The 72,089-nt window shown below is 29.3% G+C and overlaps 2 protein-coding genes across 4 annotated transcripts in view; both read left to right on the forward strand.

Moving 5' to 3' along the window:
- The window catches only part of LOC129965775 (NFX1-type zinc finger-containing protein 1-like), a 14,060-nt gene extending 1,996 nt beyond the window's left edge, over positions 1–12,064 (forward strand). The window contains exons 2-3 of one of the 2 annotated variants that reach the window (XM_056079950.1): positions 1,896–1,966; positions 5,721–12,063. In XM_056079950.1, the coding sequence (XP_055935925.1) occupies positions 1,941–1,966; positions 5,721–11,634 (5,940 nt within the window). In that variant the 5' untranslated portion in view covers positions 1,896–1,940 and the 3' untranslated portion in view covers positions 11,635–12,063. Of the gene's footprint in view, positions 1–1,895; positions 1,967–5,720 lie in introns of both variants that reach the window. The other variant, XM_056079951.1, reaches the window with a different exon arrangement.
- Positions 12,065–21,221: 9,157 nt separating this feature from the next.
- On the forward strand, positions 21,222–49,161 carry LOC129967009 (NFX1-type zinc finger-containing protein 1-like). Of its 2 annotated transcripts, none has more exons than XM_056081640.1 (3): positions 21,222–21,299; positions 35,652–35,695; positions 43,015–49,161. In XM_056081640.1, exons 2-3 carry the CDS (start codon positions 35,691–35,693, stop codon positions 48,779–48,781), a joined length of 5,772 nt encoding a protein of 1,923 aa, XP_055937615.1. In that variant the 5' UTR covers positions 21,222–21,299; positions 35,652–35,690; the 3' UTR covers positions 48,782–49,161. The 2 variants fall into 2 exon arrangements, with proteins under 2 accessions (XP_055937615.1, XP_055937616.1); XM_056081641.1 differs by lacking the exon at positions 21,222–21,299 and adding an exon at positions 34,002–34,104.
- Positions 49,162–72,089: the final 22,928 nt, after the last annotated feature.

The following is a 72,089-nucleotide window of genomic DNA, read 5'->3' on the forward strand; positions in this document are numbered from 1 at the left end:
TGCATTGTGGAGTCTTAGGTACAATATCATTCTTATATGTTTTGCAAAATTCAATATTTCTTATTACGAATGATATTAAAGTCAAAATTAATAATAATCTGAAATATTGATCATTATTTTATGTAATATAAAATTTTATTGTGGTGAACTCTAATTTTAAAGTGACCCAGGAATAATTTTTAAAGCATTTTAATATAATACAAGTTTTAAAATAGAGTGTTAGTTATTTTTCTCATTATTTTTTTTAGATTGATACAAATAAAAGATTATGACTTTTATATGCATATATACAACATTAGTTAAAGAAATATTGAAATTGATTATGTATTATTTAAGTAACTATATATCAACATTATAAATTAGAAAGAAAAGAAAAAAACGATATTGACCCCATTTTCTTCAGTTAAATATTTCTTTTAATTTTATTATTTGCATTTAAAAATGCAGTTACTTAAATAAATTAAATAATTACTTAATAAATTAAATGTGTAAAATTACACATTGCAAGGTATATTTTTCCGTCTAAGAAACTTTCAATTCTTCATCTTCTTTTTTTTCTCTAAGACTTTTTCACTGTATCCTATAATATATAATGTTAAGCCTAACCTCATTAGTATGGGGAGAAAAAAACTGAAGCTTTACTCATTTGGCGGTGGAAAATGAAAAATTTTTTGATGGGAAAGTTAGTTTTTAATTAATAATTAAAAATTCAGTAAACAGAACCCCAGGTGCACATTCCTGACCTCCAAAATATACATGTACCGAATTTGGTAGTTGTAGGTCAAATGGTCTGACCTGTAGAGCGCCAACACGCACATTGAGCTTTATTATAAGTATAGATGTCTGAAATAAGAGAATGTATTGTTATTTCAGCACTGCTTACAAATCATGTAAATCAACAGCTTAGGTAATAATCTTTTTACTCCATTTCAGAGGATCAGGAAAAAAAGGGAGGATGCCTTTACATGTTCAAATTTTTTTAGATATTCTTGGTTATATTCTATAATCTTTAATATGCATACACATTTAATAGGATCTCACTGTTAGGCTATTAAGAAATGTATAAACTGAACTTTTAAGAAATATTATTCTCACTTATAATAACATTAAACTTTCTATAGGAATCTCATTAATATTCTTACTTAACAAACTGCATGACATATAGAACCTTATGTTCTGACATTATTGTTTTTGTTAATATTATTGTCAAGTAGAATGTTATTGAAACAAATAAATTTATATCTTTGCTTAATCATTGTAATTGAATACGTATTGTGCACCTTACTTTGTCTGAGATATATTATGATATGCAGTACTACTGTTTTATATAAAATGATAATAATACTGAATACTTCCTATTTCATTTAAAAAACTGCCGTATGCATTTCATTATTTTTCCTACCAAAATGTGGATACTATTTCACGAATACAGTAGATTTATGTGTCAAAATCATGAGATTCTTTACCAATTAAAAAAGTTTTTTTTGTACATGTTTTGGAAATTATTGTGCTAATTGAAAAATGTTATTTAAACCAAACTTTATGTTTGATGTCTCATTTTCAACTTTAAAGAAAAAATAACTATATTGCATTGAAATGTGAGCACTATTTTCTTTTTATTATCATGTTATGTGAAGAAATGAATTTCCAAATAGAAATGATTTGTTATTTCTCATAAAAATATCAACTATCATAAATGTATAAATATTTTATATATTTCATTTGAAGAAGCCAAATCTTTTTAATATTTAAAAGTCTTCATGAGCTTACAAATGGAATGCTAAAAGTGCTTGCCTACCCTTCTCAGAATTTTCTTTTTATCACAATACCAAAACATAAAGATATGTGTTATTTTATTTTGCTATTTTATTTTTATTTTTATTTTCTGTTTGTAGGGGATGTAATATATTGTGACTCAAAGCAAAGTTTATTACAAAATAATGGCTAATTCCAAAAGCAATTCTGTGTAAGTATTTTTCATTTTATATTTTTTTAGAGGGGGGGGGCGTTCTAATTTTAATGACTTTTAAAATTATTCATTTAAAATTGAACATTGCTTCTCAAATTTCATTATATTGACATTGGTTTACAATACTTTTTATTTATTGTTTTTATGATTATATTGTCTTTGTCTGCTTTTTTTAAACATATAGTGAGTTTTGTTCTTTGTATGGTGAAATTATGCTCAGTGGTCTAGAAATTGCACAATTTAAGTAGCAGATATAATATACTTTAAGAGTTAATAATAGCATGATGGAACATAAATTAGTTTCAGAAAATTTTTTTAAAATCATACTAAGCTCAATCTTAAAATATAGGATCAAGCTTGTAATGTATTTTTTTTTTTTTTTTTTTTTTCTAAATTATTTAAGATTATATCAGATTTTATCTTAGGGGCAGTTTTTAGGATCTTTGAAATTGAAGTTATATTCCCCACTCATTATATTAATATTACAAAGCAAGTAGAATTAATATATATTTTTCTTGTTATTCTTTTAGTTTTTTAAAATTATTCAATATTTTCATCCATGAGGTGCAAATTTGTCTTTTAAGAAATGATGGCCATGACATTCCGTGAAAATTTGATAATAAATTATTAATTGCAAATTATAATAAAATAAATAAACTTTATTTCACTTATCTTAAGAACATTTAAATGAGTGCTGATTTTTCTTTGATTAAGCTTAAATGAGAATATTGCACAAACTTATTCGAAAAATCATAATCCTGACTCAATTGTTCTTTCTTAATAATCAACTATTTATTATTATGCGACCTTTAATTATAACAGAACTGTAAATGTAAGAAACAATCTCTTAAAATTTTTTCTTAGTAAAGTATATCTTAAGTATATTTTAATGACTGCATATATTTCTTATACAGATTTCTGAAAATGTATCTGTGTAATATATATATAAATTTATGGAAATCTGGGTATTACTTATGAATATTAAAATCCAAAATTATATTTTTTAAACTGAAAATGTTTTTGATTCCTTTATAAAAGAATCCTTTTAAGACTTATATTCATGGATTTCTTAATTTTAAGAACCCATAAAAAATAAAAATAAATTAATGTATTTTCAATTGAAAGAAGCCTAGTAACTGAACCTGCTCAATCGGACTATTTTTGAATTTATACTAAAAAAATGAAAAGAAAAGCACACCCAATTATTTTTACTTAACCAGACAAGGAAGGAGGAAATGCAACTACTTGTTTAGTGTTGCGTATACACGAGGCCAGCTGTTGCAGCGCAATTGAAGGACACGCCCACTTCGGGAAGATCACATGACCCTAATGAGACAATGGCAATAGTTAACTCGCCAGGCGAGATAACTATTCTCTCGATAATGTTATCACAACTTATTTTCATTAGAAAAAATAGCAGGCTAACAGCGGAGAACTATCACGCGCATTATAATTGGTTTATAATATTGGCTTATAATAATCATATTAACACTGTTTCCGACTTAAACTGTCGAGTAAAAGGCGGTGTTATCTCTGATTAGTTATCATAAAGAAAAATGCATTAATCAATTTTATTAAGGAGAGAAAAAAAAGAGAAGGTGAGGTGAATATTTTTATTCTTTATATAGATTTAATGTAAAAATTTATTAACAGATAAAAAAGTTAAAATAATATAAATGGAATCTTACGTATTATTCACATGATAGTGCACGGATAAAAGCGGTTGGCAAAATATAAACGAATGACTAAGGTTTTGGAAGGCCCCGATATTTAAATGACTGTGCATAGAAAGCTATGGGAGATCTTATGAGAAGTGAATGATGTCATAATATTCCTAAACGTCTGACGAATATCAGCGTCTATGGGAAGAATTCTGATGCAGAATGTAAATAACTCTAGAAGTTAAACATTTTAGCTTTAAATACACAGTTTTGGTCTGAGAAGAATATTACTGGTGTTTAAAACTAAATTCTGTTAAAATATTTGAGATTTTTCACCAAAGGTATTTAAAAAGAGTGCCTGCCAGTTTTTAGAGCATGATTGAGGGTTAAAAGTTGACATTGGTAGCCTACCAACTGGTCAGTGGCTAGAGGATAAAGTAACGCATAAAGTAGGTGTGAAGCCATTGGGAATTCGAGGGGCCCCAGGTTTCTGTTCGGAAATGTCATGCCTTCTCTTACCTTTAATCGGGTAAAACAAATAATAAAATCTGTGGGGGAAATTTTCGACAGAAAATTTTTTGCCATTTTCTCCTTATTGGCAATTTTTTATTATTCCAACAGAGACATTACGCGATGTACTGTGCGTACATTCATGAATGATATTAGACTTTTCAAAGCCTTGCTACCATAATGATTAGCATTTTTGAAGGCTGAAGATATCGTTGCTTTTTGGTGACATGGAAGACATACGTCGTGTTTTTGCCAGCAAGCAAGATATATTTAAACCAAAAATATTTTTCTTGGTGCAGCAGTGGATTTTTCAAGTTGCAGACATATTTTACGAAATGAATAAATTAATTATATATATATATATATATGCTCTCTACCAATACCAACATGTGCATGTGAAAAAAATACATTGAATGAGCTTATAATTGTTTTTAAAAATTTATATGGTGTTTTACTATGGTTTAGAATAAGTTTCAAAGTCTCATAGTCATTGGAGTGTATAAAAGCATTTCATAAAAATTAAATCTGTATCATATAGTAAAAAAGTTTGATAAATTGTATCCTAAAAGGGAAATTCGGCTGACTCATTTCATTAGAAACTTTTTTCTCATGAGCTAACAAATTTGACCATTTGTGGTTATCGTAATATCATATTTATTATAATTTAGACATTCTGCATTTTGTAACGTGAAATGTGCCATTGGAAATCTGGAAATAGATGCAAAATTGCTCCATCTATTTGCAAATATTGAAATAAAATATTTTTCACACATTTAAATATATCGTAAATGTTCTAATATTTTTATGTGTTAAATTCTCTTGATGAATGCACTGAAAAAAATGTTGAAATATTGTTTGAAAATAATTGCTGTCTATTATTAACTTGAGCGGCGTATCCTATTTCCTACCTCAGTCAAATTCAAAATAGCTTTAATTTAAAAGTACAAAATTGCATGATTTGGAACTATAATTGATAATGTTAATTATTCCTGATTCTACTGATTTTGATATAATTTTACCCCTTTCAAGAAAGGGCTGTTCAACTAGAAGAAAAATAAAAATATGGTGTAAACAATCAAAATGTTATGTTACAAAGGCGACTGTCTAGTAGAAAACAACTCAAGTGGAAGAAGTCGACGCTTTAGATTCTCGTAATGAAGTCCGTTTTAAGTTCTCGATTGTTTCAATCCTTATTAGCACAAGAATTGTACGATATTTTCGCGATATTATCTAACATTCTGAATACCGCCCAATATCGTGTGGATATCATAACAATGTCGTTGGCATTTTGTACTAATCAGGATATTATTATTGCTGTCTGTCCGGCCATTTAATAAATGTATATAGAATATTTATTTTATCATATTTATTGTGACCTAGGTGGAAACATCTGTTATATAAATACTTTTGGGGGGAAGTTTTTTCTTCAAATTTTGATGTTAGGATTTTGTTTTATATTTTAAATTATTTAGTATGAATTTTATGTATCTAAAATTTTCCGTATGTAAATTATGTTGTAAAATATTTTGATAGATGCAGTCGAACATAATTAATTAGCTAATTTTATTGTATATTTTCAGATATGCTGTTTGGAATCGTCTAGATAATGGTGATGAAGATGTACAATTTAATCATTCTGAAATCAAGAATGAGAAGGAATTTTCTAAATTTAGAAGAAATGAGCCGACTGGTGGTTTCAGGGGAATTCGATCTAACAACCCTCCGACCAGAGGAAATTCGACCCGAAATTATGAACATCAAATTGATCGAAGAGAGAATTTCAGAAACGTGGATTCCTTTCAGACTTCCAATAGATTTGAACAGCTCGAAGAACCTCAGATGAACAGAAACAGATATCGTGATAAAAAGAATAACAATGTATCAAATCAAAGTTATCGAAACAACAACACGAAGACAATTAATTCTGTTCAAAATTCAAATCAACCATCTCGTATCGAGGATTCAAGAACGCAATCAAATCAACGCAGCCATTCTTCTAATAGAAGAGTTCGAAATAGAAACATGAAGCAATCAAAGTCTACTCAGAATTTAGACCAAGTTTGTCAGCTTGAAGATTCTGACCGATTTGCAAATCAGCACAACAACCGTGATTTTCCAAATAAATATGAGGATACCACTGAAGATGGAAATATCCGAGGAAATCATATCATTAAACCTATGCATTTAAATCAAATGAAAAAATTATCAGAAAAAGATCCAACTGAAGTTTTGCTTACTATTACTGATAGAGAAAATGGGTTTACTCTTTTATTAAACCAAAATATGAGGCGTGATTTCATGCCATATATTCTAATAGTTTTAGGAAAAGCTGTTGCTGCTTCTTCAAATATGCATAATAATGTATGTAAAATGATAAATACTATTACTAGTCATCGGAATTTCTTCCTGGTAAATATTCAGCAGTATCTGGCATCATTTCAAATGCAAAAACCTAATGAATATCATTTAGATTCTCTGGTTAGTTTTACAGAGTTTTTGCATAAATTCCAGATTACCTTGCCATCAAATGCTTCTGAAATTATCCCAATATTATTACCACTTTTGAAGACAACATGCGAAAAATTCTTGTCGGGTAACAGAGCTTCTATAGCTACTTCAAAGCTTAAAGAAATAGATGAACAGAATACTTATGTATTGGAAAAATATACATCTGAAAAGGAAGTTAAAAAATCATCTCAGAATGAAAGATTGCAGTTTGTGGATCCACCAGAAAATTATCGCTCAATCCCTATTTTGCCGAATGTAAATGATATTCGTCAGCCCTGTTCATTTTTGCGTGCTAATGTTGTTCAAGGGCAGTATCAGAACACGGAGCATTATCTTGATGTACAGTACAGACTACTGAGAGAAGATTATGTGAAGCCTCTAAGAGATGGCATTGCAGAATATTTGAGGTTGAAGAAACAAAATAAACCAATCAAAAAGTGTAAGGATGTGAGAGTGTACTCAGACATGCAAATCATGAAGCAAGAATTCGTGAATGGAGGTTTAGTTCATATGGCATGTTTTAACGATCCTGGTTTTGCCAGAATAAAGTGGGATTTCAGCAAGCGTTTTCTTACTGGTGCTCTCCTGTGTCTTTCTTCAGATGACTTTGAAACAATGCATTTTGCTACAGTTGCGCGTCGAGATTCGAAAGAACTATCTAAAGGTTTATTATATATACGTTTTGAGGAGTTGACCGATTTCGTTTTGAGTTTAAACCCTCTAATTCATTTTGTGGTTATTGAGACTAGTGCTTATTTCGAAGCCTATCGCTACAATTTAGATGCATTGCTTCAGCTGAATGAAAATACATTGCCTTTGAAACGATATATAATTGAAACCCAGAAAAGTGTGCATAAACCGGAGTATTTGTCAGCAACTGCAACCTATGACATGCGACCACTTCTACTGCCTTTAGATAATGTTGGCAAAGCAGATGGCAAGGGAAATTTTGTAGGTGATTTCAAGTGTCCTGCGAGTGTCACAGAAAGGGTTAAAGATATTCCTGTTCTTGAAGAAAATCGTTGGCCTACGTCCTCGGAATTGAATTTGGATCCTTCTCAGTATGCAGCACTCAAAGCTGCTGTTACGAAAGAATTTGCAATTATACAAGGTCCCCCGGGAACGGGTAAAACGTATGTTGGTCTTAGAATTGCACAGTTACTCTTGCATAATGTGAGTAAATGGCAATCGGAGAGAAATCCTTCACCAATTTTAGTTATATGTTATACTAACCATGCATTAGATCAGTTCTTAGAAGGTTTGCTTCTCTTTACTCAAAAAATCGTCCGAGTAGGCGGACGTGGAAAAAATGAAGCAATTTCTCAATATCAATTGAACAATTTGAAAAAAATAATAAAGGCAAAAAGAGAAGTCCCACATTATATATTTTCTAACATAAGACAAAAGAATTATGAATTGTATCGTTTAAAAGAAGATATTGATAGAATTCGAAAGAGGGTGGATATTTCAGCTTTATCAGTGTTAGGAGAAGGTGAGTTGAAAGATCACATATCTCCTTCTCATTATACTTCTCTTAAGAGTATTGGCTCACTTTACAGATTGAAAGATGATGGTCATTTTGTGGAGGATTGGTTAGGTACTCGTGTCAGTGCTGAGAATCAGTTTGGAAATAGCTTTGAAATTGTTGTAAAAAAGAAAGATTCCAACCATGTAGGTACAACAGGAAACGTCTCTAATACTGTTGATAATACACCTTTGGGAGACGACGAGGATGCAATTAGTGAAGGAGAAGCTGATATTGAATACATAGAAGCTCAGAGAGATATAAATTCAGAAGAATTCGCTGATGTTTCGTATGAAATGCCCAATTTTGACAATGACGATGAAGAAATTGATATAGTTCCAGTATCTGCTGATGGATGGCAATATCAAGGGGGCAGGAAAAAAATTAAAAAATATATCCGGCATTATCTAAAAAATAGTAAAGCTATGACTGAAAATGAGGAGAGGAGGGTCAATAATGTTTGGATGTTGCCTATAGAACAAAGATGGCGTCTTTATAAATTGTGGCTCGAACGTTTTATTAAAATGAAAGAAGAAGAAGGTTTACAAATGCAAGAGATGCTACGAAATGAATATAATTTACTCTGTGAGATGCGAACCGAGGAAGATATCTATGTTTGTAAGCAAGCTCTTGTAGTGGGTATGACAACGACTGGAGCTGCTAAATACAGGCACATAGTGCAGAATTTGAATCCGAGGATTCTTATTGTTGAGGAAGCAGCTGAAATCTTGGAAAGCCATATTGTTACTTCTTTAACACATGGCACTCAACATGTCATATTAATTGGAGATCACCAGCAATTAAGACCTAGCCCAACCGTCCATTTACTAGCTACAAAATATAATTTAAATGTTTCTTTGTTTGAGAGAATGGTTCAGAATGGGCTTGATTGCTATAGACTTGATATTCAGCACAGAATGAGACCCGAAATTGCGTCTTTACTCGTCCCTCATATTTATTCGAATTTGCAAAATCATGAAAGTGTCAAACACTATGAAAATATAAAAGGTGTTAGCAAAAATGTGTTTTTCCTTACACATGAGTTTAATGAATCGCAAGAATTTGATTCAAAAAGCAAAGTTAACGAGCATGAAGCCAAATTTATTATAAAACTTTGTAAATATCTTATTTTACAAGGTTACAGCCCTTCTCAGATAACTGTTCTCACTACTTATTCCGGACAACTTTTTGAATTAAAGCGGCAAAACGACAAAAAAAGCTTTTTACAAGAAGTAAAATTTACTGTGGTTGATAATTATCAAGGGGAGGAAAACGATATAATTTTAATTTCATTTGTTAGAAGCAATGTTGAAGGTGAAATCGGATTCTTAAAAGTAGCAAATCGTGTTTGCGTATCTTTATCGAGAGCTAAAAAAGGCCTTTTCTGCATTGGAAATTTTAATTTGCTTGCTGAAAAAAGTGAGTTGTGGAAAAACATAGTTGAAACGTTAAAACAAAACAACGCCATCGGTCCTTCTTTGCAGCTTATGTGTCAGAATCATCCTGGTGTTAGCAATATTGTTCAGAATGACCAAGATTTTGATTCTGTGCCGGAAGGCGGTTGTTCACGAAAATGTGAGTATCGGCTTTCTTGTGGTCATGTATGTTCTTTAATGTGCCATCCATATGATTCTGAGCATCTAGAAATCCGTTGCTTAAAGCCTTGCTCGAAGAAATGTGACTATGGACATCCGTGCACGAAAAAGTGTTATAAAGATTGCGCTCCTTGTGAGACTCGAGTTTCGAAAACCATTCCAGGATGTGATCATGTTATACAAATACCTTGCCATCTTAGAGACACTGAAATTACATGTAGCCATTTGTGTGATAGATATTTGCCATGTGGTCATTTGTGTTCCAATAAATGTAGTGAACCTTGTGTTTTAAAGTGTATGGAAAAAGTAAGGATTAAATCTATTGTATGCAACCACAGGGTAGTAATAGAATGCTCGGAATATGATAATATCGATTTATTGGTCAAAAGATGCAAGGAGCCTTGTAGGACTGAATTATTTTGCGGACATATGTGCAGTGGTACTTGCGGTAAGTGCCGTCAAGGTAGATTACACATCGCATGCAGACAACCATGTAAGCGTATTCTGGTATGTGGCCATGAATGTAAATCTCCATGTTCCGAAAGCTGTCCACCATGCCAACAACCTTGTGCAAATGAATGTAGTCATAGCAAATGTCCCAAAATATGTGGAGAACCTTGTGAAAAATGTACCGAACTATGTGAATGGGAATGTGCACACAAAAAATGTAATCAAATCTGTGGCGATCCTTGTGATCGATCTGGATGTGATGAACCGTGTCCTGAAGTTTTGGAATGTGGACATCCATGTATTGGTGTTTGCGGTGAACCTTGTCCTAAAGAGTGTAGAGAATGTAACGAGGAAGTGAAGGATATATTCTTTGGCTCCGAAGATGAAGCTGATGCAAGATTTGTTTGTTTAGAGGATTGCAAACATATCTTTGAACTGCAAGGTATTACGCAGTGGATGATGACTGACATCCAAAAGACTAAAGCAATTCAGATGAAAGCCTGCCCGAGATGCAAAACTGTGATTCGAAAAAATTTGCGGTTTGGAAATATCATCAAGTCCTGTCTTGCAGATATTGAAAAAGTTAAAAAAAGAACGTTCGGCGACAAAGAGCTTAACATACAGAAACAAAGTTCTATATTGGAAAAGGTAGAGACATCTAACAAATTAAAGGAGCTTGATTTGATTTATAGGCTACTTCTAAAATTCCTCACTTCTGGAAGAATGAGAAGCATTCAGGAATTAACTTCTATTGAAAATATTATTAACATAGCATTAACACTAGTTGATGCTACACATCCTATTTATGCACCAATTACAACGGAAGACGCCGCCTTTCGAAATTCAATTTTAAATTTACAAACTTTTATGGAAAACAATAAACAGTGGTTAATATGTTTTATGCAAAACGAAATTTTGACAGCATCTGAGCAACAACTGAAAGAGCTTTCTTGGGAAGTCCATCGATTGAAACTGGCTGGTAATCTATTGAGCTTAATTAAAAAAGTTCCCAGCCTGAGCACTGAAGCAAAAACATATTTAGATAAATTACTATCCATCATAATCACATTTGTTCCTTTTAAAGAGACCAATATGAAGAATTTTACATCTAACTTCCAGCATTTCGCAGAACTTGCTGGTAGAGCTGTGATTAATATTTCAGAAATGGAGAAGCAGTCGATTTTGAAAGCCATGGGTTTAACTAAAGGTCATTGGTATCAATGTCCGAATGGCCATGTTTACTGTATAACTGAATGTGGAGGTGCTAACCAAGAAAGTTTTTGCAATGAATGTGGAGAAAGGATTGGTGGTAGTAATCACAGACTCATTGCAACCAACCGTGTTGCCACCGATATGGATGGAGCAACACATTCTGCATGGTCAGATGCTATGAATATGTTGAACTACAGATTCTGATTCTTTAATGTTTCTCCTTCCCATGGTTGTGTAATACTTATGCTGAAGAAACCTTGAAAATATTTGTCAGTTTTTATAATGAATTTTCCAAATCATTCTAAGTTTGAATTTCTCTTTTGAATTGATCTGAACTGAATAGATCTGAAATTTTTATAAATATTCAAAAGTTATAATAAGAAGTTTCTTATAAATTTTGTAGCTGATTTGTATTTTTTTTTCCCTGTGCCATTTTCTTTCTAAAATTCACTTTTACTTTTTTCGATAATTAACTATTACAAACTATGTTGTCTGTTAATTGTTTTAAAACATTTCTGTTAAATATTAAATCATTACATTTCCATTAAAAATGGAAATTTATGTGATGAAATTATAATTCAATAATTATTGCTATGTTGAATAGAAAATGAACATTTCTGAAAATGAACTTTTATTTTATATGTAAGTAATGGAAGGAAATCCTATTCGGTTTTTATTAGATTTTCTAAAGTGTATTTCTGAAGCGTATTATTAAACTTATTTAATATGAATTCTTGAGTTTTAAATTTTATTTTCATAATATAACATTATATTTACAAAATTGAACTATATTTCATATCATTTTCTAATTGCCGACTTTTTTGCATTTGTCAGGAATATTCCTGAGAATTTTATACTTTAATTTTGCCGAGGACTGTCTGAGATATAGGAGAAGTTTCCATTATGATTACTGTTTCTCGCCATCTTGATGAGTATTATAACAGTGTGGGATCGAATTACCTCTTATTGATCATGGGACATGCTTACTACGGGAAGAGTTGTGTCCTGATTCTCAGGACTCAAACATATTTCCCGCCTATTGCTGAGGTGGAGATCTGATCATTCAATTCAACCATATGCCTTGGATGACTCGGGGAATTTGAAATATGCTTATCTTAAAAGGTTAAATGCAAAGAATAAATTATTTAATATATTTGTGAATTACAAGGAATACACTTTTCTTTATATCATGTTCTGCTTTTCTAATAAAACGGTAGGAAAACTTTTCATAAGACATTTTCTCTAGATATATATAAATATGTGCTAGCTTTTGTAACATTTCTGATAAACAAATGAATTTACTCAAAATTGTTTTAAAAAATAGTTTATTAGAAAGTAAAATGATATAGTAGTCATAAAGTAGTATCATATGAAAAGAAAACGCATCAACATTTTACTTAATTCACTAATGTTTAATTTATTCAGTAGTGAATGTAGAGGCATTAAAAAATGTATAAATATTTGTGTCAAAGCATGATTTTCTATGAACCTCTATCAATCAATAGTCTTAGAAAATTGCAATACTTTCGAAGTAAATAACTTGTGAAATATTAAATACTGTTTTATGTGAGGCTAAAGTCTCTCCTTCAGAGTGGCTTCAAAAGTATTTTGTAAAGTATCATTTGAAAGACATCAAATTAATTTCAATTAAAATCTTTGTTAAAGTATTACAGTTTAGCAACTAAGTGTTACAATGACCATCTTATTGTCTAATTGTACTCAACTCAAAGTAAATAGAGAAATGGTGTTGTGTGTTGAATTTGATTTATAGGTGATTTCGAAATTATTCTTTCCATTTTCTACTAGTGGTTTTAAATTATAAAGTCCTTTCCAAAATAGTCCTAGTTTTTAGTGTAAATTAAATTAAGCCGAACTACTATTTATTACACTCTTAAAAAAAACTGTTCTACAAAATATATAGAAAAATAATAACTGAACATGCCTTACAGAAAGGTCCAAATCTTTGCACTCTCAGGTTCAGTTTCAGTTTGATTACAAATTCCCCTCAGATTAGGGATAACAGATTTTTCCCTTAAACTCTTTTAAGTAAGGAAAAATCACAATAAATCAAGTATATGAAAAGTTTCCCATTTATGGAAAAGCAGCATCTTATCATGATCGCTTCACATCTGACACATTAAAATAAACCTCAGAAGTTCGAAAATCTTAAATAAATTTGTTGAAAGAAATGTTAATAAATTATTAAATAATATTAATAATAAAATGTTAAATAAAAAATAACAAAATTTACACTTTATTATATTAACTAGAACATTCTTTTAATTACATTCTACTTTCTAGTCTTTAACATAAAATAATTATTATAAAAATTATGGAAATTTTTTTCAAATTCAATACCAGTTGGAGAAACATGTATGAAATTAAGTTTTAATTAATCTTGTAATTAGAGTTCTGGAAATATTAAAATAATTTATTGTCGTCGAGATTTATACAAATGTGAGAAATTTTAAAACTGGCACAATGAAAAACGAGTGAAAAATTGATGTAAAATTCTATCCTTATAAACATGAAATAAGTCAGCATTAAAAAAAAAAAAATAGAAGTTACGATTATCAAATCGGATCTTGTTAAATCCATAAATCCACCGAAATAAATTATTATGACATAGTCAAAGAAATGCCAGTGAGTAACCGTAACTGCAATAGATTTCTTGGAATTTTTCTATTCTTTTTTTTAGCAACGTTGGATCATAATATATTCCAAAATATTCTCTTCTTACTATTTTGTTTTGAACACAAAAATCATTTTTTCCCCTTCTTTTTAGTAAGTTATGAATTGAACTTCAATCGCTTCAAATTCTGACATGTTGGTGCAGGATTACTTTCTCTAAATCAAAATTGTCATTAAGGGCAACATAATTTTAATAACATTTATTTCAAATTTTTATTATTTCATCGTGAAGAAGAATTTGATTTAAGTTTTTTGGAATTCATAAAATTTAACAGTTGAAAATTTTGGTGAAAAAAAAAAACACTTGATAGAAAAATTAGCAAAATAATGAATAGTAATGTCATAAAAATCGTTTTTGTTCTACTTTTTTTGAAGTCTATATATAGTATTTTGAAGATATTAAATTTTCTATTAAACATTTGATTCATTAAGAAAGCTACTTAAGATTTTTTTTTTTTTAAACTGAAGTATTCGGCGATTTGTTGAAAAATATTATGTGCTACCTTAGGTTCATTAATTTTGCTCTGATATCTCGATTTTAACGAAGAGCATTGTGTCAAATTCCCATTTCTTTTACCAATATTACGGCGGAATTTCTTCAGGAATATGTTTTACTTCCATATAATCATATTTGTAATTTCTTTTTTACAAAACATAAAAAGAAAATATAATTTTTCGTAAGAATTTCTGTTAGATATTTGATTGAAAAAATTCCAAAGAATTCGGTGATTCATCGAAAAATATTTTGCTATCTTAGGTAAAATCAAATATTTTTCTGAGAAATGTAATTTGGAAGGACAAATGTTGTTTTAAACGAGATACAAAAAATAAACTTCAAAACTTTCTCTTTCAGAACGGCAAAACTCGATTTTTCGTATAAGAGGTTTATGATCAGTTATAATTTTCTATAAACATTTCGTGTGACACTTTTAGTAACTCCTAAGTTTGTTCTGTTTTGCACAATATTGAATGGTAATTGATATACTCAATTAATTTTGATTGGAAATATATTTGAACTAAATAATGAAATGGTGTTTTGGCAATACTTGCTTTAAATCGCTGGTGACGAATTCAAAAAGCCAATCTTTAAATCACAAAATATAAACTCGATTGTATATGTGCAAATATTGTTAAAAGAATGCAATTTTGTATTGTGTCGGAGATATTCATTTTGAACAAGTTTTTAAGCACTGCAATTAATGTATTAACAAACCATTTTTTAAAAATCTCTATTAAACTTTTACGAACAGCACAGAAATTGCTCTTATTACTTATTGGCAAATAACAACAGTCCAATGTAAACAAATCTTCAGACTGTTTCAATGAAGGTTTTTATACCTACACTTAACTCAAAGCTACGCAGATTAATGGAGCTGTGAAATATTATAAAATTGCTCTGGAAAGGGTTCGCCGTATCCACAAAAGATCCAACCTATATATAGAAACGAAAATATAATAAAATCAAGAAAATAGAACGTCAAACTTAAGGATTAGTGAACGGGAAACGAGAACTTAATTAATCGCTATGATGTACCTATGGAAATCGATTATCATATCTTTCAAAATTATTATCTTACATAAATATCTTTTGTATTATTTGAAAACTCAGAAAATTATCTTTTTAATGATATCTCTTTCATTCCCGTGCTTTTTTTTTTCCTTTATCTTCATTTTTTTAAATTTAATTTGACACGTAAATCGCAACAATCTTTTTAAAATTATGGGGCAATTACAATTCATTCATCAAATGCTTTTTGCCAATATCAAAATAAAAATAAAAAATTGCTTTATTTACCAATAATTCCTCAGTAGGATCTTCACTTCCGCTGTTATTTCACAAAATACATAATTATCAGTTTGCATATGCAGCAATTTGAGTAGACTGATAAAAGTTTTTCAATTTTATCAAATAGTTCGGTAAAACTTGTAATGAAATGCATTCCATATTTGCAATTTAACTGCCTAAAAAATTATCTGGGCTACTGAATTGGTCGCAAAGGTGGTTAGTTAATGAAAAATAATAAATATGTGCCTGTTTTCTGCTTCTGGCCTTTTAATAATCTTTCATAACATATAGATTATAAATTGAAAATTACAGCGAAAGACTCGCACTAACACCAGTCAGAGGTTTGGAAAAACGGTTTAACAAGGAGAGGGCACGGCGTGTAAAAGTGAATTCGGGATGAGATTTACAAAGGGAGGGCACAGGTTTGAAATCTGAGTTCAGGATGAGATTTAGTATAAGGAGAGTATACATTTAGAATTTTCATTCATGAAAATATTAAAGCGCAATGGCCAGTCTATTTCGAGAAAATGGTCCTCAAACTTTTGGGAAAGCTTATGTACTGATACTTTGACTTCCGGCCGGATGATTCCAATGGCATGGTTGTCTAGGTAACCGTCTCGTATACGGAAGGTTAGGGTTCGAACCTGGCTCGGATTTTTTTTTCTTTTTTTAATAATTCTTATTCAATTGAAAATTTACAAATAGTTTTAATTAATATGCTTTCAATTTTTTTATCCAAATATAAATTATTATTGAAATGCATAGTAATAAAATTAAAATCTTAAAAGAAAAAATTACAAATACAGATACATTTTTAAAAATTATTTAAATTTAATTAACGATTTACAGATAGTTTTGATTAATATGCTACTTATTTTTATGCAAGGATAAATGTTTATTATTTTAATACAAACTGTAATTTAATATTTAAAATATAGTAATAAATATAACATAAATGGTGATAATTATTAATTATAAATACTCACATTGTAATATATATATATATATATATATATATTCAATATTTCTAAAAAAACATACTATATACATTTATTTTCGATTTTATACAAGAACCAGTATGGTAACTATAGTAAAAACATTGGGAAAAAATATATTTGGAACTCTTACACAGCTGATAAATGATTGATTGCCCACAAGAGCAAGGATTTTTAAAGAGATCTGTGGGAAAATAAATTTTATTTACATTTAAAAATATTTCTTTTTCATCAGAAAGTTGGGCAGTATACCATGCATGCCTTATCATCTTATTAAAAATTGTTGATGACAATTGATGGTGCACAATTGATTGAATTTTTATACTATCTTCGGGATAATTTATTTCTTAATCACGTTCGATTAAATAAGAATTTTGTATACGCTTTGAACCACCTGCCAACGAATTCAATAAATTAACACCTGCTCTCCTTTATTTCTTTTGATTGCTGCAGTTGGGGAGGTTTAATTATATATTTAACAAATATTTTTGATATAAATAAAGCTTTGTTGAGTTAGAATTGATACTTTATTATTATTAAAATCCAAGAATTTGAAAATGATGCGAGCAAGTTAAATTTTCTGTAGCCATTAATGTTACGTTTTTAATTATTTTTCCTTTACACATTAAATTATAATTTAAATATTAAAAGAATAAGCATTTATCCTTTCATAAAAATAAGCAGCATATTAATTAAAACTATCTGCATTTGTAATTTTTTTCTTTTAAAATTCTTATTTTATTATTATGTATTTCGATAATAATTATTTATTTTTGTATAAAAAATTAAAAGCATAGTAATTAAAAGTATTTGTAAATTTTTAATTGAATAAGAAAAAGGGGGGGGGAATCTCAGTCAAGCTCAAATCATGACCTTCTGCATACGAGTCGGTTACCTAGACAACCTGGCCAATGGGATCATCCGGACGGGAGTCCAGTTATCAGTATATAAGCTTTACCAAAAGTTTGGAGACCATTTTTTCGAAATTGACTGGCCATTGCGTTGTAATATTTTCATGACTGAACATTCTAAATGTATACTATCGTTATATTGAATCTCAGATTTCAACCCCTTTCCCTCCCCTTGTTAGTATAATGGTAGTAAGCCTTTAGGATGCTCATTCATTAAGGTATTAAAACGCAATAGCAGTCAATTTCTTGAAAATGACCCTCAAACTTTCACTGTAGCTTATATATTAATGTGTAGCTATTGACGAGCATCCTACCAGCATAGTCGATAAGGTACTATTTAGCATTCACAAAAGCTTATTTCGTTTTTTTTTTCCCTTCTAGTGATTTTTTTATTTTTATTTTCTTTTAAAATTGTTTAAAATAATTTAACAATTTTCAAATAGTTTTATTTAATATATTTTCATTTTTACTGGAAAATAAATGTTTATTCACAGGATCCGACTTAGCCTAATTGGGGCCCGGGGCAAAAACTTCTTTGGGACCCCCCCCCCCCCTCTGCTTCACTATTTCAATAATAGAACTTGTCTATGGTATTTTTAGTTAATTAATTCAAAATGCTATTTAAACTTAAAACTAAAAACACTCTTATTCTTAACTCGAAGTACCACATTTAACCATTGAATTTAAAAAGCAATCTGACAAAATGTTATAGATTTTTTTGTGTTCATACGATATATTAATGAAGAAGCTAATATAAAACTGACGGATTTTACATTGTATTGATATTTTATTTTAAAAAAGTTCATTAAAAAAGGAAACGTAAAATAAACTTTATATTCGATTTGGGGCCTCCTCTCACCTGGGGGCCCGGGGCAACTGCCCCGTATGCCCCTGCCTTAATCAGGCTCTGTTTTTTCTCCTGATTCTTGAATTAGAATTTAATTTTTAGAGGAAAAATAATTAAAAATATGAATACGATTTTTTAAATATTCAACATTACGTAAATTAAATTAACAATTTAAAGAGGATTTCAATTAATATGTTACTCATTTTCGTATGGAAAAATAAATTAAATTTTCTTTTAATAGCTGAATTATCATTTAATTTTTAAAAGAAAAATATTTAAAGATATAAAAGCATCTTTCTCTTAAAAAATTTTAAAAGAGATTTAAATAAAATTTTCGATTTGCAGAAAATTTTAATTGATATGTAACTTTTTTATAATGCAAAACAAATGTTCTTTTTCTTGATACTTGACTCATAATTTTATTTTTAAGCAGGAAAAATAATTACAAATATAACTTAAATGATGATAAATATGAATTATAGTTACTGACATCATAAAAAAATATTTTATTAATTTTATATTACATATAAGAACCAGGCTGCCAATTATCGTGGAAACATTAGAAACAAGATAGTTATTTTTTGACATCTTGCACAACTCATAAATAATGATTATTCACAACAGAAACCATATCGATTTGATAACAAATTTAATTTACCTTAAAGAAATATTTGTCTTCGTTCAGAAAATCTGGCAGTTTATGAAGCATACCGTATTAAAAATTTGAACCATTATGATGTATTAAATTAAGACGTATGCATTAAGAAATAAAATATTTATTTTGCATACAATGAGTAACACTTTATTTAAAACCATCTTTAATTTATCAATTTAATTTATATAATTTTGAATATTTTTTTAAACGCATGTAAATTTATAATTATTTTTCTTATAAAAATTAAATTAGTTCAAGATTTAAGAGAATGAACATTTATTTTTCCATAAAAAAGTAAAGCATATTAATTAAAACTATTTGTAAATAGTTAAATTAATTTGAAATAGTTTTTTCATAAAGAAAACATAAAAGATTAGAAAACTCGAGTTCCTTGAATGCTAAGGCAACGCTTTATCCACTGCTCTGTAAGAGTGCTCGGAGATGGTGATACATAATTAGTATATACGCTATAGTGAAGGTTTGTAGGTCATTTTCCCGTAATTATTTGGTTATTGTTTTTTTATATTTTAATGAACTAATAACCTAAAGGGATACTACCATTATGTCAAATCTCATCCCAAACGCACTTTTCCAACCCTCTCCTTGTAAGTCAATAAGCCTGTATCTTTTTGTAGTAACTATTTACAGAAATTAAAATATGTAATATTTGGACACCTTATTTGATAAAACTTTCAAATGAAAATATATATCTAATTGCAGTATTTAAGGAATTAAATCTTGCTCCATTTTGGGAGAAACCCCTGTGTATATCAGATAAATAATTGCTGTACGGTAGAATCTTGAAAGAAATTGCAGTCGTTGATAAAAAGCCATATTTACAATTATTAGTAACTTGAAGGGTTAGAGAGAAAACTTAAATATAATTTTCGATATTATTATTGGCAAGTCCGAGCCCTGCTTTTCATAGAAACATGATTCAGATTCGCCGCTAGGAACATGAAGCAAAAAGAGGACAAAATAACATGTTCAGGATATTTTAATATCCTGAAAAGGGAGTAGTAGTGTTGTTGAAACTAAAAAATTGAGCGGGCAACAATATAAGACAATTAAAGTCATCGTTATCACATCGACGGAAAACACTTGGAACTTAAAAGCTAAAATTTCATGTTAGAATTTAAGTGAGAAGATAATTTTAAGTACGCAGTCAAAATGAACTTATCACATATAGACAGACATACAAGTTTATCGATTTTAAAGTACTAGTTACTGGCAATTTATAGAAAATCCATTAAAAATAACTTATAAAAAGTAACTTAATAATAAAATTATAATTTAAAATTATTTATGAGACATTAAGTTCCAGTGATCCTTTTTAACACAAGAAACATTCAAACTTACATTAAAATATTTTTTATTGTAATATGGGAAGTTTATAAAAACCTGCTCTTGTTTGATTACAAGGAAGAAAAAATGTGAAATAAACATTATCTCAGTTCTTTCCACAGGATTATGGCATTAAACCGGAAGTGAGACTTGAGCACGGAAATACTAGTAATCCATGAAAGCAAAACAGAAAACTCGTTCATAATAGATATTTCAAAATAGTTAATTAAACTTCAGCTATTAAAAGTATTTCTAGAGCCATAGTTATTAAATATTTATGTAATTATAAATATTATGTAATAGATAAATAAAAATTACTTCAATTTGGTATCTTCCAAGGTCTTTTTTTAAAATCCTCATGCAGTAATTGAAAATGTAAAATTTCCATCGATGCAGAATTCATTTTTTTTAAAAAAAATTAACTGAAAGCATATCAAAATGCAATTTAGAGAAAGCCAACTTTAATTAATTGCTGAGCATTGAAAAAAAAAAAAAAAAAAAAAACTCGTGCTTTCATCGCGTCTGTTGTATACTGAATTTTCATTGGTCGATTGGGACTGTTCTATGAGGGAAATTCGACGCCGCTAAATAGTACTTCTCCAGAGAAGAGTGGGATACGTATTAATTATTTTCTTCTCAAGTAAGTAATGTTTTAATTACTATTTTAGAGTTTTTCAAATGTGTTCTTTTAGATGGGGTGACTTTTTTCAAACAACATTATTTATATTATGTTTTCGTGCACGTCTTTACACAAAGAAAATGCAATCTATTATTAAAGCGCTACACAAAAATGCTAGAAGTTTGTGAAACATAAAAATGTTAAAGACTAGTTAATTTGCAAAAAATTTAATTTTTTGAGCTATAAATTGATTGGCAGATGATAGTGTTGAATTCGTCGAAAACAATACAAAGGAATTATTCCAATTTCAAACATCTGCTTACGTAAATAAATAAACGAATGACTAAAAAGTAGCATTTTTCAAACCTAAAAATTAGATGTTAAAGTAGAATTTCAGTTAATAATAGCTAACATTCAGTGTGGCATTAATTGAATGTGATATTTTATTTATCATTTGTAGGCACAATAATACGATTTCTTTTTAAAATTATTACCACAAGCTAAAGATGATTTTCCATATTTTAAAATGTTTTCTTAATGTTGATATAATTAAGAAATGTTGGATTAAAGATTTCTTTTTTTGGGAAAAAAAATCTCATAGGAAAATTTGTGAAAATAATGCATAATTTTCTTTTTAAATTCTTTAAAACCATATATTGCAGGTTACATTTTGCTTTCTTAATTGACTTTATATTTTTCCAGTTATTACATGAATTAATTTTTAATGAATCCAATTAAATTATAATGAAACAAATTATTCAGTGTGATTTTGATATTGTTACTATTATGTAGCTGTATGTAAATTGATTTTTGAATTTAAATGCAACAATAAAATGCAAACTTTGAACGAAATTTTATGAATAAAAGCTACTATTGCAAGAAAATATTTATTATTCAAAGCAAAATGCTTTAAACTTTTTTTTTCTTTACATTTATAATAAGTAAATTTTATTTCAAGAATCGAAACAAATGATATTTAATGAAAGAACTAACTATTAATTAACTAAACATTACAAAAAAATTTAATTCTGATTTTTTCGAAATTAGTTATTAGATTTATAATAATTGCTCTATGGATTACAATTAAATTAATTTTTCATATGAAATGCACATTTTGATACAAGTATCTCGGGTCAATATAGAACCCTTATCCATGAAATATATAACTGAATTCTTCCTTTCTGAATATATAACTCCATCCAGTAGTGCTAAAAATATTCTATTGTTATTTCTAAAATATTTACATTTAAAATGAATTTATGAAAAATATATCTTGTTTCACAAATTAAAAATTAACATTAAATATTTGCTGACAGTAAGCTTTTTAGTTACAAATTAATATACCATCTGCAGTGCAGATAGATGTAAGCAATAGCACTAATAATATTATTTGATTTTGAACTAAATTGTACTAATTATGAAAGTGAAATAGATATTCTATAAATATAATCTAAATTATATATGATTATATTATATATGATTCTTTTAATTTTTAATTTCTGTTTTAATTTTTGATGTCGTGAAATATTACCAACCAAATAATTTTTTGAATAGAATATATATTACTTGTTCATGTGATGAAAGTACTGTATTTATTAGATTGCAATTAAGACTGTTTAAAACGTAAAATTTGAATATAAATTCAGTAATTTGTGAAAATACATTCAGATTTTTTTAAAAATAAGTCTTGCTAACTTTCTAAAAAATTATAAGGAAATTTCAAAAAAAAAAAAAAAAATAAATAAATAAATTCTTGGTATATATATATTTTTTTTTTATTATTATTATGTCGATGGACTTAAAAGAATTATTTACACCTTGAATAATATACAGATGGCTTTCACTATGATTTTTTTTTTCTATTATATGTACAGATTGTTTTATTTCATATGCTCTCGTATATCTTTATTTATCTTGTTCTTCTTTCCTTTTTTTTTAATTAACTCATCTGTTACTATAACCCAGTTTAACAGTTTCTTTGCTGATTGTTGGTTTTATCGAACTTTAATTTTGACAATGTCATTTGGTTTATTTGACATTTCAATTTTTTTCCCTTATTTCAGTAAAATTTTACTTATTTTGTATTTCTTGATATTTAGTCTTTGTTGGAAAGATGTTACTGTTGAATTTCCAGCAACAAAAAATATGAAATTGATTTTCCCCTTTATTTCAAACCATAAACTAGTCCTTATAAAACATTTATAGTTTCTTATTAAGCAGAGAAAAATCATTCTGTGAATGATCTATTATATTTTGGATTTTCAACAATTGAAAAATTGTCAAATAACTGAATAAATCAATAACTTCAGAACAATTCATGAAAAATGTTTTTTAAAAATAAAATACTTTGATATATTTGAGCCTCCGTTTGCTTATATTTTAATGGAGAGAATAATATCTAAATTTGTTTAAATTCAGCATCCAACCAGTGCTGATATATGTAATGAATTTCTAAATTTTTTTGCTTTCAAAAAGATATTATGTATTGATTGTATTTCTTAAACTTTATTTTCAAATGTAACCATTCTTGGATAATTTTCAGTATTTGGCATCTTCAAAATTATCTATTCTTGGACAGTTTTCGTGTTACCTACTACTAGAAATTTGGATTGTAGTAAAATCCTTACTACTCTTTATTTAAAACTAGAGAAAAAAAAAACTGAAATTAACAATTTTTAAGAGAATTAGACTATTCCAATCTCTAAGAAAAATAACTTGATTTTGAAGTATTTAGCATTATAATGTGTATGGAATCCCTCCCACTAAATTTAATACTTTCCAATACTGAAACAGTAGGTAAATAAAATCCTGTGATTTTTATTTTGAAAAATGTTGTAATGAAGGAAATGATTAACTGTTCTTTTATATCTATTAGTATCTCCTTCCTTTTAAAGTGCTTAATTTAATGAATTTCATTCAGGTAGTAATTGTTTATATTATGTGTAATTGTTATACACTGCATATAATAAAGCACAATGTAGCTATTTTAATCTGAGTATTTGATCTTTGTAATAAAATAAGAGTAACAAAAAGATTATCTATTCAAGTTAGTGACACATTAGTGATTTTAATTTAGTATTTTAATCCTATAATTTATAAGAAAAAGAATAGCAATTGTAAGGATTTTAGATAAAAAACGGTATAGAAATAAACATGACATTTATTTCTTGTAGTAGTTCTCTTGAACTAAATATCTTGGTTATATTCTTTTTATATAAGAAAAGGAAATGATTATTTTTAATACTGGATGACAGATAACATAAGTGGTTCATTTCAATTTAGTTTTCACAATTTATTCATAGATTTTTATTCACGTGGATTCTTAAAAAAATATTAGGTTATTCACCTACCTAAATTAGGCACTCATTAATATTCATGTCTTAAATTTGTTTCTGACTACTTTAGTTTTTATATTTTTTGTTTTGATCAAAATTTTAGATGCATAATTATAAGGATTTGCTATTGAAGCCACTTTTATTCTTGATGTGTTGGGATGAGATGAGTGAAACATAATTAGACATAATTTCCTACATTTTCTTGGCCAATTGAAAAATAATTTCTTATAAATTATTGCACTAAAATAGTGATATATGATCATAAATGTGCAATTCTTTGTTTGGAAACAAGTATTAACATTTTTAGAAAATGTAAAATCATCTATTATTCTAAACTGCATGATTTGCTGCTTTGTCATCATTTTATTCAGATGCTACATTTATTTCTTTTAGTTTCATCCTATAATACCTCTGTGCATATTATAATAAGCTTCCTTTTCCTTAACAGGATCAGTCGTATTTAATTCACTAATGTTTTGATATTTTTTAGATGACAATACACGATATTAATGTTTTCAGAATTATTGGTTTATTGTTAATTTTATTAAATCAGTTCAATTTTATTGGCACCATCTATGTAGTTATGGGTATTAAAAATAATGGATCTCAAGATTAAAAAAAAAAAAAAAAAGAAAAAATTCAAATGAAAAAATTCTGTTGTTTATTGTATTAATAAAAGTATATTTTTAAAACTATTGTCAGTTTTAAACTATTATGAGTTATTACATGATAAAGAAAATTCGAATCTACAATCAAACGAACACAGAAAGTTAAATGAAACCAAACGATAACAATTTGAATAGAATTTTTTTTATTAAAATGATGTAAGTGAATAAAGTCGTTTGCTTGAGTTCAAGGAAAAAAAATGGAATACATTTTTATTTCTTTTTAAAATTATAAAATAGTTCTTATTATTTGAAATTAGCACATTAAAAAGAAATTTTATTCTTTAAATAATAATCTGCAATTAAATAATTATTTTCACATAAAACTCGCTGCCATTATGATGTTATTCAAAGTAAAGATTTGACATTTGTCAACACATTACATCATATCAGAACATTTCATTTTATCTCTTCATATTCATTCATATTATTGCTTCATATTTCCCTTTGCCATTGAAATATTTCCTAGCTCTTTTTAAGCTAGATTCTTTATAGGAAAACTACCTATTGCAAAATTTCTGTAGATCTTCAACGATCATAGTCCCTAGAACCCAACAACCAGTCTTCGTTCGAAAGTTTATATATGCGTAAAACGCTTTTCCAAGTTATCTTGTGAACAAATTAACTAGAATAATTTTGTTCGGATCTTAACTGGCTTAATCTTCGTAGATGGGCCATCTTGCCCAAAGGGAATGGAAATGGTGGAGAGTTGAAATTTTCATTTCACTGTAACTTCCTTAATATTGAAGATAGAAAAATATACCGAACTTGCCAAATTAGTTCCTCATTAAGACGAACAAATTTGATATTTAAAGTTTTTCGATAGCTACAATAGCTTCGAAATTAGGTGCTAAAAAGTGATTTTCAAGCCCCTAATTTTGACTATTTCTAACATCAAAAATTTATATTGACAATTTTTGAAAGAAAAAAAAATTGAAATCTACTATCGCAGATTTCAAGTTATGTGAGAACATGAATTTTTTTTAAGTCACGTGACTATCAGATTACGCATGCGTTCGATATTTAGAAAACGATGCTTTTCCCCCCCCCCCCCCTCCCCATCTCAAAATCGGACGAGTTCCAAAATTTTTCCTCAACTCCAATTTTTGGAAAAATCCAGTATAAACTGGTTTGGTATGATTGATTGCTTGAATATTGTATTGTGCAATCGTTAATCAGTATATTTCTTTTACAAGATTCGTCATGAATGGCTAACAAAAATGCAGAGAAACGTGCGTACACGAGTCATTAAGACGAACTTTCTAGAAAAGATAAATTCTGAGAATAACGATAGATTTTTTTTTTTTTTTCAAATATTATAACTGCACTTTTGGCAACGTGTATTTTCTAAAACCAGAAAAAGAGAAAATAACACAAATGATATTTTGTTCTCATAATGCTATAGAAAATATAAAATGCCTAAAGTATTCTATTTATCCATGTCATGAGTAATTGTGACGCCACAACAGATCTTTTAAAGGTATGCAAACTGAATTCTGCTAGATTATTTAAAAAAAAGAAAGAAAAAAGAATTCTGATCTCCTTTAAGCAGTTGAAGTTTTTGAAACTCGGATGTAATTCTCTGAGCTGTTGCAGATAGATACAGAGAACCGTTTTTTCGTGGCATTATGTGAATACTCAAAACCCTCGTCAAGTCATCGAGTCATACATTGACCATTTCTAAATGAAGTTCATTATAAATGTCGGATCAAATCTTTATTTAACAGGATTTGAAACAAATTGGCTCATCTTTTAACTTAAGCTATTCACCACCATTTCCTATGAGTCAATCCATTTTAACGTTAGCTTGGCATTTAAAAGAGACCCGAAAATTGGGATTAAAAAAAAAAAAAGACAGTGAGTTGAATATTTTCAAATATTTCATGTCCCCTGCATAAAATATTCTGCGAGTGCTAAAAGGTGTGCTCTGGAAATTGCAGTGGTTTGAATTCTAACAGTGTTTTATTCAAATACTGTGCCCACGTTGTTGGGATGCAGGTAGTGAAGATATCGATTGTTGATAGTTATGATGAAGCAAATTAATATTAAACCTGATAATTTGCTTAAAACGTGATTAAAGCATTGAGAAATTTCAAAAGATATTGGAATATCAATTTCAAAACAATCCAGATTAAGCAAATAGATTAATATATACAGGTTTTATGATCATATTGTGATTTTAGGTTATATTATTAAGTTATTATAGCTTGAATAGTTCGGAATGATTTTTCTTCTTTCTTTTCTTTTTTGTTTGGTTGCTAATAATGCTACATTCCAAATAATTTAAATATGTCAGTAATGGGTAATATTATGTTTTATTAAAAACTCATTAAATTAAATACTTTTCGGCATTTGTTAATAAATTAGTGGTGTGAAAGTAAGTTTTATTAACATGAATCGCTTTCGCTAGTTTATTTGTATTAGGTACTTAACGTGAAAAGTTATATTAACCAAGTTAATTAGATTAGGCAAATGTTAGGTAAGTATATTAATTAGTTAAACGTTACATGCGGCAAAAAAACTTGCAAGGACTCACGTTATAGAAAATTGTGTTCTTTATTTTAGTAGTGGTTGATATTTTACCAAGAATTGATAGTTTATTTTAGTTGTAAATAAAAAAGGGGGGGGGGCTTTCATGATTATTTTTTTTTTTTCGTATACGTAGTATAAAGAAAGTCTAATAATCAACAAAGTTTAATATTTCGTAACGATTTTACGCCAATACCTTGAAAGGCGTTTACTTGGATAACACCTTTATTAGAGAGTATGCGAGAAATTTTTGGAGCGATCACTCTCGCTGGTTTTAACCCTTAACTGGGGACGAGTGGTCTGTGAGCCCGCTAGCGATGGATTTTCTGTCACCCCTATTCTATTTTTATCTCAATTGAATGGATTGACCCTGTAGCTTCCTGTTTTGTGATCTTCAATACACGTGCACTTTTTCAACCGATTTCAGCGGATGCTTTTTAAAATAATTCAGTTATTCCTTCGAGCGCGGTCTCTAAGACCGCATCTCCCTGTTAGTGTCCCAGTGCTTAGCAGATGGCACTAAATTTTAGGTCCCGAAATATCATCCAGTTTACTGATCCTATTATGAAGCAGTGTTCCACATAATTTTAAATGAAGCAGAAAGTGATTTTAGTGATAAGGATAATTGTACAGAAAAGTTTTTCGATGGAAAGTTCGCATTCAACTGATATGTATGTTCACACATAATTAATTTTTCTTGTGATAATGTATTTTGAAAAATTTATAAAATATATTAATATACCAAGATATATATACAGAATTTATAGGTTGATTTTTATACTAGTTCTTAACCTATATGTTTAAATGCGGCTAGGAAAGTCACACAAGCCGATAAAAAAGAGCCAATTTCACCTATTGTCATTTTTTTTTTCATATAATTGTTGAATTTTACATTATATTGTCTTCTATATACCTTCATATACTGTAAAAATAAATATGATTTAAAAAGTAAAAAGTAATATGCTTTCTCAAGAATATTATTTATTGTAACATGTTATTTGCTAAGAAAATGCATGCTCCAACGCATTTACTTTTTTCGATGATAATATATTTTGAAAAATTTCTAAAACATATCTTTATATCAAGAAAAATATCTGCAAAATATATTAGCAGTTTTTCATACTAATACATTCATTAGAAAATTTAATTTTAGTCTAAATGTAATGAGGTCTCGTAGAACGCACCTCCCAGTTAAGTCCTAAAATTTCATCTCCCCAGTTAAGGGTTAAACCTGAGATTCGTAATCAGCAGTCCGAAAAACATAAGTGGAAAGAAAAAAAACTTCAGAAATACTCCAAATTTGTTTTCAACAATTCAACGATTGCATTATAATAAAAATACTTTTAATAAATTCAAATTTGTAATATATTTTAATAAATGTTTAAGAATTTTCCTTTCTGATAATATCCATTATGTCTTAATTTTAATAATTACTAGTAGAGAATTTAATGAAACGTTCTAAACCAAGTGGAAAGCAATAAAAATATCTGTTCCAATGTTTATCATGTTTCCCTTCTTTCGAGCAGTAAATTGGATTTTGAAATGCGAGCAGTGTTTAGGATAACAATTTTTGTCTTAGAAAAGCACGTAAAAACTCATTTCTTTTGCAATTTTTTTTCGGGGGGGGTGAATATTTTCGTATATTGTATGTTTTGTGTATAATATATGTGTACATTAGTGTGAACAGTCAGTATAATCCAGAGCCATACTTATCATTTATTTTGCTTGAATGTGTGTAGAATAATTTTTTTTTCCACGAATTTAGGAAATAATTGGATTTTTTTTTTTTTTTTTTTTTTTTTTTTCAGAAATAGTGATATATTCAAACTTTTTTGCTCTGAAGAAAAATTATTTTGATTATATGTAGTATTAACCTTCGGGAGCACAAACTCAGAAAAGTTACTTTGAATATGGGCATTCATTGAGAAAAGCTAGAAAATGCTTTCCCTTTCTTTTAAAGGCGATTGTTGGAAACAGCCTTTCCGATTTCGACCACCCGTAGTGGTAATTGGTCATCTGTCCTAACCGGTCTAACCAGGTTGCTTTTTTTTTTTTTTTTTTTTTTTTTTTTGCGGTTTTACCACGTCTGAACTCTAGAAAAAGCTTTTTATCGCAGTTTTTTTTTTCTTTCCCTCTAAAACATTAGTTTACTAATTCTGTAGGAGAAAGTAGTATATTAAATTTTGTGACATTAGATAAATTGTAAATAGGATAATTGCTGTATTGTTATTTAGCACATTAAATAAAATATTGTCAATTTTTCAATCATATTTGTAACTAAATAAATTTCCCAAGCATTACTGAAGCTGTAAATGTAATTCTTATAAAGCTTGAACACAACATTGTGAATTTTATTTTGCTATTCTTCTAACTCGTCAATTTTGATAGAATGTGACGATTTTTATTTCATGCATAAAGATCCCAATTGTTTATATTTCCTTTTTAAAAATATTCCCATTTCTTTGTGAATAACACAGATAACAATTATCTGCTGTTTTGTAGATTAAAATATCTTTGAATGTTTTAGTGTTAATATATTGCGCTCACAGAAATCGAATATAATTTTTATTCCTAACATAGTTCAAACGGTTTTTAATATAATTAATTACTAGTAACGTTTTCCTATTCTATTTTCGATTCTTACAATTTATAGTGATTTTTTTTTTTTTTTACTGAGAACTTTAATTATTTATTGTAGTGTAGTATTTTTGAAAACCATGCTCAATTTTGCAGACAATCAATAACTGAATTATAACAAAAATTATTTTTCTGCAGAAAAATTTACTAATACGTAGGTAATCACCATATTTAAGACAATTTAAAAAAATAAGATATGGTTTACTTAGAATTCGATACATAAGATTACATTGCGATAATATTACGCTGAAAAGTAGTTAGCAAAAAACTTTTTAAAAATACTCAAAACAATATATCTGGCATTCTAAATGATCATCATTCGTTATTAAATACAAGTTTTACTAGCAGCTGATTCAGATTATCTTTCAGAATTGCTTCAAATTAAATCTAGAATTCCTGGCTTTTTTATGCAGCTACTTAATTTTATTTCAATACAAATATTTCTGGAATAATTTAAGTGTCTAGTAACTTCTCAGTGGATTTAATTGAAGGTATAAAGATTTTAATATTTCTTTTCTGATATAGAAAAACTACTAATTATTATTTTTGATAGATATTTAGAACCTCCTTCAATATTTTAAAATTAGAATTATGACTTTTAATGAATGATTAATTATAAATTATTAAATCAATCGATTTCATAAATTAGAAAAATAATGGTGAAACCGACACCTTACTTAAAAATCAAAAAGAAAAATGTATTTTTAACAGGAATATATCCAGTTCAAGTATTAAAATTTAAAGCTGAAAAAAATTGTAGGTCGTTTTAATACTGTGTTAGACTAATACATTAGTGACTGGGAAGTATATGTGCCCAAGGCTTCAGTAAGGGGGGAGGTAAGCATGAAGACAAAACAAAGTGTTTTGTCATTTTTAAATATAAAATATAATGACGCGGTGAAAAAAACAACCGAGGTTCAATTTAGTTTTTCTGCATCAATTGTGACGAATGGGAGCGAAGAAGTAACAATTTGTCGAAGGTGCTGATTACCTTCATAATACCATTCCGTCAAAAATAAAACTTCAAGTAATTCTTCTTGTTCAAATGATTAGTAAATTCCTGGTTCAAATATTTAGACAAATAGATAGGCCCAACTATAACCATATATTATTATAAAGTTACAAAATTATATTAAGTTAAAATATTAAAGAATTTATAAAGTTAAAAAAAATCTAGAAACAGGGGAAAAGACGAAGCAGTGTTCACAAGGCTTATTAGCGCCAACAATATTTTAACAGCTGCTGGCCGAATCTCCTGACCCTAAAGCTGCGGTCCCACGACCGGAGATATCTTCAGACGGACACGCGTTCCCCTTTCGACCCCTCTTGCGGTTTTTTGGGGTGCTTTGATGCCTGTCTAGTTTGGTTGTATGACAAATGCGTACAGTACACTTTGCGTACCAGTCATAAAACTGTCAATCAATAGTCTTGTTTACAATGCGGTTGTGTTACCGATAAGGGTCAGTTCTAGAAGAGGTTACAACATTTTAAACGTTATCTAAAAGTGTCATATTTGGCAAGAGTTAGCATGATGTTTGACACAATTTCGAATACTTAACGATACGTTCATTAATACAATTTCATGCGTTTTAATACTATATAAATAATTTCCACTTTGCTTTTTATGAAAGATGGATTGCTTTTCAATGTATTTATTCAAAAATGTATGATAAAAATCATTGAGGAATGATATTTTTTCTCATATAAATAGTGTATCCACTTCGAAATAATAATAATTTCTTCTAGATTTTAGATATAAATGTATTACTTTACATAAATATAATTTTTTGCATTAAACGAAAGATTTTGCGTTTCAGTTTTTGCTTTATTTCTTCTTGCTTCGTTTATTTAATTCAATAATTTCGAACATTAAAATATATGTTATTTAAATATAGGCACTTAAAAAAAGTTGTTTATTAAATTTAAAGTACAATTAAATGAGGTTAGTGGTATTGGAATGATTTGTAAGGAGGGAAAAGTTGCAAAAGGAATTCTTGAAATTCCGTAAGTAGCAAGAAAAGCTTCCAACTACGGATGTTAAGTTTCCATGCTATATCAGTTTTTAAAAAAAATCAGTTTTCAGAGTAGAACGCCATTACAAATTTAAACTTTTCTGTTTATCATCGTAGATTTAATTTAATTGTTGTTACATTTTTTTTAAAATCTGTACTCTGATAAATTATTTATTCATTATATGACTTTGCATTTTTTATATGAAATATTGTTGATTGAAAATGAAATTATACGGTGCATAAAATAAACAGCTTATTAAATCATAAGTATATTAATATTTTGCTAACTGATCATTTGTATCTGCGAAAATTTGTAGGAGATATTAGCTGAATTCAAATTTAATTTTCTTCTAGTTGCACTTTTATTAAACCAAAATCCAAATCTACTGTTAAAAAATAAAACAGAATTAAGAAAAATAATTTTTACATTAATATATGTAGTGTATGTTCTTCAGAAACTTTAATTTTATTAACGATCTTTCTTATATGTACAATAAGTCATTAAAAATAGTGTTGAATGAAGATCTGGTAATACACTCTTCAACAATATACATCTACACCTTTATTGAAATATTTACTGATTAGCTATACGTTTTTTCAATATTTTTTACAATGTAATTATTTCTAATTTCAGAAGAATTCATGGCCGTTTTAAACCTTCCAGGGGCTCTGAACTAATGCAAATCTCAAAGCCCCTTTTTCTTTCCAAATTTTTTGCTGATTTTAATTTAATTTTTATTCAGCAAATTTAAGTAGTAAATTTTGAAAGCTGAAGTCGCAAGTCCCTTTCTAAAAATTCCATTTCAATATTGTACAAATAAAAAAAAGTGCACAGTCAAAACGTAAAATTAATTTTAAGCAAAATGTCGAAAACAAAAGACAACTTTCTCTAACACTATAAACAATTTTGTAAAAGGAGGGAATATATTTTAAACTGTAAAGCTCCAAATTTTTTAGAATTATAAATAGCATAACGAATAACTTGTGAATGGTAATTAGGAATATTACTAGAATGAAGTTGCAAAATTAATTTAATCAATACTTGATTATGACTTGAATAAATTTAATTGCAGGGAGCTCTGTCATTAAATGAAAGTATAAAACGAAATACCTTTCTACAACTACTAAAAATTATCAAGAGCTGAGAGTATTTTTCTTTGTTGCCATTTTTTAACATCACTTTCCTACCATTTCCTATCCAAATTTGATAGACAGACGGCCTGGTGGTCAGAGCCAGTATATACACATAAAGACAAAAGTTTTTTTTGTGTGTGTGTGTGTGTTTATCAAAATTTAGTTCAAATATCAATGCATTTTTTCGCCAAATACTCTTGCCAACAGATAACATGCTTTAGCAAACCTAGACTAATCACTCCCTACCCCCTTTTTTTCAAACAGATACGCGTGATTTATTTGCCTTTTATGATCCGTACGCATTTATCTCACTATCGTCTAGTAAACTGGACAAACATCAGAGCATCCCAGAAAACCGCTAGAGGGCTCGAAAGGGGAACGCGTGTCCGTCTGAAGAATTCTCCGGTTGTGGGACCGCCGCAAAAGGGAAGAGATTTTACGAGGCGATTAGGGTTCTGCTGGAAAGTTCAAGTGGGGGAACGAAAACAGCAGTAGTACCGAGCCGTAAGGAAAGGTAAAAAAAAAAAAAAAAAAAAAAAAAAAATCTGGTACAACAGTTGTACCGGCCGTAAGCTAGAGGTTAATATTATTTACTTATTTGAATAATCAGTATTTTTCCTATCTAAATTCAGCATTAAGTTTGAAAAACTTACACCTTTAATTGTATTCCTATAATCTTGTATTAGATTATAAGAATATAATGGTTTTAATGCATATGATTAGTGATTTAACTTTTTTCATTTGATAAAAAGCGTTGAAATTTATTTTTATTGTGAAGTTATGAATGTGTATTCATTTAACCTGTATTTTACATTTTATCTAGTGCATCCGGTTCGTATTTAATTCACTGGCAAACAATACTTTGTAACTGCCACTTTTTGCGTTTGCGACTTCATGTTCTGCAATAATGACTTATTTTCTGCTTACCTGACATCCCTAAAATTTGCCCATGATTTTTTAATCAGATTGTAATAATAAGGCACACATCTTTCGAGATATATCTTTAAAAATTCGAAACTTATAATTTCTTAAGAATGCTTTTGTAGCAAAAATTGACTTTAGTGAAAATGGAAATTTTTATTTTTGTGTGGTATTCTTAACCCTTTGTACACGGAAAAGGTATTCGATGCAAAATTGTTCACCTAATACAAGGGCTTGTTTATTATTCCGAAAAATAAATATATATTGTTACAGATTTTCCTCGTTGCCGGATTCTTTTGATAGTGGGTGTGGGGTGTGAAAACACGATCAGCAGGCGACAGTAGAAAACTAGAAGAAGTAAACTAGGGGCTGGAAGCTTCTGGACCAATCAGGCGTATCTCGGTTCCTAATGGATGGATCGACAAAATTCTCGAAGTTTCGAGCATTATTCATTTTGTCGCCAAGCTCTGGGATCACTGGCTCGGCAATCGGCAGCATCCAATCCGGTTGACTGTAAATCAGTCTTTCTTATGATGACACTATTCGTGCCGGAAAGCAAAATTGCACGTTTGTAACAATATAATTGTTTCAACTTGAATTTTCCCTGAAAGTTGATTTGCATCTTTTTATCATTCTGTAGTAGTTTTAATAATCAAAAATGAATAAATAAATAAATAATACATCAAAATGATGCATCGCCTTGAATGGTGACCATGAATCGCCTCTCGCGTTCAAAAGGTTAAATTGAATTTTCTATTTTGTAATCTTTTTAAACCCACGATCTGATGGGAGAATGTATTGCATGCGGACGTAAAATTTGCTATCTTGGTGAAACATCTTCACATTTTTGCGATACGCAAAGAGTGTAATTCTGATTTAAATATCCTCGTACTCATCGGATCAAAGTTCAAACTGGTGATAATCTAAAATAATGTTCATATAGCTTGAACTTCCCATTTATCTGGCATACTAAATCGAATAATGCAGATAAAGTTGCGAACTTAAAAAAAATGTCAAATTGTATTAATTAAGCGCCATGTTCGTATTCGATTTTAAATTCATGCCATTTAATATAAATTTTTATGTTATGAATTTAACTTTTAGCACTTTTCTTATTTAATGATTGTTTCTGTCTTTTAGGCAAATATTCAAGATACAATTCTGAATGCTGCTTGAATAATGATGTAAGTATGAATGTTTTTCGTATTGTGCGTAGACGTTCTTTTCTGATAATTTTGACGTTTTAAAAAACGGTGAATCTTGGTTCATTTTTACAATTTTATACGTATTCATTATGCCATTGCTGAATTCATATGTAAGTATAATTTTAAGCCCAGTTATACTTCTAATATATTTTTGACGCGTTAATATTGATTTATAAGTTTAACATGTTAATATTTAATGTTTTTAACAATGTTATAATTTCTGCAAATTTCTGCTTATTACAAAAAGTCGTACTAATAGACAGCAACAAGTTGTGTAACACACAGAATTGTCCAATTTAGTAGCTTCAGGTTTAACACATAGTTATTTCCTGAGTTACTAAAAAAAAAAAAAAAAAAAAAAAAAGTGAATGTTCACTAATTTTATGACAAATGAAAAATTAATTGAAATTTTTAAGCCCTTAAAAGTTTCTCGGTGAGATTAATATTGTTTCTTTAATAAAATTTTCAAAATTAATTTCAAGCACAATTTTTTCGCTAAAGAAAGCACCTCCACCTATGTCAATTTTACAAGAAAAATAATACAAGAAAAATAAATTTGATTTTCGCAACTAATACCCGATATGGTACTTCCCCCCCCCCACATCCGAAATGGAGTTAGATGCAAAAATGGGATAGAAGTACATGAAAGATTCTTATGGAATCCAATCCCTTGACATAATGGTCCTATTAAAAACGAAAATGTACCGACGTCCTGGCATAGGGGTAGCGCATCTTCCTCGTGATCTAGGCGTCCAGGGTTCGAATCCCGGTTCGGGCATGGATGTACTTCTTCTGTATTCTATCTGTGAGGTGTGTGAATGTGCCCCCCTGTAAAAAGAGGTTGTGCAAGCGGATGTGCGAGTTTCATCTTCATATGAGCTAGAAGTCCGACTTCTGCCCTCGGGTACTCAGGGGTCTTTACCCTCAGAAGCTACTGCACCTCCTTTCCGTGGTAACGCGGACACGACATCAGCATCATCAAAGACGAAAATGTCCGGTTTATCTATCTTGTAAATTTCACGGTATGGTAATAACGTCATTTTTTTCATACGCTTCGTAAATTAAGCAGATGTTAATCAGACACTTTGTTCTTTAGTTTTCAGCAACGGAGAAAATGACGCAATCAGTTGATGATACAATAAAAATGGCTTGAACCTTCAGGGCAACAGTGTAATCTATTGTTAAAAATTTGACAACAAAAAAATATTTTTAAGAAATTGCCAAGTTTAGTAAATATTCACTGGACTCTTAAATTAGTATCATGAAAACGTTACGTTTTTTTAAATTTTAAATCTAAGTAAGATTTTTTTTTTTTTTTTGTGCAATAATATTTCATTAAGTTATTGTGGGAAAACGTCAAAAATTCAGCTGAATTTTTAGTTAACCCTTTAAAGGGCCATTTTTTTCTAGTCATATTATGTTAAAATATTTTTAGGCTTGAAATTGGAATAAGAAAAGGGATTCATTTAGCTTATTAGATAAATTTAATTTGATTAATTGATTAATTAATAATTAAGTGACAAACCAAGACACATCACTTTGTGTGAGATAAAGAACTGGAGCATATAAGTTTCTGTCTTTTTAAAAAAATTTGTCAGAACTTATGCCAACCTACATAATTCCATACAAAGATAAGTTTAGTGGGAGGCATACTTCCCACGGCCCTAGAAAGGGTTAATTGAAGTTTTAATCAAAATGAAAAAATTGCTCCGAAGTGCATATTCTTAGCTTCTAAGATAATCATGTGCCAAATTTGGTAGTTGTAGGTCATACGGTCTGGCCTATAGAGCGACCTCTTACATCTTTATTATTAATATAGATATTTTCTAATTAAATTATCTTTAAAATATTGTTCATAAAAATCCTTTTGGTAAAAAATAAGATTCCTAATTTTTTTCAAAATATTTAATGTTTTTTCACTTTTTTTTATGCAATTGTATTTGCACATTTTATAGGTTTTAATTTGGACATGGAAACTTTTTTTTTTTTTCTAAGGTTGCAGAAAACGATTTGAAGGGACTATCGGTCGTGTGTGTGTGTGTTTTAATTCGTAAGGCTGTTTGATGTTATTATTTTTAAAAATAGCAATGAAAATGCAAAGAAAGTCTCATTAGTTTTTTATTTATTTATTTATAGTAGCGCTAAATGTAAAGGGAAAAACAGAAATTCTGTTTGTTGGTTCAAAATAAAATTCTGTAAAAACTTCTTGACGTAATTTGACGTAGTTACGTGACTTCAACGTAACTTAGTTGCGTTGTTTTCATTCAAAATTTTGTTTACTTTATCATTGCAAGCAGTTTCATCATAAAATCTTTATTTATCACATGCTCGTTAATTTAGACCAGTCAGCCTTCGGCAGTGATTGGTGCATTTTTTTCTTAAAATGGTGGATGGAAAGGTATGAAATCGTGCATTTTTATAGAACAGTGATATTTAGATTTTCATAGGCCGCGGTGGCCTGGTGGTAAGGTCTCGGCTTGTGAGCCGTAGAGTTTTAGGTTCGAGACCCGATTCCACCGAAGAACCGTCGTGTAAGGGGGTCTGTTGCACGTTAAATCCGTTATGCCAAATGTCCTCCCGCTGGTGTGGTGTGGAGAGGGGGGTGCCAGCTCAGGTGTCGTCCTTGTCATCTGACCGCGGTTCAAAATTACGAGGTCCGTCCCAAAATAGCCCTAGTGTTGCTTTACAACGGGACGTTAATATAACTAAACTAAACTAAAATTTAGATTTTCATAAATCATCCAGTTTTAATGATTGGAGTGCAACTCTTTTTATTTAAAGTATTAGTGTCACAAGAATATTTTGCTAGATAAGATTCACAGGGCAGAGGGTCTATGTAAAAATTTAAAAATTCGTTCATTCACCAGGACATTTATTGACTCAAGTAGCATAAAATGTAATTATTTACTTCATTTAAAGCAATTTTGTTAGCAGATGTATGGCTATTACTAATAGTTTATAAATTAGCTGTTGGTCAAGTTACAAATTAGCTATATATATGTAATGATATTTTAAAATCTTAATTTAGCTCATAGTAATTTCATTCTCTTATTTCCTAATCCAATTCCACTTTCTCTAGTTAATTAATTCAATGGAAGCTTTATAAAATTTCTGAATCGGCTAAAAGCCTAAACGTTACCACGCTCCGAGTGAAAGAACAAAATACCGCTGACTTTACAAATTCTTCTAAAAGATCCCTGTGTTTCCCTTGCTTTTGATTGACATGCCACGGAAATCCTTATTAAAATATCACAGTACATAAGACAGGAATAATTGGTTTCTCTCTATTTTTACGCCACTTCTTGCCAATTCTGTTGCGTTGAACGGACGTGCCTTGTCCGCGCCGCTTGTACATAAGCATGCCTGCCTGCCTCCCGGGAGTGAAAATAAAGCGAACTTTAAAGCTTCACTGAGTCTTTCTGCTTGTCACAACTGCATTCTGCTTCAAATAAAAATAATGCTTATTTAATACTAGTCGCTTTTGGCGACCAGCCGGTTCGCCAAACTTAATGTTCGTTAAAATTTTAATAATTAAATATTTTATGCAATTCCTACTTTAATAGCTTTTTCATCAAAATATTTTAAAACTTCAAATTTTGATAGTCATATAATTCACTCATAATATTATAAACGCCTTCAGTCATAACGTAATATGTATCTCTCTAATTTTCTGTTAGTTCCCGTAGAATTTATACTATAAATTAAAGTGGAAAGGATTAATCTGCAATTAATATAATAATATTTTTTACTGAAACAAAGTATTTTTTTGTAATATGATTACTGAAAACAGTCACTGAGCGTTTAAACTTTATGGGCACTAAAGAATATCTTTCCTAATTTATGTAATATTTCAAGAATTTGTCAACAAAATATTCTCAAATTCATCATGACCAGAACGATTAATTAACAATGTTTAATTTTAAATGCATCAAACACTAAGAAAATAAAACGAATCGTTTAAAATAATCGGTTGAAAACAGGTTAAAAAAAACTACTTAAAAAACGATGCACTTAAAACTATAAGCGTATACAAAAAATATATAACTAACATAAATACAATTTAATTACAAAAACATGCAACTAACCTAAAAATAATTTAAATCATCCGTTGATAATGGTTGTCAACAATCAGAACACAATGCGCATGCGTGAATTTTCAACGCCAGTTACAGTAACGGAAATGCGTGAGTTTTTCTACGCCAGTTGGGGTAACGCTATGCAGATTAGAAATTTTTGCTTTCCTTTATTTTGTTTTATTTTAATTCAAAAGTACTTAAGAATGAATCTGAAAGATCGATTCATTAACAATGTTTAATTTTAAATGCATCAAACATTAAGAAAATAAATAGAATCGTTTCAAATAATCAGCCGAAAAATGTTAAGCCTAGCCTCATGACTGTTGGGAAAAAAATTGAAGCCGTACTCATTTGGCGGTGGGGAAAATGAAGAGATTTTTTTGGCGGGAAAGTTAGTTTTTAATTAACAATTAAAATTCTAATTAAAAATTCAAAAAAAGGGCTATCCTATCTTTTAAGTTAGATCAAACTGCACATGGTGTGCAAATTTTATTAAAATCGGTTAAGTAGTTTAGGAGTCCATTGCGGACAAACAACGTGACACGTAATTTATATATATTAAGATATTTCATATAGATGTTGAAAATTACACTTTCCTAGGGTTAATTTGCAAAAATAGTTAACTTATTTTTTAATTTGAGTTTTGTCAATGTGATGGTAACACATTGATAAAGCTAATTTTTTCCAATGCACGTGTAACGTGCTGGTTCAGGCGAGGCCGTGCGCGAAAAAGATAAACAGAAGTAGCTATGCAGGAGGCCGAAAGGTTGAATTCGTGACGTCACAGTCGAAAGCCTCTGTTTAGCTCTGTTGGTGATGTAGGAAACGCTATTCCTATGCAGAAACTAACTATTTCGTCTTTCGATAGAAATTTTTCTATCTTTTTTTACGGATTCAAACTAACCTCGGAATGAATAGCCAATAAAAACTAAGAATTCATAAAACCTCTTTAATTAAACATTTATTTTCTTGCGGATTAAGAAGACCTTTGAAATAAATAGGGGATTTGTATCTTTAAATCCATAAGTTTCCTTTCAAATCAAATCGCATTTACAGAAACACAACAGAAGTACAAAGTTTTTGGCATTTACTTATTACTGAATGAATTTTTAACATCGACGATTAATTAAAATAAATATTTGAAAAAAAATAGTACAAGTAAAATAAAAAACTTTTAAAGAGGCTTTGACACAAATTTCAATTGCAAGAAATGAATTTTGATAGAAGATCACCCATTGTTTAGAGAAAAAGTACCAGAAACCAAAAAACATTTTTTTTTTTCATATTCATAAAATAGCATATGCAAAAAACTGATATTTCATTAAAAATCAATTTTAAAAAGATTAATTCAAAGTAGGAAATTCTGATGTTGGATAATCCAGTGTTTTGAGAAAAAATATACAAAAATGATAAATTATTTAATTTTATTTACATAAATTTCTAATTAAATTGTTAGAAACAGCTTTCCACATCACCCTGGGGGTACTGTTTCTAGATGCACTACCCCTTTTCAGAAATATTAAGCGAAGGTGGGTTCCCCAGTAGGTCTATTTCCTTCGTTTGCTAAAAGATTAATATCCTAAAGTTTATCCTACTAAGGAAAAGTTGACAGTTTTCTTTTCACATTTTTAGCTCTAAGCTGGTCATTCTTAATAATGGGGCACAGGTTCTACAAAAAATGTAAGATTAAAGCTAACTAAAATTAAAAAAGTTAAATTAGCATTAAGTTCAAGGATCTCGACAAATTTAAATTATTACCTGTAATAAAAATAATATAGGAAATATTTCATTAAACTATTTCAAATTAAAATTCGTCATTCTGTATGTTTAAAAAATAACTGCGTTTCTGAATAATTTTCTAGCGATTTCCTCCAAAAACCTATTATTTTCTTTTGTCCACAATTGAATTTAAAAAATTATGTATGCTTTACATAAAGAGAAAAAGTCCATTAATTTTCAGCCGAACAATTTCGTTTTGCTCGGCCCGCACAAGCGAGTTGATTTTTTCCGTACTTTAGGCTTAGCCGATCTTGGAGAGTAACATTAATTTCTAAGCTTTAGAAGAAGAACCTAAGAAATGCTTAAATTACATAATTAAATAAACGATAATGTAGAGGTAATATAATCAACAATTAAAGCATCAAATTAGACTTGTCACCACGTGAGTAAATACAAGAACAGCTTTATATCTAAAAATATTGCAATCAAAGTTAACTCTAAAATATAACTAGATTATATTTTTGTATGGAACTAACATAAATTTAAAAAACTTACTTTAGAATGAGTTAATCCAAGAATACACCGGAATTTCGATATGTATTTCTTTAAATCACGCGCGCATTCCAATCGCAAGCACTCAAACGAAGGCTTTACGCTGTGACGTCACAGCAGCTAAATTTCTCATGTTTATGGCCTCCTCTAGGTAGCGCTCTTGTCTTTTTCGCGCACGGCCTCGGTTCAGGTTACTTTTTATTTTGAGCGAAAGAATTGTTGGAAAATATGGTTATAATGTTTCTTTAAAAATTCATTAAAAATAGAATTTTTTGTTTTTAACATAACTCTTTAAAAAGTTTTTACCTATAAGTTTTTTTAATTTATAGGTTAAAACGTTCGTGGTATTGAAAAGATAGTTTTTTAAACTTTAAGATGATGTAAAAAACCATTTTTGAAAGTTAATTAAAATGATAATGATAATTCTAATTAAAATTTCAAAAAAAAAAATGCCTCAAGATGCATATTTCCACATCATTATTATAAGCAAAGATATAATTCAAACTAATTTTATTTTATCTGATTTCTCACTCATGTGCTTCTACTGTTTTGCTAAATGTTATGATAAATGGAAGAAAAACATTATAATATTACACTATTTCAGATTAGAAATTCGAATTTTTCTTTCTTTTTGTTTTTCAAATATACTGACATAACGGAAAAGTTGATTGAAGAGACATGATTTTGCATTTTAATAATATACGGATACTAAGATTTTAACCTTTCAGCTTAAAGAACTTTTTTGGTATTAGTATAGTAACGGATTTTTGCAGTTATGATACATTTAGGATAACAAAGTTTGAATTTAGTAGATAATTAAATATTTAGAATTATTTTTTTATAGCTGTGAAGTATTCTTCCTTTATAGATATATATACATAAATACATATATATTAAACATATATATGCATAAATGCATACATATTAAATGTATTTTTTTTATTGTTGCAGGTCCTGTCAACCGAAGAAAATGTCTAAAATCCGATCTTCACATGATCTGGACAAAAAAGAATTGGACAAATCTTCAAGTATTTATATCGCTGAGCATTCGATCAGACCATTGCAAAATAATACAAATTATGAAGCCCAACATAACATACGACCAAATACAAACTTGCTTTTAGGATTTCAGGACTTCAATTCAACTAGTAGGAATTTTTCTGCCGCTCCTGGATCTGAGCGGCGTCGGCGGCTTCAACCGTTAGAAAGGTGTTATCAACCATTAGAAAGTTGCTATCAACCGTTAGAAAGGTGTTATCAACCGTTAGTTAGGCGTTATCAACGATCTGATATACTATGGGGGATTAAAGATTCAGTATGGAGCTTCGATCAAGCAGCAACACATTCCTTTACAAGGGCCGATAAATGGGAAATGGACAGATATGTTAAACCTATGTCAAGAACGGAACTGGAAAGTTTGCTTCATAAGAGTCCGGAATGGATTCTGTGTACTATTCTTAGTGAAGACCCTTCTTTTTGCGCAATTTTGAAGGAACAGGTTGTTAGTCGAAATATTATGGCATTAGTATTACTTGTTTTACAGAAAGCTACGACTTCTCATTTACCCCAAAATGTCATTGCCATGATTGATTATGTAGTCAGAAGCGATAAGTTCCTGTTTAGTAAATTTTATGCTTTTCTGCAATCTTACGAAGACCAATCTATAAACATTCCGTACCATTGGAATTCTTTTCTCAGTTTATCAGAACTCTTGGTTAAAATTCTGACTTTTGTGCCACTCAGTTATTTAGAACCTTTCCTAGATGCCCTTGACACTAATGCTCAAACGCTGGAGATTGCCTGCCATACATACCTTCGAGAAGATGATCAGTTATGCTGTGAGATATCAAAAAATCTGAAGACTTTTGAAACGAAGTTATACGCTTCTTTATATGACTGTGGTCCAATAAAAGGAGAACAGGTTTGCTGCACAGAGAAACTACAGCCTCAAAATTCTCCTGAAGACTATCGCAGTATACCTGTTTTGCCTACGATTAAAGATATTCATTCGCCGTGTGTGTTTTTGCAGCCTAATTTGATTAAAGGAAGTTATGAAGATTGTAAGCATTATCTTGACGTGCAGTTTCGTTTGTGTAGGGAAGATTACGTGAAAACCATCAGAGATGGTATAGCTGAGTACTTGAGTTTGAAAAAACAAGAAAAGTCCCTGAATGGGTGCAAACATGTTAGAGTGTATTCTGACGTTCGTATCATTCAACAAGAATTTGTGCATGGAGAACTCGTTCATTTGGCTCGTTTCAGTGATGAGAAATTTTCCAAAATAAAATGGGAAAATAGTAAGCGATTTCTCACAGGTTCCCTTCTTTGCTTATCTTCGGATGATTTTGAGACCATATTATTTGCCACCGTAGTTCGTAGGCAGCCGAAAGAACTCCGTGAAGGATTGCTGCTTTTACGTTTTGAAGAAATAACTTATGAAGTGTTAACTCTGACTCGTTTAAGAAGCTTTGTAGTAATGGAAACAAGCGCTTACTTTGAAGCTTATAGACATAACCTTCAAGCATTACAGGAAGTTGAGATAACGAAATTTCCAATGAAATCACATATTGTTGAATTACAGAAATATGTACTAAAACCAGCATATAGAACTGAATCAACTGTGTATGACATTCGTCCTTTATTGTTGCCTTTGAGTCGATCATCTGTTGAAAAGTGTATCAAGGACTTTGGCGTGGTAAAAACCATCTACAAATTTGATATGGTTTCTGATAAACGAATTCTGGAAAAAGCAAAATTGCTTCCTATTTTTAGCGATGAATGCTGGCCATCTGCTGCGGAATTGAAGCTAGATCCCTCTCAATATGCTGCAATAAAGACCGCACTGACAAAACGATTTGCCCTTATACAAGGCCCACCTGGAACTGGTAAGACGTATGTTGGACTCAGAATTGTTCAGTTGCTTTTGCACAATTTATATGGAGGAACTTGTAAACCAAATCGTCCAATTATGGTAGTCTGTTACACAAATCGCGCTTTGGATCAGTTTTTAGAAGGTGTGTTAAAGTTTTCTACGCAGATAGTGAGAATTGGTGGGCGAAGTACAAATGATTTGGTATCCCGATTTCAGTTGCACAATTTGAGAAAAATTGTAGAACAGAAAAAAATAATTCCGAATCATCTATTCAAACTCATACAGCAAAGGAAATATGAGTTACGATGCTTGATTAAACGTATTTGTCTGATTAAGCAGTATGTTGAAAGGTGTCATTCAGCAGTGTTAAGATTAGATATATTAGAAGATAGCATGTCCTCTGAACATTACGATACTTTGAAACGTTTGTGTCTTTCAGCACACGATGAAACGGTGATGTATATTTGGCTTGGTATTGAAACGACACTTGAATATCCGTCTAAGAATCAAGCCAATTGTAAAAATGATGAGTCATTGTTTTCTGATATCTGTGCACAAAATAGCAACCCTGCTGACCTCTGTGCTTCAAAGGAAGACGAATACGAAGAAGAATGTGATGAAACCGAAGTTGAATTTATAGAAGCATTTCGAAGCATCAGCTCAGAAGAATTTGCTGATTTTGTCATTGATGTTAATAAAGACGAATTCTCTCAAGAGAATGATGCACTGTATAACATACATTTCAGGTATACAATGCGAAATAAGAAGCGAAACTTCACAGGTGATTTGGCCACAATAAAAGCTATGACCGAGGAAGAAGTGAGAAAAATCGATTGCATTCTATCGTTACCATATGTTGACCGTTGGCGCTTGTATAAATTCTGGTTGGAATTGCATACCTCCAAAAAGCAAAAAGAAATACTGGAAATGCAAACAGTACTTCAAACAAAATTGGTGGAGCTTAAGGAATTGCAATCTGAAGTTGATCTTTTCACATGTCGCCCAGCTCATGTTATTGGTATAACTACCACTGGAGCTGCTAAATATCGAAATATTGTTAAACGCTTGAACCCTATGATTGTTGTTTTTGAAGAAGCAGCAGAAATATTAGAAAGTCACATCGTCACTTCACTTACTTCGACCACAGAACATGTTATTTTAATTGGTGATCATCAACAACTTAAGCCCAGTCCGTCTGTACATGATTTGGCTGTTCAATATGATCTAAATGTTTCATTATTTGAAAGAATGGTGAAGAATGGAATGCCATGTAACAAATTAAGCATTCAGCATAGAATGAGACCTGAAATAGCTTCTCTACTTGTACCGCATTTTTATGAAGACTTAAAGAATCATGAGTTGGTCTCGAAGTACGAAAATATGAAAGGGATAAAAAAGAATGTATTTTTTATTACCCATTCTTATAATGAATTACATGAATTTGACACTAGAAGCAAAACAAATCAACATGAAGCAACTTTCCTGATAAAATTATGTAAATATATTCTTTTACAAGGATATAAACCTACTCAAATTACGGTTTTGACCACATATTCAGGTCAACTTCTTGTTCTGAAGAGGTTGGCTGGTGATGGTATCTTGAAAAATGTGAAATTCACCGTGGTTGATAATTATCAAGGAGAAGAAAATGATATTATTTTAGTATCTTTCGTTAGGAGCAACGAAGAAGGGGAAATAGGATTTTTAAAAGTTCCGAATCGTATTTGTGTAGCTTTGTCTCGAGCTAAGAAGGCCCTTTATTGTGTTGGAAATTTTGGTATGTTAAAAGAAAAAAGTCTTGTTTGGAAAAATATTATCCAGATTTTGGAAGAAAATCAAGCTATTGGCCCATCACTTCAATTGTTTTGTCAGAATCATCCTGACACTACTAATGTTGTTACTTTTGAGAAAGATTTTGATACTCTTCGTGAAGGTGGTTGTAGTCGTATCTGTGGATTTATTTTGGCGTGTGGTCATCCGTGCCAACTTATGTGCCATCCATATGATAAGAAACATGAAAAGGTAAGATGTTTGGAATCATGTGACAGAAAATGCATGTATGGCCATTCTTGCAAAAAAACTTGCTCTGAAGCTTGTGGACCTTGTTCTGTATTTGTTGAAAGGCAGGTGGAACCATGCGGCCATATTATTAATGTTTATTGCTTCAGGAGAGATTCAAACGTACTAAAATGTGATAAACCTTGTGAAAAAATCTTAGCATGTGGACATCAATGTCAAAATATTTGTAGTTCTGTCTGTACTTCAAAATGTCTGAAGAAAGAGAAGATTGCTTCATCAGTTTGTGGACATTCAGTTGAAGTAGAATGTTGCAAATCCGGCGATCTTTTGCACCTTGCGAAAATATGTAAGAAACCATGTAATATGAAACTTTCTTGTGGGCACGAATGTCAAGGAACATGTAGTAAATGCTATCAGGGTCGATTGCACATTTCATGTACCCAACCTTGCAAACGTATTTTGATATGTGGTCACGAATGTACATCTAGTTGTTCTAGAAACTGCCCTCCTTGCAAGTATCCTTGCGAAAATCGATGCTCTCATGGCCGATGTCCTAGAAAGTGCTGTGAACCCTGCGTTAAATGTCATCAACCTTGCGAATGGTCTTGTCCACATCAAAAATGCAATCAAATGTGTGCTGAAGAATGCTCTCGCGATATCTGCTATGAACCATGTGCTAAAATTTTGAATTGCGGACACCCTTGCATTGGTCTTTGTGGAGAGTTCTGTCCCAAAGAATGTAGAAAATGTGATAAAGAAACAGTGCAGAAGAAATTTTTTGGCACAGAAGATCAAGAAGACGCTAGATTTGTTCGCTTGGAGAATTGCGGACATATTTTCGAACTACTTGGCCTCATGCGGTGGATGAAAACTTACATTCAAGAGCAAAGAGAAATTCGACTGATGTCTTGCCCAGAATGTAAACAGGTGATCAGAAGAAGTTTTTGCTTTGGAAAAGTGATAAAATCTTGTCTGGAAGACATTGAAAAGGTGAAAAATATTACGTGTGGTAACATATATAGGAATTTCTTCATTCAGAATTCTTTGATGGAGAAAATTAAATCCAACATTCACAAAATTCCAGAATTTTGTCTACCAATTGTAAAATCTCTGAAGTCTGTATATGGTCGCAGTTTAATAGAAATAACTACCATAGAAAATTTATTTAACTTGGCACTATTGTTGGCTGAAGAAATGCAGTTTTTTGATAATCGACCTAAAGTTAAAGAATATCAAATATATAACTCATATCATGAATTGGTTCGATTTATGTCATTGAATAAGAAACTGATAATTGATTTCATGATAGATGAATTCTTGACTGCATCTGACCAGCAACTGATAGAGTTGAATTGGGAAATTCATCGTCTCAAAGTGGCAGATAAACTTTTAAAATTCGTTTTTGCTAACAGTCACATAAAATCTCATGCAGAATTATCTTCCCTTGTTCATTGTATTGCTTCTTTTCAACCATTTCGAGAAGAAAAGGCTCGAGAATTTGCGGCTCTATTGCATGTACATTATGATGGTTTCAATGTTGACTTTTCTGCCCTTGTAGAGCCTGCATCATTGAACGTTCTGAATTTATCGAAAGATTATTGGTACATATGTCCATTTCAACATGTCTGTTTCTCAACTTCACGAGAAGATCAATGCAGTGTATGCGGTTCTAAAATAGATGGAAAGAATGTTGCACTCCAGACAAATAATGCCATTGCAGATGAAAGAGACGCTGCCTCACAACCTGTATTTTCAGAACTCATAGAAAGTCAACATTTTCTAAACAATGTAATAAGTTTGCTTCAATTTGATTACTGTGACCCTTAGCCAGAATAATAATTCTGGTCAACTCTTATTCTTTGCTTTATTTTTTCCCCGACTATTTCGAGAAGAAAAAGCAAGGAAAAAAAAAAATGTAGCTATATTGCAGACACTTGTACTCTGTTGTTATGACTTATATATTGACTTTTCTGCCTTAACTGAACCTGCATCATTGACTGTTCTGGGTTTATCAAAAAGTAATTGGTACAAACGCCCAAGTCAATGATAGTACAAAGGCAACATTTTCTAAATAATATAATAAGCCTTGTTTGAATAGGAATACATTTGAGCTTTTATAATTTAATACATTTTAGATTTGAAACTCATTCAGGATTATTGCTCAAGCCAACTTTTATTATTAAATTCAAATAGAAATTAATCTAGATTTTCTGACGCTTCATTTTATTATAATTGTATATGACGAATATTTATATAATTTACATGTGAATTTAATAATTAATGTTGGCTTAAGCAATAATCCTGAATGGGTTTCAAATATATATATATATATAATTAACTTGTTTAATAATTATGATTTATTTTTTATTTGTATTTTGATCTTCATTATTTAACTAAAAAGTGAAAAATATTAATGGGCCGTGAAATATCAGTGATATGTTCACAGCTTCTGCTAATTTGAATTTGAAATCCATTTGGATTATTTTTTTTTATTCTTATTTTATTACTTATTCGGAATTTCAAATCCATTTGGATTATTTTTTTATTCTTATTTTATTATTTATTCGGAATTTCAAATCCATTTGGATTATTTATTATTATTATTTTTTTTATTTATTCGGAATTTCAAATCCATTCAAGATTATTAATGCAAAGAATTATTAAAATGTACTAATTATTGATCTAAGAATTAATCAGTTCAATCTGTTAATAATTATGATTTATCAATTTAATAATTACGATTAATTTTTATTGGTATTTTGATTTCCATTATTTGGCTAAAAAGTGAAAAATATTAATGGGCTATGAAATATTAGTATATAATGTTTACAGCTTCTGCTGATATTAAATTTTCAATCCATTTGGATCATCCAAGACGATTCATTCAAAGAAATATTAAACTGAACTAATTATTGATCTAAAAATGAATCAGTTCAACTAATTAATAATTACGATTAATTTTTGTTTATTGGTATTTTGAACATTATTTGGTAAAAAAAGGGAAAATGTTAATAGGTCATGCTGCTGATTTGAATTTTAAATCCATTTGGATTATTTTTTTTATTCTTATTTTATTATTTATTCGGAATTTCAAATCCATTTGGATTATTTTTTTATTATTATTATTTTTTTTATTTATTCGGAATTACAAATCCATTCAAGATTATTAATGCAAAGAATTATTAAAATGAACTAATTATTGATCTAAGAATTATTCTGTTAATAATCACGATTAATAAATTTAATAATTACGATTAATTTTTATTGGTATTTTGATTTCCATTATTTGGCTAAAAAGTGAAAAATATTAATGGGCTATGAAATATTAGTATATAATGTTTACAGCTTCTGCTGATATTAAATTTTCAATCCATTTGGATCATCCAAGACGATTCATTCAAAGCAATGTTAAACTGAACTAATTATTGATCTAAAAATGAATCAGTTCAACTAATTAATAATTATGATTAATTTGGTATTGGTATTTTGATCATTATTTGGTTAAAAAAGGGAAAGTGTTAATAGGTCATGAAATATCAGTATAATGTTTGCAGCTTCTGCTGATTTGAATTTTAAATCCATTTGGGTCATCCAAGATGATCAATTCCAAGGATTATTAAATTCAACTAATTATTAGGATTATTAAATTGAACAAATCAGGCCTATGGTGTACATTTTGAATAAAGTCTGCATTTATATCCACAGTGTCTTTTGGGCACACCGATACCTATCGAATTTAAAATCAAAGAGTTCAAGAGCCCGCGTATTTTCACAAGCATGCAAACGCGATAAGGCAAAAAGGCAACAACTTAAATAGGCGGAAATTTGATATATAATTTCCGTATCAAGTTGTTGTTCCGCATCAGATTTTAATTTTAATCAATCGGGGGACAAAAAGGCGTCTAAAATTCAAAATTTGATGTTTTGCTGCTTGTATATTAATAGCATGCCAGCAGTTAATCGCCAAAGGTTGCACTGTAATAGGCTCCTTTGTAGTTGTTCGCCGATGGCATGCAATTAATAAATAATGTACAAATGCATTTATTAAAGTGCATGGGAGATCATTTTAGTGAACTTTTTGAATTTTCGATAACATTTTGGAGTTTTTACATTGGAATTATTGTATATTTGATATAAATAATTTCTTTTGGTAAAAATAATGAAGCGGTGTTTTTCATCACTGCATTTCTTTCTTTTTTTTTTTCTTCTCCCTTTTTCTTTTTTGTTCAATTGTGTGAAATTCAATAGAACTGAATTAGTTATGAAATGAATGAATTGTTCTAGAAGAGAAAGAAAAGGAATGTGCTTTTTTTTCCATTGTTCACATTAATTTGTTTAAAAAGTACTTCTGAAATTTGAAAGTACAAGTAAAAATTGTTTTACAGAATCAAAAAGAACAGATAGCACTAATAATTGTGTGATTCCATTATATATATATATATATATATATATATATATATATATATATATATATATATATATATATATATATATATAATATTACCATAACCATTACAGTTTTGGTATAAAACGAAAGTAGCTGTATTAAGCTTAGGTATATTTATTTTTAAAAGATATTTGATTGTTTATTTACTTCAAATAACTTAATAATGAAGCGATGTATATGAAAGAAATGATTTAACGTTATTATAAGATATCAATCGTCATGAATCTGGTTTCATATGTGAAAACAGTATTTAAATAGTGTTTTTGTACAGAAATAAGCACAGGTGAATGTAAAGATCTTTCTTTTAAATGCTAATTTTTTTATATGTTTGTTCTTAATTTTCTTTTCATGAATGGAAATAAAAAATGTATAACAAATTTTGGCTCATTAATTCGTTAAACATCATTTTGAGAATGCTGCATAGCTCATGGTCATATTATCGAATGAAAGAAGGAAAGTAAAAGAGAGTTACAAAATGTAACTATTTTGTAAAATGTATATATATATTAGATGAACTTAAACAGATTCTTTTTATTTCTTATATTATCTGCTTATTTTGCTTCCAATTGATTAAAATTTTATATTTGATGAATGCATGGCGTAAGAACTCGTATAATTATAAAAAAAAAAAGAAAAAGGAAACTCCTTACAAAAGTAGATTTTTTAGCATCTAAATATTTTCTATTACCTTTAGTCCTCAAGCAAAAATAAGGAATTATTGCGTATTAAAGAAATCATAGATAAATAAAATAAAAATCTATTGATATCGCATAAATGATCATTTATTGCAAAAAAGAAGAAAAAAAAAATGAACGTGATCTGTATTGCATATTAAAACCATTAAATATAATCAAATACGTTTAAAAAAAATTAAAGCAAGTATATTATTTGAAATTTTCTAAAGCTGGCCTTTTTACATATCGTTGCTATTAAATATTTCAGATGCTTTATTTAATTTTCTTCAAATTTTTAAATGTTAGTTCACGTACATTTAAATATTTTAAAATTAATGAATGGATGAAAGCAAAAGTGGAAATCCTTTTTATTTATTACAGACTATGTTAATCAAATCATTTTACTTCAAATAGATTATATTAAAAATAGTGACACTTAGGCTTGGTAAATCAATTTTCATCCCAGATATCAAAAAAAAAAAAAAAAAAAACTTTTAATAGAAACGTTGCTTATTTTAACTTCTTGAATCCTGAGGGTCCACATACGTCACCCCCCCCCTTTTATTTTGCTTCATAAAATCTAAATCATTAATATTCAGTTTAATATTTTGAGTTCACTTCTACGAGATTGAATTGTGTAGCTTTAAAAAAATACCATTATTTATTTAGAAATGATACCGAATCTACTGAATATATTTACAAAAATAAATGATTATTTTATCCTATTTTGCAAAGTGGATTTAAGATATTGTGGTCGAAAAAGTAAGCAATTTTCATAATCATTTTAAAAGATTGCACTTTATGGTATAAAGTTTGTAACATTTGAGATAATCAACTTATTTTGAAACTAACATTTCATTTGTATTATATTTAAAAACATTTAAATGGTTTATGTACTGGATATGGATATCAATTCTAATGAGATAAAACAACAGTAATGCACCTATGGGTAATATACATGCCTTTCAATTCATTAGAATGAATAATTAAATATTTGTTGCGATATAAAAATCAAACGAGAGAATTTTTTTTTTAATTTCAATTTAAAATATGTTTTTTTTTCTTTGATTAACCAAAAACAAAAGTTTTGGTTATATTATTAAAGCATATATTATGCAACTTATTGTTTTATAAGCTCATGATGCTCTATGTACATCAGTCTTAAAACTTTTTTTTTTTAATTGGGCTCTTAAAAATTATTCAGTTGCCATAAATGAGTTTTATTGAAAGATTTTAAGCAATTTTTAGATTAATGAGTAATTGAATATATTTTTTTTATCAGAAATCAATGCTTGAAACTTGCTAATGAATGCATTTTTTACATTGAAGTTGTTCAAACAAGTTGCATTAAATTCAGTTTTTATAAAAAAAAATAATAAACATTCTTGTTAAAACAAGACAGTACTAATATTAATATTAAAAATAAGAAAGCTATTTTTTAATTATTTTTTTTTCTTTTTAATGAGATTAAGTAAAAAAATAATCCTTAAGCTATCAAAAGCAAGCAACATAACATGCTATATCCTGATAGTGGTAATTTTTTTTTACTTCAATTCATTATAATAATTTTATTAAATAAAATAAGGTTAAATATTTTATTTAACCTTATTTTCAAAAACTTTAAAAATAAGGTTGGATGAATAATTTTAATTTTGTGAAAAAGTTGCTTAAATTACACCTCAGATCATTGCATAACTAAGCAAAAGAGATATTATCTTGCAAAAAAAAAAAAAAAAAAAAAAAATAGCTATAAAAACTACCAGTCTTTATAAATTGGAAATGAAACAAGTTAGAGCAAAAATAAACAATAAAGAGATATAAAAGGCGTCAAAATATTGGTTCAAACAGAACAAAAACTAAATCTGTATGCATTTGTGTCATATGTGAGGAACAAATAAGAAAATGATACCACTTTTAAAATATCAAACTTTATATGAGTATGTAAACCAAAGAATATTGAGCCGAAAGAAATTGTCGACATAATTTGACCATTTTCTTTGATTTAACTGTTCACATAATTTTAATAAGTTTTAATTCATTTTAATTTAAAGTACGTTTTTTAAAGTCATTTAAAACAATTAGTCATGCATGATTCTTCATAACGTAAGAATTATATTTTGAAAAAAAAAAAAAAATAGTGGAGTTTATTTTACCTCTTAGTGCTATTTATTTTAAAATGTTTAACTTCTAAATAATTTAGGTCCTCTTTTTTTTTGAAGTAATGATCAGTGGAATCACATTTTTGAAAAAATTGTTACATATATATTTTTTAATCCAATTCTTTTTGCATTATCAGTCTTCTTTAGATAAATATTTAAGGCAATTTTACTCTGCTAAAATGATGTATTGAAAGCTATTGAGATTTACATTTTGGTACTTTTATATTTATCGCAATTATAAATATTCGTTACTCTAAAATTTGATATATCTACAGTTTTTAGTACCTACCTTTGAAAGATTATTTTTAACTCTTTTTGAGTGCATTTCAATCAGGAAAGTAATAAAATGATTTTTTTTTTTCTGTATTTAGTATAAGTTACGTTGCGGGGTATAATATCCAAACATACCAAGTAATACTGAAGGAAAGGTTGTACTTCCGTCAACGAAAATACATTGATAAAAATTTTGTTAAAAATGTATTTATTTCAAAGTGAAAATCTAATTTTTTAATATTTCAGTTTCTTTCCTTTTTTTTTTTTTTTTTTCACTTATCTTTCTAGAAAATATGTTTCTTGTTTACTGACACGCACTGAAAATTCCATTTTTCTAGAATTAGTTTGCGGTACGCGTTAACTTGATCTTTTAATCTGAACTTTTAACAACGTGATAGTAACAGATTGACGTAAAGAAAACTACGTGTGACATGTTTTCCCTACGCACGTGTAACATGTTTGTGCTGCTAAATTATATTTTTATTTTGTGTAAATAAGTTGTTAGAAAATATGCTTAAAATATTTGTTGAGTAAAAAATAGAAATTTAAATTTATATGTTAAAAAATTGCTATTCCTGAAAAGATGAATTTTTGAAATTTAAAATGATGTAAAAATTATTTTTGCACTGTAATATTTTTTAATGTTATATCAAGAAAATTTCAAAATTTCGCTTAAAATAATCGCTCTGAAGTGAGCAGCTATTTATAATGATAAATTGCCTTGGTGTCGAAACGACACCAGTGGACTTTCTAGGTATATTTAGTTGTAAAATCTCACCTAATTAACCTAGAGCTACAAAACTTTTTCTGTGTAATCACCATGGAAAATGATTAAAAATGACGAAAAATTTTTAAATTCCCTGCAAAAATGCGGAAAGGAGAACATACTAAACAGGCTCGGGTGTCCAATCGACACCGATAGACGTTCTAGGGTTAATCATGTCTATGTCATATGATATGTTGTTGTTGTTGTTTATAATGGCATCTACCATTGACAAGCTCGCTGACGAAATCAGCGATTTTAAGCCAAGGGAGCGTCTCTTGTTTTAGTAGCGCCAACTAGGGCCAAGAGTCGTATGATATGATACTCGAAAACGCCTTTGTTTAAATAAAGTTCAATCTTCTCACCAAATTTAAAATTTCTGTTAAATTTTGAAGAAATTCATCGAGAAATACTGCTTATACATGTGCACGTGGATATAAAAAAATACAAAGAACTAGAGAGATGAAATTTAGACCATCTGTATTAAATTTTAGAACCTTTAGAAAAACTGGCCTTTTGTTCACGGGCTTGTGAAGTTGATAATTCACAGATTAGCAACTTATTAAAATGAAATTTGAGTATAGTCTATCAAAAGTGTAGATCTGTATCATCAAATTTTGCTTTCAATCGGCTAGCAAAATTTACATTCGATTTTCTTCATTACGAGGTACAACGTGCGCCGTTTTGTTATTCTCAAAAATCTTAAAGTAGAAGATATTTTCGTCAACCTTTTATATATATCAACCTTTTGAGTGGTCTAGATCCCTGATCCTAAATACAATGAAAACGAGTACTTGCAGTAGTTTCTGTCTTATCCAAAATGCTGAATTCCGAAGCTTGGGGATGACAATTACAGGGTAGTTATAATTAAAGTTTCAATTTGAAATGGTCATAAAAGGGAAACTACTGAACCAAATGTTATCAAACTTGGTAATAATTTTAGAGAGGTCATGAGAATTTCTTTTCTGCTCCCCCCCCCCCAAAAAAAAAGTTCAAAAACTCCCCATTAGGAGAAAAATGGGGCTGTATGTAATATAGTTAAGCAAAATAGGACATGAAGACATCGGTTTGAAATGTGTTTAATCGTTTCTGAAACGTGTTACAAAGCACGTTTCAATGTGGTCAACCATTTTCTGTTTAGTGTAGCGTCCACAATTTTCTAAAATCAATTTAACCCTTAACTGGGGAGGTGCGGTCTACGAGACCGCATTTCATTTACACTCAAATTAAATTTTCTAATGAATGTATTAGTATGAAAAACTACCAATATATTTTGCAGATAATTTTCTTGATATATAGATATGTTTTAGAAATTTTTCAAAATATATTATCATTGAAAAAAGTAAATGCGTTGGAACATACATTTTCTTCTCAAATTACATGTTACAATAAATAATATTCTTGAAAAAGCATATTACTTTTTAAATCATAATTATTTTTACAGTATATGAAGGTATGTAGAAGACAATATAATGTCAAATTCAACAATTATAAGAAAAATTAAAAAAAAAAATGACAATGGGTTAAATTGACCCTTTTTTATCGACTTGTGTGACTTTCATAGCACGGTTTTCTAGAGCATTTTAAACATACAGGTTAAGAACTAGTATAAAAATCAACCTGTAAATTCTGTATATATATCTCTTGGTATATTAATATATTTTATAAATTTTTCAAAATACATTATCACTAGAAAAATTAATTATGTTTAAACATTCATATCAAAATCAGTTGAATGCGAACTTTCATCGCAAAACTTTTTTGTACAATTATCCTTATCACTAAAATTACTTTCTGCTTCATTTAAAAGTATTTTGAGCACTGCTTCATAATAGAATCAGTAAACTGGATGATATTTCGGGGCCCAAGTTTTAGCGCCATCTGCTAAGCCTTGTTTATCATTGAGACACTAACAGGGAGATGCGGTCTTATAGGCCGCGCTCAAAGAAATAACTGAATTATTTAAAAAAAGCATCTGCTGTAATCGGTTGTAAAAGTGCACGTGTATTGAAGGTCACAAAACAGGAAGCTACAGGGTCAATCCATTCAATTGAGGTAAAAATAGAATAGGGGTGACAGAAAATCCATCACTAGTCTCCAAGACCGCACGTCCCCAGTTAAGGGTTAAATCGCATTACTGCATTCTCAATAGTAGTCTTAGAATATCAGGATGAATATTACGCACATGTCGGCGTATTGCTTCTTTCATTTCCGCCCAGTTGTGTGGATTATCACCATAAATAATGCTCTTTGAGATAACACACATTGAACATTCTCTGAAATACGTTCATAAACGATTGAACACATTTTAAAACGGTGTCTTCATGTCCTATTTTGTTTAACAATATTGCATATAGTGCCATTTTCTCTCTGGTGAGAAGTTTTTGACTTTTTTTTTTAGCGGAAAAGAAATTTTCATGACCTCCTTTAAACTATTACCAAATTTGATAACAATTGGTTCAATAGTTTCCCTATTATGGCCGTTTCAAAGTGGAACTTTAATTATAACCACCCTGTGTATCAACTATTACGAGTTGGTTTAGAGAAGTTCATTCTCGCAGAAAATTAATCTCCCGATCTTACTAAATGTGGGTAAATTATCATTACATGGAAATAACTAGAATAATACTGATAAATAAATCGAAAGACCAGTCTTATTTCTTCCTTTTTCGATTTTTTTCTTTGCAAATATGGTATTGACTTTTCTTTTTAGGTATGAATCTTGACTTTTTTCTGAACTTTTGTCATCATCTGAATCCCTCTTCTTTTTTCTGCTGAATGCTCCATCGATTTACCATATTGCTCATCAATAGCAAACAAAATATCTTAAACAATACTTCCGGAGTTTCTGCAGAAGCTTGAACAACGACTAATGTAGTTGCCAATTTTAAAGATTCTCACATAAATAGCAACATTCTACCTATTTCTTCTTTCCCAACCTTCTCCCAAAAAATCGATTTTACCATTTTCATCGAAAGTTCTGTAATTTCTTGAGCTTTGGAAGTTTTGAAATGATACTGGAATGTGGAATAAAGGAGTAGCAATATCGGAAATAAATTAATTTCCGAATCAGTGCAGAAGACGGGAGAGCGAAAAAGTAGACTGCATCACATATAGGGTTTTGCACGAAAAGAACACTCCAAAGTACCTGCTTCGATTTTCGTTTGCAAATATTCGTGTTTTATTCATCAGTATGCATTTTAAAGTTAAAATATCACCTTCAATCATGTTTCAAATTGTATACATCTCTATATACTTTATTTATTAAAATAATTTCAAGGTAAAAAAACACACACATTATTTTGCAAACAAGATCGATGATATAAAAGAGATAAATCAGCGGAAGCCTTCCCATTTTTTGTATACTGACACATTATGGCATGTAATATACCTCTTTATATAGAGGAGAAAATCAACTACTGGCTGCTTTAAGAAATAGAAACCCTCAGCGGAGGTACCAGTCTATTGATTTTCTGAAAATAAGGAAGAGGAAAAAGTATATGTGTGGTTTTTTTGTTTAAAAAAATACATAGAAAATTTTGTTTTCATTTTTTGGACGGCTGCAAATTTGTAATAGTATAATAAATTATTTTTTATATATATATATGGACTTTTTAGTTTGGTGTTTAGTAAGTACTTTAGCACCTGTATATCACCCTTCTAAGGAGTAAAATTGTCCAAAATTGATAGGCGTGACTTTTTGAAATCAACAGTATACATTTTATATATTTTCTCATTCACCGATATAATGCAAAATTAAGTACATATTTACAATTTTTTATAACAACCACATATTCAATTTCATTTTTCTATGTCACAGCGTTTTCAAATTATGATCGTCAGAAGCACGCAAACAAAAGACCGACAGACGGCTAGTTTGTGGACGGATTTAGTTCAAAATCTGATACATATCTATAATATGGGTGATAAAATTCTATACTAAATTTCATCTATTTAACTGATAAATTTTATTACTTATCGCTCTTATCTCTTATTAGCTATCTCACTATTATCTTTTGTTGTCGTTGTTACTTATGGCACTTGTCATATACAAGCCCGCTGACAAAATTAGCGATTTAAGCTAGGTTTTGTGCAGTAGATTCTGAGAGCAAAGGCCCCTGAGTACAGAAGTCTGACTTCTAGCTCATATGAAGATGACACTCACTTGCACAACCCCTTTTTACAGGGGGCTCTTTCACACACCTCATAGATAGAACACAGGGTAAGGAACAACCATGCCCAAACCTGAACTTTAACCCAGGACACCCTAAGCAGGGAAGACGCACTACCCCTAGACCAGGAAGCCGGCGCTACTATCTTTTATTTATCGCATGATCATAAGATCTTCCTTTAAGACATGTATCGTCCAAAATTTGATAGAAATTTGAGTTCACTGCAGAAATCTGCAATACGAATCTATTTTGTTCGCAGGTATGATTTGTTTTTTGTTTTTTTAATCTGGTACATCTGAAAGATAGAAATTCTTCAAAATCTCAAAGTCGTTTTTTTTCCCTCTCTCTTTTACTCCCACGATTGCAGTATTTTCTATTTATATACGAAAAAATGAGATCGATTTTGAGATTATGATAAACCTCCACCTGTTAGGTATCATTGAACTTAAAACAATCATTTTTGCAATTTCTTCTATCTGTCTATGCACATGAAAATTTTAAAATGAAGTAAAATTTTGTTTATGAAATCATACGCTCAAGTTCATATTGCCTCATTGAAAAGAAACATTCGCTTCTCCATAGCCGAATGTTCATCATGCTGGTCTCGTGATCGTGAGTTCGAATCCCTCTAGAGATAATAAGATTCAAAATTTGTGCAAATATTTTTCCTTGATTTATGTTCTCCTTTATTTCGTGCTCCAGTAGTTTCTGGACCTTTCTTTAGTTTACAAGATAGATGTTCTGGACTTTTCTTACTGTCTCCAGAAAAGTATACTGGAACTTTCCCTGCTGGTATAAAAGCAGAAGATCTCTCAGTCACGATGTTCTGAGTTCAGAGTTGTGCAGAGATTGCATTTGTACTCCGCTCATTGAATTGAGTTAAATAAATTGGTTTAGTTTTACTTCCTGTGCGTCATTGAGTTCCACGCTAAAGTACCTACGTGACAATAGAATGGAGTTGTTGTTGTTGTTTATAATGGCACTGGCCATGGACAAGATCGCTGACGAAGTCAGCGATTTTAAGCCAAGGGAGCGTCTCTTGTTTTAGTAGGGCCAACTAGGGTTAAGAGTACGTCTTAGCTACTCACGCATCACATTCGCTTGCACAACCCCTTTTTACAGGGGGGGGGCACATTCACACATCTCACAGATAGAACAGATGAATAACAACCATGCCCGAACCGGGACTCGAACCCAGGACGCCTTATCACGGGAAATACCTCCTACCCTTATGCCAGGACGCCGGCATAGAATGGAGTGATAGCATCATAGAAAAAAACGAAGAAAAAGATAGAAACAGTCCAACATAACAACAACTACTACTATTACTCACTAAGTATTAATAGAATATTTCACAATTTAAAAACGCTGAATCTTAAAAGTTGAGTTTATTAAGAAAAACTTTTTTTATATTTAAAAACAGCACCGAATACAAAATAATTAAAGGCATCAAACTGAAAGAAAAAAAAAAGATTTGTATAGTAATCTATTAATTGATTTATTTAATTGAATTTCATTGATATGATTCTTTCCATATGACGTCATCTATAGTGAATTTGAGAAAAAAAAAACTTACAGCAAGATGCCTTTACTTTTGTAATAATAAGTTATAAATTTATAATTAAGGATAGAAAAATTTCACATTTTAACGAAAAGAAAATCTATTTATTTCTTTAATACAAAAGTGTTCGGTTATAATAATTGTTTTTAACAAGTTCACTTTATTCTTTCACTCGGGTATTATGCAGCATACTATCTAAGATTTATATTGCTTATTTATATTCAAATCGGAATGCAAATGGAGAAATATATAAAAATCGTTTATTTATCTTTATTAACCACTCATGTTTTATTTTAATCATATTTAGCAACCTGTATGATGGCTTAGAAATGCTTCAAAATTATACATCTATAGAATGACTGAATGGCTAACCTATTAGTAAAAGTGCCTTTTGAATAGATCTTTTGTGTATGTGAGTTTTCTTCTTCTTCTTCTTTTTTTTTTTTTTTTTTTTTTTGTGAAGCTTTTTCTTCTTTGGAGTTTTTAGATCGTTAAACTTAAAAATAAACTTCTGTAAAAGTTCTGTTGAATCACTTCGTATATCGAATGCATTCCAAAATCGAGCCTGGATTTGACGTTTTAGTAAAACTACTAACCTACTTCATCGCTTTTTTCTCCTGTACGAAGTAGACAAAAAGCGAGTGTTCGAAATTCGAACTTGAGATTTTTGACGAATCTCCACTTTTCAGATCTCCCCGAATTCGAAAAAAACATATTCTTGTAATTATGTCTGTCTGTCTGTTTGTCTGGGATTATGATAACTTAAAAATGCTTTGAGTTAGGTGTCTGTAATTTGGTTTGTGATCCAAATTACTTGATTTTTTTTCCATTCAAATTTTCAACAAAATCAATTCAAAGGCAGTGTGTCAATTTTTTATGTATAAATGAATGCGATAAGAGAACAACACAATTAGCTAGATTGATAAAATTTGGCACCAAGACTTAGCATCTGATATGCAGATCCATATTATGTTTTGAATGAAATCAATAAAAGTATTGACCATCTATGGATTAAAAATTTTAAAAAATGCAGAATTGTAGATTAACCAATTAAGTGTTTTGATCTCTTTGGTAAAATGCGTATCTCAATTATGTCGCAAAAATTTAGCCGAGTATACTCGTCAAACGCAGAGTATGTGCAATATAAAATTATGTTGTAATGAAACGAGTTTTATTGTTTTTATTTCAATAATCACATTTATTTATTTACCTAAACTAACATACATTTTTTTGCATATAAACGAAAAGTAACATAAAAAAATTAATTTATTATTTTAATTTGCAGTTAGAAAATAGTATTAAGCAAAGCAGAGTGCAACGCATAATAATATTTTATTTGTTCCGTTGATTTCGACTTCGCCTCAAAATATTTTAATTATCTTGAAATTTACGAATATGTTTGAGTTTTTACTAAAATTGTAATTCAACTGCAAATTGTCACTACTTATTTCCTCTGACGAGTAAACTCGTCAAAATGCAAAATGCTGCACTTTTTCCCATGACGAGTATACTCATCAAAAATAGTTAACTGATTATTGAAATTTGGCGTGTGATCTACTTACTACAATTGTAGTTCTGTATCCGATTTTAATCGCACAAAACAAAAAGTTTTCAAAATGTGTACTCGATTTTTTTCATGCGTCATGAAGCGTAAAACGCCAAGATGAGGGACTTTGTAAATAAAAATATGATAAATCATGTCGGCCATTTTCTTGCTTAATGTTCTAAAATTTTATGCGGGAAAGAGAAACAGTAACACTTTAATTAGGGAATATGCGGAGAGACTACTCCAGCTGAATTTGTTGCTGACTTCGCTTTCTTTTCTCTTAAGACTTATTAATATGCGTAGTGAAAATTATTTAAAGCTTAACTCAAACTGTACTTGATTCTACTTTTATGTTAGAATAATACTGAAAAGTACAGCTTTAAGCACGCTTATATCTTTGTAACATGATAGCTTTACCTAGTAGTATTCACAAGAAAGCGAAGAATATAATTTCGTCAGCAAACAATAAATGGCCGCTGAAAAAGATAATTAGTTCTGTGCCTTTTTTATTTAATTAACTTATTTCAATTATTTATAAAGTTTTTTTTTCTACTTTCCTGGGTATATTATGCACCAAAATTTAACTATCTATGTAAAAATGAAATTTAAATGTTGCAGTATTGAATTCAGTATAATGATATAAAATTGTGACACATGAATTACTGTCCAATATCCCTTAATATGGGCCACGATGGCATAGTGGTAAGATCTCGGATTTGAAACTAGTGGGTTTTAGGTTAAGAACCGATTTCACCCAAGAATAGCAGTGTAAGTGGGTCTAGTGTATGTTAAATTTGTCAGAACCAAACTTCCCCCCGCTTTTGTGGTGTGGAAGTTTAGAGGGGAGGTGACTGCTCAAACGTCGTTCTCATCATTTGACCACGGTTCAAAATTACGAAGTCCGTCCCAAAATAGCCCTAGTGTTGCTTTAAAATGGGACGTTGATATAAATAACTCAATATCATGTAATGTTTTCAAAAGTATGAAGTAGAAAAATCGAGACATTTTTTATATATGTACTTGCATTTGTGAATTTTTGAATTAACGGAATACAAAAGCTAATTTTAAAACGGACAAAGCTTTACTAACACTCATAAGTAGTTTATAGTTTTCTCATATTTAGGATAGTGTTTCACGGCTTTTAAGTGGTTTAATTTTAGAAAGTTTTCTGAAATTTGAAGTTAAAGGCTTCATTAATTTTCCAATCTATTGTTTGTAATCTTTTATTGACAAATCGCCCGTATTCCTAATTGTTTCTGATGAACAGCAGATTGATCAGATTTCTTCAAGGCTTGATTAAAAACCCGCTCTGAAAAGTGCAACAGTCTGTTGAATATTACAGTGTAATTGCTTTTCATTAGACATTTATTACCAACAACGTACTCCCGACTCTTATTTTGCAATATTTAACTTAGCGTATAATAATACGATTATTTTTATTCATTGATCACTGAAAATTTTAATTTTCTTCTCTGAATAAGAATTAAAATCTTCGTTGTGAAATTACAAATTTTCTATTGCTACAGTTGTGGATTTAAAATTGAAATTGTCTTCAAAATTATAATACCTTAAAAGATGATTGCCTCTACATTTACCGATACGATATTCTTAGTAAATGAGTTTTGATGAGATATAAGTTGCAAAACAAACAGAGATCACTTTAACATAATAATATTTTAGATTGGTATTTTCAGTAGATTGCGCCATGTGACAAGTATGTTGCAAAAATGATTTAAAGATCTCTGCAAGACAGAAAATTGAACTATTAACACTTTACACTGGGAAAAGTAATCCAATGCATAATTATTCACCTAATACAAGGGCTTGTTTATTGCTCCGAAATATATATATATATAACAATTATATATTATTATATATAATAAATATATATATATATAATAATATATAACAATCAAAATTGAAAAATAAATAAATAAAATGTCAAAATGATGCACCGTCTTGAATGATGAATGAAAGGCATCATCCAAATGCAGAGGGTTAAATTTGTCTTGAATTCATTTATTGCGTAAGAAATATACCTTAATTAAAGGATTTCTTAACATATTAATTAAAAATTAATCGATATTTCATCTTTTTTTTTTCAATAAGTTTGAAGTTTTTTTATCGCGTAAAAACCGCTTTATATCACATCAAAGAAACTAGTCTTATTAATACCAATTTTATTTCTGGGCGAATTTTTTTCTACTTTTAATAAATTTTTGAATATATTTTACAGCAATATATTTAATTGTTTTAGTTACTGCATTTATACATACGTAATTGCGAATGTCTATATAAGCGTTTTAGTATCTTTTTTAACAAGATAATGAGATTATTTTCATCAAACTTGCAGTCAATTAGAGCTTCCAACAATTTATTATTAGTTACTCTCCGCATAATTAAAATGTAGATTCAAAATTGTTTTATGTACAAAGATGAGACTTAGGTGTAGATAAATTTTTTTGTGTAATTGTTGAAACTAAGTTTATCTTTATGCTTATAATGACTTCAGTTTTCATTCTTAAAATTTTTACTTTAGCCTCAGTGCTGGTAGAATTCAATTCTCATGGAATTCTCTTTCTATCCACAGTTTATCACAGATCTTACCCCTCTCCTATGCATCTGACCTTGGGATAATTGGATATAGTTCCGGGGACATCCACTCCCCTTTCAGGTGGCCCCTCTCGAATACAAAGCTTCACTGACCACATTTTCTTCCCTTTCACGTCGTTTCTCAGAAAAGGGGAGGAAGGACAGTGACAGACCACCCATTTTGTTCAAGTGAGGGAAAGGGGTCACCTTGCTCCCTGTTTGTCATGTTCCTCAACCGACAACAACAAAGGCGGGAATTTGGGAAAAGAGCTGTTTTCTATGGACTTAAAAGTAACAAAATATATTTTCGTTGAAACAACGACCAAAATCAGATACACGGACAGTCTCCGCAAGGGTCACGCAAGGGTCAGAGTAAAGGCGTAGAAGTCCTTTCTCTCCAACTTCTAAAACTAAATTTTATTGATTTTAATTTTGATCTCCTTGGAAACAGTTATAAATTGTATATTTCGGCAAAGGAAAATAACAAAATATTTAACTTCCAATGAAGTTAGTTTTAGTGTATCGTCTATAAAAATATTCAAAATTAAAATCCCAAAGTAATAAAAAAAGACGATTTTTTAGAGCAGTCTAATTATTGTGAGTAAGACCGTTAAGAAATAATATATTTTATTAGAATTATAAAACAACGCTTCTTGTAAAATGTAATTATTTAGGATGCTATTAAAATAATCAAAGATAATTTGATTTTACTTGAACAAGATCGAGTGCACACCCCTTACAGATTAAATTTCACAAAAAATATTGCATAAAAAAATCCGTAGGTCCTTCTCCAAAGCTGCCTTTTTATTAATCCAATTTTTTTCCAGATTCATTTACAAGTTATTATTATCGAGTAATTGAATGACAATCATTTAACCTGTTTTCGTTTATATAAATTAAACGTAAATTTTTAAAAATGATATAAGGACCTACGAAGCGAGCTAAAATGTAGTCTAGCTGAGATATTTCGAGCTAGAACCTGGAATCTATTTGAGAAAGGAAGAATAGTATATATATTTGGATGTTTGGAGGGTAATAGATTGTAGTTCGGTTTTTGTTGAGCATCAAACGTGCTTAAATTTTTTTGTCCGTCCATACATACTAAGAAGGAAAAGGTGTTTATTTACAATATATATTTACAATGAAAGTACAGTGAATCTAATTTCTCCAGGGAAAAATTTGTATGTACTGAAATGTACATTTCAGAAAAATATTTTGCTTTTTTCTTTCGGCTCAGATTTAACTCATAAAAAAACTGAAGGGATATAATTAAGAAATAGTACAGCTCAGAAATTTTTAATTAAAAAACGTATAAATTGAATTTAAATTTTATGGTTGTTTTTTACCCATTTCATCATCAACATATGCTGAGTATCACATTTTTGAGATAAAATCTTGCACGGATATCGCTGGTATTTTTCTTTATATTTCACCTAGTAATTATTTAAGTCTAAACTCTGCAGATCTTACCGTGCACCAAATAGATAATGAAAGCTAACTCTAGTGAATGTTTAAATGTAATATATAACTTAGAAATATTTTAATTCTATGTCTACTAAAAGAGTAATTTGGTGTTATCATGCAAAAATTGTGCGATTTCAAATGACCTAAATTGTGATTTGGTAAATTTCCGATCAAGATAAATTTCTATTTAAAATATACTCTTCTGTACCAATGATGCTAAGTTCATTTATAACGAAAAACTTTACTCACAATAAATGAGTTTATTGCGAATTTCCGATGTAGAGATTTTGTCTAATAAACTACATCCTTTATTACATTATATTTGCTCACGAACTGTAAATAGGGTCCCAGAAAGAAACAATAATTCTCATATAAACGTGAATTTTTATTATTACTTATTGCAGTAAAGCTCTTGTTCTATTAAAATTTAATGGGAAAATATTTACCCCGAAAGGATTCGATGAAAGAAATTTTTATCAATATTTTTTTTCTTGTCATGTTGTATATATCTCTATTGAAAGTATAGCTATTGCATACAGTTAAGTATAATATATAAAGTATTATAACCTTCAAAACTAAGGAAAAGCTTTAGATTTTATCTTAGTATCGGAGTAAATAAATATTTATTGGTATTTACAAACTAAAGCATATATATTTTAGTTAAAATCAATATTGTACAATCTCTGAAATTTACATATTTTGATATCGTTTGCTATGAATAAAATCCTTTCATAAGACTTTGTACATATGATTATACATTTACATCCAAAAGTAATTGAATATTTTTGAAAGTTTTCAAAATTTCTAGAAATATCCCTTTAGAAGACATGCTTCAAAACATTTTTTTAGAAAAAATTCTGTTTATTTTCTTTCGTAAGAAGTAATTAATATTTAATTTAGGTAAGCTTCGAGTGGAATTCTGTAAAATGTAGTTTTTTAGAATTCTATTTAAGTCAAAATCACTTTGCAAGAATCGTCGAACACTCAAAGAAAAGGGATAAAAGTTTTGATTTTATACAGCATTAATTTTTTAAAGCTAAATATTTAAAAAATGAAAAAAAAAAAAAAAAATTGCATTTCAAGATTAAAAAGCTTTGTACTAATATCCGTACCCAAATTTTTTTAAAAAAATTATTTAATAATTATTTATTTAAAAATAATATGGCGAATCGTATATACACTTTCGAACTTACATTTTCTGAAATGAATATGTTTTAGGGAGACATAGAGAGAAACATTTATGAAAAATACAATAAAAAGTAGAGCAATTGTTATTATGTCACATATAAAAAGTGATAAACAGATTTTAGATTTTTTACTTTATATAGGACGAAAATGTATTTTAACAAGGAGTTGAAATAGAGAAGTTCTTTTCTATCAGATTGTTTTAATATTAAAAAAAAATGTAATTCTACCAGTTAAGCCACTTTGATTTTTTAATACACGCAATATAGAAATAGGAGTTATTTTAATGGATTAAAAATATGAATTTCGAGATTTGTGTGATTCTTTATGTTTTAGATTACTCGGAGCCGAAAGAAGAAAAAAAATTAAAATCATATCTGTCCGTCCGTGCGTACGATAATTAAAAAATGGAACGTCTTCGAAAATGAAATTTGTATGCGGTCCTTTATACTAAATTTGCAGATCTGCATAAAATATTTCACAAGAAACATGAAACGAAACTATTACATGATAATTCAAAGATACAGTAATCTTAAGTAAGTGAAATTTGGCATATAGCTTTATTTCTAGAATTTTAGATGAATTTATTGGATAGATGAAAATTATTTAGAATCACAAGATCACTTGTTTGTCTATGTAACAGTTGGTGTGTATGTGAAAGATATTTTAGAGGGATAAATTTCTTTACATTGAATTCCCAATCCATATTAAATTTTAGACTCCTCGGATACATGAAAAAGGATTCAGATTTTGTTTTTAATGTAATTTGGAAGTGTATGAAAAATGGCGTGGTTAAGCAACGGTCTGCTTTCGCAAATTTTTGAATAACGATTTTTTTCTGACTAAGAGGGCTTGAAATTATAAAGATATTCACATACGAGAACATTGTTTTATCTTAACAACCATTCTCTGTTCTTTCATATCATGCTTGTTGATTCTTTATTAAAAAACAATAATCTTAAGTAAAAATAAAAAATTATTACTTTGGAAATAACCAACGGCTTCCATTTATTAAAGGGTTCATATTTTTTTCCCCATGTGAGTTCGTTTTAAAAATACATTTTTATGTGGTAACGTAAATTTTTAGTAATAAAAAATTAGCCTTTTTTTTTTTTTTTTTCAACTCTAGTATAAGGCCGAAAAATGCCTAAAGTATTTTTTATTTCAAAAATGCAAGAATCGACTTTTGAAATTTCCAAAAAATTCTCACCATTTCGTTCCTTTTTTTTTAATTTTGACATTTTAGAAAAAACACTTTTAATAAATATAAACCTTTAGTAATCACCTAATACATATCACCTCATTACGTTTGTAATATTCATTTGTTTAAATGACATTAAAAATTGTAAAACTGAATTAGATAATAAATTGCAATAATGCCCCTTATATTATATAACTAAGAGACAGTATATCATTTAATTTTATATCTATAATTTTATATTTATAATTTTATATCTAATTTTATACTATTGCTAGTTATCTAAGAAATCCAAATAAGACGAATTTTAATGCGCTGCATGATTTCTGTCTGCTTTCACCACAAATGATACTTCTATTCTTCTATCGCCGTCACGAGAGCAATAAGTGGAAATATCCAGGTGTCATAATCGTTGCAAGAATGCTCATCCAATGAGTAGCGAGGCGAAACGCGGATGTCGCAGTTGAATCATTGAGCTTTTCCGACCCCAAACAATGTTGGAAGGGAACAATTCATCGCCTGGTTTGGGGATGTCGGAAAGCTAAGGGACTGAACTCTGCTGAAATTCTTTGAAATGAGTCACTTTTGTGGGAAAAGTAGTGTGTAGATTTTAAAATAGTGCTAGAAATTGATTTAAAAAACAAACAAACAGTGTTTCATATAATGCATTCGAATATAAGACTTTTTAAAATAAATTGATATTAAAAATGGATTAGATTATCACTCTTTTTTAAAGCAAGACTAATAAACTCTGATACTAAGTGTTTTGGAATAAGGCTTGTTAACACTGATTCTAGGTATTTTAAAACAAGACAAAATAATATTAAAGCTTGGTACTTTAAAACAAAATTATTATTGTTGAAATTAAATACTTGGAAAGTGACTGGTTAAAGATACTTTGGAAAAAGATATTTTCACATAACACAGATTAATTAAAATTCTCTTTCTTAATATCGAGTATATGATATTAAACTCAATATTCGTATTTTGATAACACTAATTAATTACAATTGTCTTACTTAATATCGAGCACTTATTAGATTCAATATTTGTATTGACATAATACTGATTAATTAAAATTTCCTTTATTAATAACAAGCATGCATTAAATTCAATATCCGTATTCACGTAACACTGATATTCTTTTTCTTAATATCGAGCATATAATGTTAATAAATTATTTATTAAACACAATATTCGTATTTTGATAACACTGATTAATTAAAAATCCCATTCTTAATATCGAGCACATAATATTAAACAATATTATTAAACTCAATATCCATATTTTGATAACACTGGTTCATTAAAATGATCTTACTTATTATTGAGCATTCATTAAATTCAATATCCATATTCTCGTAATACTGATTAATTAAAATGATTTTTCTTAATACCAAGCACATAATATTAAATAATGTCCTATCCGTATTCTGATAATACTGATTAATTAAAATTCTCTTTCTTAAAGTCGAGCACATAATATTAAACAATGTTATTAAACTTAATATCAGTATTTTGAAAAAGACAATTTAACACCGAGATATTAAGGAACATTAACACTGAAGATTAATGACTGGTTAACACTGAAGCTGACACTTGAATTATTTTAAAGCATTACTAGTTAAAGCTGAAACATTAGCTATATCTAAATTAGACCATATAACATTGGAAAATAAGAATTTTAACACAAAAATATTTAAAATTTAAAGACCTAGATATATTGAATTAGTCAACATCTGAATTTTGTATTTTGAAGCAAGAACGAGCTGTTGAACTGCTGTCATATAACGACGAAAAAACTAAGCCTGATATACTTATCTTTTCTAATTTTCACACCGCGCGAACCTACTTAATTGAAGCACATATTAAATTCTTATGAGCAATATAAATTCTGGATGCTCTTACTTAAAGTTAATAACTGTTTGTTGCGTATCTTTAATAATTTGATTACCAATCTTAATTATTTACAACAATGATATTTCAAATTTAATTAATAATTCTAAAATTCGACGCAGAACGTTTAAATGAAGACGGGCTGGGGAACAAGTCGTATTTACTCAAATTAATAGTATTTAAAATGATTGTTCGAATAACTTATTTAGTATTTCTGTATCCGATGCTCTGAGAAATATTAGCTATAAATTCCAAAATTTATATTCGAAATCTAATCTGTCAAAGTTTGAAAGCTTGTTGGCTTATATATTAGCCAGTATGTTACTACGATAATTTAAAAATGCAGCAGGTTAGATAAATGATTAGTGTCAGCAATACTATAGATTCAGTATCAAATTTTGGACCTGATTAATAGAAAGGGAAGTGTCCTTCATTGTTTATTAATAAAACAAGAAAAACGCCATTTTATGTTAACATATGTTAAAAAAGTAGATAGAACTATCTCGTTGGTTTGAAATTTGAAAATTCTGTTCATAATATAAATAATAAAATTTGGACATTCATTATGAAATTTGGACATTTATAGAACTATGTCATTAAAACTGGACAAATTCTGAAAACAAAGATACCAAACAGCCGTGTGATGGATTAAAATAATATCCAATGTAATGCATTTCTTAAAAAATATAATATATTTCATCTTAAGAGAGAAAGAAAATAAATTCCCATAAAAGGAATCTACATAAAAAGTATTTTATGCTAAAATGCATGGCACGCAAAAGGACATCAGTCTGGTGTCAGAAAGGTCCGGAAACGAGCTGCCAATCAAAAGTGAAGATGCTACAGTTCTGAATATTTTTCAAGCCCTCGCTCTGTTTCTGAATCGTAGAAAAGTCACGCTTGGGAAGTATCATTATTCTACAAAACATCACTTTAAAATTTTCCGATAACTCTAAAAATAGATATTCTCTCCACTGGCTATCATTATTCTACTCGCACTCAAATATCTTGCGTTTAGCTCAATCCGATTTGAAAGACTAGTGAAGAAATTGTACATGTGACATGAAACGAATGTTCAACATTTTGAGTATTCTAGAATATGAAATCTATAAGCAATGCGCAAGAATGTTGTTTATTATTTTGCATAGAAAATATAATCAGTTCATTCATATATATATAGTACAGTTATGGAATCTTTACTTTTC

Source organism: Argiope bruennichi, chromosome 4, assembly GCF_947563725.1.
Source record: "Argiope bruennichi chromosome 4, qqArgBrue1.1, whole genome shotgun sequence".
In the NCBI taxonomy this organism is placed as follows: domain Eukaryota; kingdom Metazoa; phylum Arthropoda; class Arachnida; order Araneae; family Araneidae; genus Argiope; species Argiope bruennichi.